Source organism: Mercenaria mercenaria, chromosome 6, assembly GCF_021730395.1.
Source record: "Mercenaria mercenaria strain notata chromosome 6, MADL_Memer_1, whole genome shotgun sequence".
NCBI classification, from domain to species: Eukaryota; Metazoa; Mollusca; class Bivalvia; order Venerida; family Veneridae; genus Mercenaria; species Mercenaria mercenaria.
Window position 1 is genome coordinate 27102899 of NC_069366.1, and position 72089 is coordinate 27174987.

At 34.4% G+C, this 72089-nt stretch overlaps 1 long non-coding RNA gene across 1 annotated transcript; it reads right to left on the bottom strand.

Annotated features, from left to right (window-relative positions):
- Positions 1–51249: 51249 nt before the first annotated feature.
- LOC123549338 (uncharacterized) lies at positions 51250–57424 on the bottom strand. Its single transcript, XR_006686032.2, has 2 exons — positions 56373–57424; positions 51250–53700 (listed from the first exon to the last, which is right to left on the bottom strand). It is a non-coding gene; the product is annotated as an uncharacterized LOC123549338 (long non-coding RNA).
- Positions 57425–72089: the final 14665 nt, after the last annotated feature.

Below are 72089 nucleotides of genomic sequence, written 5' to 3' on the forward strand. Positions count from 1 at the left end.
AACTGGACGCAACAGGACATAGATGGCTGGCAGCACTGTCCAATTATAACTTTAAGACGACATACAGATCAGGAAAGAACAATGCAGACGCAGATGGCCTTTCAAGAATAGAACAGAGTGAGCCAAATGAAAAGACCATTAATTCTTTAGTCATATCAGCAATGTCAATAGCAGCAACTTCTCCACCATCTGAAACGCCGCTTGCTTTCTCTGTCGTACATCCAGACTCTCTAGAAAAAGTTGACCCAGTAACATCTCAAGAGATTCCATCTGACGTCCTAGAATCTGAATCACTGAGTTCAAAAGATTGGATGAAAGCTCAACATGATGACCCAGTCCTATCTCAACTTATCGACCACATGGAGAAAGGCACCAGACCGTCAGCTAAGCGGGTCGGTGGAAACATAAGTCCAGCAGTCAAATACTTAAGAGATTGGGACAATCTTGAACTCAGAGATGGTATCCTCTACAGATTCAGCCAGTACAAAGGTCAACATTATAAACAGTTACTTTTACCGGAGGCAATCAGAGAAGAAGTTTTTCGTGCCTTACATGATGACCTAGGCCATCAGGGCCGAGACAGGACGACGTCGCTGTTCAAACAAAGGTTCTTCTGGTCTGGTATGGACTCCTACATGGAAAACAAGGTCCGCAATTGTCCACGTTGCATCGCCAGAAAGACACAACCATCCGTAGCCCCGTTAGTTAACGTATCGTCCAGTGCGCCGATGGAAATTATATGTGTTGACTTTCTCAGCCTTGAGCGGTCCAAGGGTGGGTTTGAACATATCTTGGTCGTAACAGATCACTTTACCAGATATGCACAGGCCTACCCCACCAAGAACCAAACAGCCAAAACGACTGCAAGAGTGCTGTTCGACCAATTCATAGTCCATTACGGGTTTCCATCCAGAATACACAGCGATCAAGGTGCCAACTTCGAATCTGGACTAATACAAGAGCTGTGCAAACTAGGAGACACAACTAAGTCCCACACAACGCCATATCATGCTATGGGCAACGGTATGACAGAACGATTTAACCAGACATTATTAAAGATGCTCGGGACATTGGAAGAGAACAAGAAAAGTGACTGGAAGACTTATGTTGGACCTCTGGTACATGCGTACAACGTAACCATACACAACAGCACTGGTTTCTCTCCATATTTCCTTATGTTTGGAAGACATCCTAAATTAGCAATAGATGCCCTATTTGGAATAAACTTTGACGAAATACAGTCCAAATCTAGAAATGAATACGTCCGAAAGCTACGTGACAGATTAACCTACGCATATGCAAAAGCAAAAGAATCTGCGGAAGACACAGCTAACGTTAACAAACAATTCTATGACCGGAAATCAAGGGCAGCAACTTTAGAACCAGGCGACATTGTTTTAGCCAGAAACGTCACCATTAGAGGAAAGCATAAGATTGCAGACAAATGGGAGACAGAACCATATATCATCCTAGAACAACCAAACAAAGATACACCGGTCTATGTCATCAAGAAAAAGAATTCAGCGACTAAGAAAACAAAAACACTACACAGAAACCTTCTTCTTCCAATTAAAACAACAGCAGAAAACAGTACCAACAATGAAGGAAACAGCAGAAGTTCAGAGAAGTACATCATACCTCAAAGAAGACAACATAACAGAGAGCCTCCGGATAACGAAATCAACAGCTCCAGAAGACCAAAGCGACAAAGGCAGATACCAAAATGGCAACGTAATGGCGATTGGATGATGGCATAACACTAACAACAGTGTTCAGAGACAGTGTATAATAGAGACAGTGTTATATAATAACAGTACAGTGTAAATAGGAAAGCATGAAACTTGAAAGATGTAACTGAATTATTTTCTGAGTATATACTTACCTGGAATTTTAAGTGTAAAATGAAAGTATAATTACTTACCTGTAAATGTAGAAAACATTGTTATTATGTGTGTATGCGTCTAAAGACTTCGAATACTTACCCAGTTTATATCTTGTGTATATAGTATATGACTGAAAGAAAACATATAATATAATGACATTGAAAAAGAAAACTATATACTTACCTGAAAAGATATATACCTATCTTGTTGGATGTAAACGTATCTGAAATGCAATCATATACCTACTATGTGCGTTTCCAAGGGATTCATGCTTACAATTCTTCAAGGAGATACTTACTTCTGGAATCTCTCCATATGTGCAAAGAATTTGATGAATGAAAAAAAAACTAATCCCTTGATCAAAACTATATGATTTATTAAGCTCGATTGAAATATATTAGATGTATGTACCATTTTATATACATGATTACTAATATACTTTTATTTATTTTAGGTTGATGCTACAAACAGTCAACTTAAATATTTTACTTACATTGTTATTCTTCAGTTGTACCTTGTTTACTCGTCTGAAAATGTCGGGACGACATTTTTTAGCCGGGGGGAATATGTCATAGGGTAAAACTGAACACCAGTTTACATACCGTAGGCAGAGTAGTTGTATTTGTAGTCGTAGGCCGTATCAGTTATTCACCAATATTTGCTTCCCTTACACCATCTAACATATCTATTTTCCCCGCACGAGATATTAACCAATCACATTCGATCTTTTGATATCCGCCATACTTTGAAATGTAAACAAGCCGATTTGTGCTGAACATTAAACATCCAATTATGTAGTTATATATAAATATATCTACAGGAGCGTATCTGTCCATGACAATATACTAAAAATCTGTCGACCCAGTTGTTATCACTACCACTGAGCAGCCCGGCGACATATAGTGAAATTAGGCCCGGCTCTTGATACTGTTTTCAACTAGAAAAACAATCCTCTGATTAGTAAAATATCTTTCGTAGTTGTCGTACTTTGTATATTCGGATTTCTCCTGATGTGTCCGAATGTAACTGGCGGTAACAATAATTTAATGAGTAAATAAAATAGAAAAAGTGGAAACTCCACAGGTCGCTCAACACAACAAAAACGAAAATGTTGCATGCTCGGTTTGATTGAGCCTGTTCATGGACGGTAGTCGAAATGCATACTACCGTCCACGCCCTCTAGCCCCGGGCTGAGCAAAACTCAACATTTACACATGTTAAAAGTACCAAAAAAAAAAAAAAAAAAACCCAATTAATTAACAGATATCCGCAGATGTGTTCATACGGCGGTGCACATGGAACCTTCAATGCTACACTAGTGTGTAATTCCGTGAAAAGCGGCGTATGGTCCCCAGTTAAAATAATGTGTTTGCCCTAAACGAGAAAACAATGAGCAGAACTAAACAAACTGGAATTTAGAAAGGGGATCTGAGGTTATGGAGCCTGCATATCACAGGAACTGCCAAAAGACAAAATTAAAAAGCAGGCGCCATATCCAAGGGGTGATTATACAATGCCCAAGGCAAGGAAATGATGAACAGGATGCTTATAAAACTGAAAATAAATAAAAAAGAGTTTGAGTTAGGAAAATTAATTCTTTTGTCTACGTTCGAACTCTGTAAGACTTGACTTTCGTTCTATTCGTTTCCATCAATTGTACTTGTAATGTTAGTTTATAAGTATAATTATGTATATTGTTAAGAATAAAAATGTTTAAACGAAATACATATGCTTATGTCACTGATTATCAATCCAGACCCAATGTCTAGGAAAGATTTATGGTAACAAAATAAAACAAATGAAAAATAATATCATAAAATCTTAGTACAGCTACACTATATTGGCAAGTCATGTCGTCGAAGAAAGTATCTTGTGTGACCTTTCTTTTCAGGTTTTATATGATTTTTTCAACATAATTTCCGACTTTGGTGACATATTTCGAAAAACATCATAGGAATATAAAATGACAAATATTAATAACTGGCATGAAGTCGGTAACAAAAGCTATGTACATTCTGTATTGTGAACTTTAAAAGTAGGAGCAGAATCCACGAATTTATGTTTTATATATTCACATGTAGGAATTGTTTTATTTTATCAAATTCTACAAACAAATGCCTTCAATTCAATACTGCCAAATAAGAGTGCACACTGTTAACTTGTTTGACTGATGCAAAAAAGATTATCTTAAATATTTATATCTTCTTTCATAATGCCTTTGTGTATTTTGTTTTTAATTAAATGTGTCTGTTGATAAATATATTTTATGTATTTTTAAGAAATTCTGTACATAATATTTTATAATTTTTAGTCTGTAGCAAACATAACTGCACCGGAGAGGACTATAAAAAGATTTGTCTGTCAATGTAATGCATACAACGAATAAAGTGGGCATTTTTAAAACAGATTTTCATTATGGAATAGCTTTTGCTCGGATGTATAAGTAGAAATAAATACTCTTAGTTCCACCTATGGCTACAAATTTGATTAAGGACCAGACATCTATCTCCATGAAATCTTGTTTGTTCTGATGAGAAGATTTTCCATTTATAAAATATAAATGAAACACATACTGTTCTAATAAAGTGTTTGCTTACTTTAGGAGAACAAACCGCTTTCCTTAGTGATATATCTTTTACTTACTTTATCTACCATTTAATTGCCCATTGTACAATTTAACACGTTTGACAGGTTGTATAAAAGCATAATTCGGTCCTCTTTTAACGGAAAAAGTTTTTGACAAAAAGTTAAAATCATGTGCACAAAGTAGACAAACCCATTTTGAAAATAATTAATTATAAACATACAAGGAATGGTAACATGTAAACGAAACATTTAAAAATTAATTTAAAAGCATAAGTGTAGAACAAACACATAAACGATTATAAATGATTGATCAGGCATTCATCACAATTTGTCAGGTACTTAAACCTCACACAGTAACCCATTGACAATTTTCTTCACTATAAATTAGAATATATTTTGTTGCCAGAAAAAGGTCCGAATAACGATAGAAGGCAATTTGTCAAAATATTATCGGATGAAAAGGTTTAGAAATATATTTGTCAGAATAATTTATATATCTGATATATTGATAAAGTAAAACATAAGCACAGATAGTGTTTGACTCCCTTTTCTCTGTCATTGCTAAAATTATTTTAAATTGCTGTTAACAATAGGATTTGGTCATTTGTTGCTGACGTGGTATTGGATTGTTATTCGTGCTGTAGGTTTCGTTTTGGGGAGGCTGCGATTTTGGTACGTGGCATTCCCTGTTTGATATTTGTCTTTGTTTTTTTTTTTGGGTTCATTATGTCGATAGCTGGATCCCAGCATCACACATTATGTCACATACAATACTTAAAGGGAACCAGATATTTGATAGAGCAAGTACTCGTTGTAAAATACTATGTATAAATTTGGACCAATCAGAAACAAGTTCTATAAATAGCACTAATCAAAGGTCACGTCTCCTTAGGTATAAATAGGTAGATGGATGACAAAGAGATCATTCGGGGACCTCCGTGGCCGAGTGGTTAAGGTCGCTGACTTCAAATCACTTGCCCCTCATCGATGTGGGTTCGAGCCTCACGCGGGGCGTTGAATTCTTCATGTGAGGAAGCCATCCAGCTGGCTTACGGAAGGTCGGTGATTCTACCCAGGTGCCCGCTCGTGATGAAATAATGCACGGAGGGGCACCTGGGGTCTTCCTCCACCATTAAAGCTGGAAAGTCGCCATATGACCTATAATTGTGTCGGTGCGACATTAAATCCAACAAAAAAAGAGAGATCACTCGGTATCCAGCGATTGAAGAAGACAGATCGAGGATTCAACTTATTCCCAGTACCTTGATGAGGAAGTTACTCCAACTACACTGTCAGGGCGGATAAATGATTAAAAAGAAAAGTTTGAAGTTCATAGACTGAAGAAGAGTTGCAAAATTTCAACAAGGTTTCGAGCTATAGGACCAGCGCATAGGAGTTTTACCTTAAGGGTAGTTGAATGCTATAGACGATAGCAAATATAGGCTGAGCATCGGAAAGCTGAGACAGAGACTTACGGTTTTGTGATCTACTGAGGCAGAAGGAGAGCTCCAACTTATAGACGAGGTTCAGCGTTATTGGCGAAGTATAGCCAAGGCATCAGGGTTATACCTATATGGTAGTTGAATACTATTTAAGTGATAGCATATCAGCGCGGAGTATCCAGGAGACAGGGCAATCTTATTGAGTTGCATCTTTAGTTAAGAGAACATAGGCTGATCATCTATGCGATAGGACTCGTACGTTGTTGCTCAAAGACATTGTCTGAAGGGAACTTCGATACAAAGACCAGTCAAGTATAGCATCTTCAGCCTATAGGAGTTTAAGCTGCTGATTTTGAGTTGAAAGTTGATAGTTGAAACATTGGATGATTTTTGCCTGATCCCTAAAATTATCTAGCTCATAATTAAAATCATTAACGAATCATTGGTACACGAATCATTTAGGCAAGGTAGCCAGAGGAAATCTTTATATGCGAGATATTGGGTCTCACCGGCTATACGTTTTAACAAAGGACATTCTACATCGTTTGTCAGCTAGTCTAAGACATAGTCACCTTAGCGATTGGACCCATTTTATTGTCCAAGATACTAAAGGTGTAGGCACTTCCCTGGGTCATATGACTTGTATCCTGACAATATTGAATGAGTTGTGATGAAAAGGCAATGTATAAAAACATTCTGGGTTTTAGCCGAAACGAAATATAGTTTGATGAGCATATATAAGCAGGATTTGGATATACCCATATTCATTTCAGTTTGTAACATTGTTTTGAACACAGGAGTGTCAGTTTAGCCGTGCAATCCTTTATGCTCTACATGTAATGCTTGATTGTGGATTAGAAGTAATAAATAAATGAGAAATAATAATTAAACAGTACATTTTCAATAAATGAATCCACTGAAGTTGTAAAGCTATTTTTGCAAAGTAATACTGTGTGGTACATGTTATATTATTTCGTTTCAACGAATTATTAGCTACAGATAGAATGCAACAAATTCTGATATCGATGGCGTTTAAAGATAATTAAACAAATTTGAATTTAGATGAGCAACACAAATAGGCAGACAATAACCAGTTTAACATTGAACATTTACATCGTTTTCATTTTGTGAAACAAATTATTTTGTAGACAAAAGAAAGTGCATAAAACGTACGTATAAATTGCTTGCAGCGCGTCTCTCGCAGAATGGCCTGAGAATACAAACACTTTTAAGAAATCAAATATATACGACGTAGACATGCCTACGGTTATGCCTTTGCACCTCTCAAGGAGGAATTAAATAGAAATGGCTTTTCATTTTCAGAACTCAAGTCATGTTAAACGTTTATATTACTAGTTCAATCCCTTTGGGGTTGTCTGTATACAAGAGAGGTCCAGAGAAAAGTTTTATGGAAATGATTAAAAAAGAACGTCTGAGGTGAAAGAAAATCGAGGGTTATGGTATCCTCTCATAATACTGCTCGAGAATATCCAAGAAGACCTCCAAAATTTCAATACTACCATTTTTAACCCTTGTGGTTATTTTCGGTCCTTTTGCTTTTATCATTGCTTATATTGCTTATAACTGAAAACACGAGTCCTCTTACAAAAAACAATAACAAAAAACAAACAAACAAAAAAAACAAAAAACAAAAAAAAACAAAAAAAAAAAAAAAAAAAGAAACGTTAACTTTATTTAAGCCAAGGCTCAAAAACCCAATTTTAGAGTCGCAATGCATTTAGAGTTTTTTCTAAGTTTTTCTAAGTTAGACAACGATTCACTTATAATGCATTGGCACATTTCATGATATGTAGAATTAACATTTTGTCCTGTTATCATATTTGTCTTTGAAGTTTGGCTTTTTGACAAGGGGCAAAGCATTATGAATATTATTACACATCATTAGTGTTTCGTCCTCCCAAAGGATAGCAACAGTAATACTATGTAACGGTAATATTAAACAGAATTCCATAAAGATCTATAACATGTAAAAAAATTAATTCATGACCATTTCAGCAAATCTGCAGGGGATGATAAATAGTAAATAGCGAGATATTAAACAGTCAGCCAGCATGATTATGAAAGGCTATTAGTGTCTAGCATATTTATAAAAATAGTCTGTTTGATGAAGGTTTAACGCCATTTGCAATACTTTTTAGGCTATTTACATAATTAGTTTTCAGACATTCCGTCCCAGTATAAACTTGCTCACTCTTTATTGACAACATCCCTACAATAATCAGCGCATTCTTTCAACTTCCTTTTGCTCCTCATTTTGTACTTACAGAGCTATACGTGCAGACCGTTTTAAATAGTTTGATTTATTAAATGATCTGACTTTGAACTTTATTTGAATGCTTACATAATACACACCATTGTTGAAAGTTGTAGAAAGAAACAAAGAAAAAGGAATAAAAATAACTAATTATTTTTTCTTATGATTCTGTATTATGGTAGATATCACATTGATCTGAGCAGGACTGTAAATCGAGGGCTTAGAGCGAAACTGGTCTATCTGTATATAGAAATAGAAGCAGATAGACCAGTTTTGCTCTAAGCCCTCGAAATATTGTCTACACGAGGGCAATACTGTCAAGCGATGTGAATCCTCGGCTGACAATATTTCTCGGAAGGCATGCAATATAACTGTCTCACGAAAAAATGTGCTGTTTGATTTACTTAACAGGAAACAAGTAAACGGAATTGTTATGCGCACTTTAAAAAAAGCAACATGTGAGAAATATAAAAAAGCTCAAACAATGAAAAAGAAGGAAATTGGAAACAAATTAAAGACATTGTCAGTACTTGGAAAGGGAACAGCAGTGATATGTTCCTATAAGAGTTGTATATAATGACAATAGTTGTTACGGGCGGCCAAAATCATTGTTATTGCACTAATGAATAATTATGTTTGTTTTTATCCTACATGTTATCTAAGTGACACTTTCAATGGTAATTAAAGATAGCTAAAGTTTCTAAAAGCGTTGTAGTTACTCCTTGAGTTTATGCGTTTTATATGCTTTATATGATTAATATTATTTTATCGAAACTGTCTTATAATTTTTGCTCTGTACATTTAGAACAATAATTTAAATAACACTCTACCTGTGTGACGTATTATGTACGATCATTATTAAATTACTTTGAATTATCTTTAAATACACTTATAAAACGCAAAATCTAAGGTACGCCTTTTTGATCTCTGTGTACTGATATATCTGTATTTTAAAGTAGTCCGTTTTAACATTTGCCTGTTAATCCATATGATGATTATATATATCACTAAAACCTATGCTTACCCGTCATTTCTTGCCTAACTAGCGGAGAAAGTAAACATTTGTCTGAGCACGCGTCAGGGATAGATATTCCTGTCTTTCCCTAGGGAAAATTCTTGTCTAAAACAGCGTGCATTCAGGTGACGTCACATAGTACTGGCACTATTATGACGTCATAAACTATAAAAAAAATGCAAGGAAATACCCAAATCTATTTGTCATCACGATCTATTTTGAACGTGATAGGCAAGAAAAATGATCTTACATGTCTGCTGTTTCCCCAACCCTCAGAATAGCTTGGATAAAAAAACCACGCTAACGCTTGGTTTTTCATTCCATACTGACCTTCGGGTTGGGTAAACACGGTCTTATACAGGCAGGCATGTAAGATCATTATAGTTTGATTTCAAAACTTGTATATGCACATGCAGTTGTTTTTATCCTTCATGTTAACAATCAATGTCAGTATTGTGAGGCATTAAAATGTTCACGATCTCATTTTTAACGATTCGACAAACAAAAGAATGCAATTAACAAATAAGAACAAGGGGGCAATGCAACATACCAAATATCAAAAGCCTAGGCCTTGCAGTTTCAGACAAGAAGATTTTTTAAGTTTGTTTCATATATAATGTATTATATGGGCAGGAGGCCTTTATTTACAAAATAAACTTTGTTCTTGTTCTTGTTATAAGTCTATGTAAAACTTTTTACCCCAGGGTAATAATTTGAAAAGTCTTGTTAGAGGACCACAAGGCAATGCCACATACCAAATATCAAAGGCCTAAGTCTTGTGGTTTCAGGAAAGAAGATTTTAAAGTGTTTTCTTATATAAGTCTATGTAAAACTTGGGACCCCGGGGTGTGGCCTCTTTTCATCCCAGGGGCATAATTTGAACAGTCATCATAGATGATGCCACATACTAAATATCAAGGCTCTACACCTTGCGGTTTTGGACAAGAATATTTTTAAAGTTGTTCCTTTCGGTTGCCATGGCAACCAGAGTTCTGTATGGAACTCAATTCTGAATGGGGACAACTCAAGGATTATTCCTGTGAAGTTTGGTGTAAATCTGCACAGTGGTTTTGAAGGAGAAGATTTTTCAAGAAACTGTTGACAGACTCTTGAAAAAAAAAAGAAATTTCTTTACTATTATTGTAGTGATCTGTGTGCTAGTCATGTGCACGTGCTGTGAGTTGCGTTTTGAGGATTTTTAGTGCTAGTCGTGTGCACGAGCACATGTTGTGCGTTGCGGCTTATGGAGGCTGCGTGGTTGGAACGTGGCTTTCGTTGTTGGATATTCATCCTTGTTTTTGACAGATCACTTGTGTTATGTCGACCAACAACAATAATATATTACGGCTATATTGAAGACAATTCAGTAAATGAAGCGGTAATAATCCATATTATTTCCGCAAACTTGCTTTTATCATTAAAGCGCATTCAGATATTTTCGTCTGGGTGAAATTGGAAACTTATGTGAAATTTATTTGGCGTAAACTACCGTTACAGCATGTTACAACTAAGATAAATTGCAGAATGATAATTAGTTTGATACTTGTAAGACTGACCACCTACCCAGTTTGTCTTGTTCGAAAGTAATTCACATCTTCTCACGAGTGAGATGACGGATTATTTTAGTAAGATATATTGCTTTTTATCATTGGTCACAGAGATCATTGACCTTCCTGAGTGCCAATCTTTTCTTGAGTATTTGGCCCGTGCTCATAAACACTTTGACTTAGACTTTAAAATGTTGAAATTTCTTCTTGTTCTCTCATGCTTTATTGGAACAGATTTTAACGAAACTTTGCATGAATGTGTATTCTGCATTTTAAAATACCTCATGTTGATGAATACATGTCTTGTGCTATGTTTGAATTACGTTAAAAAATCTTTGTTTATTTCTTAAATAAAAATACAGATTAATCGTCTATTTCAACCAAAGTGTCAATGAAATATTTGGTTTTATTTTAGAGACCTGCTCTCATGTGTTGAAGCAATAATTTGTTTAACTTATTTTTTTACAGAGGAGCATCGCTGCCCCAAGCCTGTACTACTGAAAACCGAAATGTTCTTGAACACTTCAAAGATTTACGATTGATTTTTCTTTGTTGACAAATTTAAAATGAATGCAGACGATTTTATGAAAATTTACAATGAAACTACCGTTAAACCACAATGCGTTACCTATTTCCGCAACATGTTGGAAGTTTTGGCTATATTGTCAAGTTGTTGGTCTTATGAACAGTTTATTTTATTGTACAAGATTGTACAAGATACGAGATTGTTTTCGCCATGATTGACATAGTCGAGTTGAGCAGACTGTAAAGTGTTTAGTTTATAGAATGTAAAATGCTGAGGTAGATTTTGAAAGTTACTGCAAACATGCAGTTATATCTATGAACCATAAATTCCCTATTGAAAATAGGTAGACTTTACAATATTCAAATACGCCAGCGCATATCTTCTTTGTTTAGGTGATGAATTTCATAAATTGTTGGAATGTCCATTTTGTTATAAATCTTAGGAAAGTGTACTTACCTAAGATTATATTCATCCAAATTCTTTAAAGATATCATCCTTTACTAAAATAGTTTATTTTTAGATACTTACTGTAGAGGTAATAAATTCAGATCAAAATAACTTAACTAAGTATATGACTACTGTGTTTAGCTCTATTCACAATTTAATGCCCTGTATAACGGCCATGTGCTAAACGAAACTTCCAGATTTTAGTGATAATAAATAAGGTGCCTAGTTATACTCTTGTAGTTTGTGTGTACTGTTTTCAATTTGACAAACGGTACTGTTTGATATACATACATGCTTAATTTAGCAAGAACAGATCAGGCTAAGTTTTATGAATGGACACTTTCTTTAGTTGTAGTGTTCATTCCACATATGATAATAGCGGCGCTTTTAATGTCATACTTATACTTTGTGTTTTATTACTTTTCAAGTCTAAAATATCATTGTTTTCCGTATCACATACTTGAACCAAAATTGATAAGGCCAAACTTGTGCAGTTAATAATTCAGTAATGATGGCGTTTAAGTGAAATTAGTCTTATACAATCTCGTTAATAACTAGTTTAGCTCTTTCTCATCTGTCACCTGAAAAAACATGCCTTGCAGTTTAGTCAGACGAGTATTTAGAGGGTTTTAAGTGATTCAAATAGTTTCTGTCGCAGTAATTTATGAATACAGCTAAGTCTCACAGAGGTAATTTATTTACATATAATCTAATTTAAGCTTAAGCGAGTAAAATCTCTTGAGATCAGGCACTTGTCTAAGAGATTTAATGGTCGTGTTCGCACTTCTTTTAAATACATCGTTCTTTATCTGCTTATTCTTCATATCAACGTACTAAATTCGCATCACGTGACCTATACAGATTTATTTTTTACTATATTGGATATTTTAAAATTTAGAACAACATCCCATGTTAAGAGGACGCAGACTTTGTAATTAGAAAAGAGTGGGTATGATAAAATCTTTCCGCAAAGAAAAACAAGGTTTCGATATATGAAATGATATATTTCAACTGTTATTTGTAGACAAAAGAATGCTCACCTACATAAAGACGAAGAAAAGCAAAAATGAGAAAGTTATTGCTGATTGACATATGACTCATTGTGAACTTTCAAAGTCAACGATTAGTAATTAATTTTGTTTTGAAAATAACATGCACTATCCCTTTGTTACAATTACTAATGTAAAGATAACGGTGGGATAAGTTAATTTTGTTTTATTTTCCTTTCGCATACTGTAAACTAAACCAAAGTATTTAGTTTGTTTACAATGTAGTGCATATAAAAAAGAGTTGTCCATATTCCAAAAATGAAAGGGTAAATTCCCCTTAATAGATTTACATTAAACGTTAACGGTTACTGAAGTTTAGTTGTTTGCAGTAATGGCCTAAAAATGATTCCATTATTAATTTTCAAGTTGATATTTACGAAAAACAATGCATTTGAATATCGAAATACATAAAACACACTTCTGAATTTTAAGAGTCTATTTAAACATAATTATGAAATGCAACTCTATCTTGATTTTTTAACCTTGCTGCTTTCTAACACTTTTAGATATTTCCTGGAGTTCTTTCCTCCCTGTATGTCCAAAATTAATTCTATTGTCGCTGTATACCTCACAAAATTTACTGAGAAATACACAGCAGGAATGTCAAGGATAAAAGACAACAACAATAAAATATATTATCCTCATATAAATGCCAATTAATTTTTTCACCTTTACCTCCTGTAACGTATGGGGTGAAGGTCATTGAACAGCTGATAAAAACTGTACATTTTGATTGGCGGATAAAAAATTCCACAGGAATGGAATAGATAATATTTTCTTAAGGGTGTGCAGGTGCTCTGAGCTGTATTATTAAACAGTATAATCAGTTGCAAGACTCCTGTGGAAATAGCTTACGTCCCTCGGTAGTGAAACTGCGGCAGATTTCGACTATCTCCCGTACACGATTTACAGTCCACTCGTCTCCATGTCAATTCGTTCCTCAGTTAACTCGTCCCCATTCTGTTCATTTCGTGTCCCATGACGTTTTCACAAATTGGTCATTTTTGTCCCTCACTTTTCGGCCCCTCCTTTTTAGACTTATTTTTGTGAAAGTTTTCTAGATTATGATTAATATAAATTATGATGTTAAATATGTGTTATGTAAACTAGGTTCTACATAAAAAAAACATGAAAATTTTACTTACTTTACTACATTTAACTCGGGGAATGGCTCGTCTGCTTTTTATTAGTATTGTAAAGAACAGGATATTAAATGTACTAATATTACATCGTGCGTTAAATGTACTTGTATTACATCTCGTGTTAAATGTACTAATATTAATCATGTTGTAAATGTACTTGTATTAAATCTCGTGTTAAATGTACTAATATTAATCATGCTGTAAATGTACTTGTATTACATCTCGTGTTAAATGTACTAATATTACATCGTGCGGTAAATGTACTTGTATTACATCTTGTGTTAAATGTACTAATATTACATCGTGCGGTAAATGTACTTGTATTACATCTCGTATTAAATGTACTAATATTACATCATGTGTTAAATGTACTAATATTACATCTTGATATAAATTACCTTACTACTTTAAGATACAGTACTGGAGATTTTCTAGCTAAATATTGATTTTTTTTCCTTTTTTAGCTCATCTGATTTTTTGAAAAAAAAATGATGAGTTATTGTCATCACTTGAGCGGTTGTCGGCGTCGACGTCGGCGTTGCCTGGTTAAGTTTTATGTTTAGGTCAGCTTTTCTCCTAAACTATCAAAGCTATTGCTTTGAAACTTGGAATACTTGTTCACCATCATAAGCTGACCCTGTATAGCAAGAAACATAACTCCATCTTGCTTTTTGCAAGATTTTTGGCCCCTTTTGTACTTAGAAAATATCAGATTTCTTGGTTAAGTTTTATGTTTAGGTCAACTTTTCTCCTAAACTATCAAAGCTATTGCTTTGGAACTTGGAATACTTGTTCACCATCATAAGCAGACCCTGTACATCAAGAAACATAACTCCATCTTGCTTTCTGCAAGAATTATTGCCCCTTTTGAACTTAGAAAATCAGTTTTCTTGGTTAAGTTTTATGTTTAGGTCAGCTTTTATCCTAAACTATCAAAGCTATTCCTTTAAAACTTGCAACACTTGTTCACCATCATAAGCTGACCCTGTACAGCAAGAAACATAACTCCATCCTGCTTTTTGCAAGATTTAGACTTAGAAAATATCAGATTTCTTGGTTAAGTCTTATGTTTAGGTCAACTTTTTCTCTTAAACTATCAAAGCTATTGCTTTAAAACTTGCAGCTCTTGTTCACCATCATAAGCTGACCCTGTACAGCAAGTAACATAACTCCATCCTGCTTTTTGCAATAATTATTGCCCCTTTTGGACTTAGAAAAATCATTTTCTTGGTTGAATATTATGTTTAACTCAACTTTTCTCATAAACTATCAAAGCTATTGCTTTAAAACTTGCAACAGTTTTTCACCATCATAAGTGGACACTGTACATCAAGAAACATAACTCTATCCTGCTTTTTGCAACAGTGATGGCCCTTTTTAGACTTAGAAAATCATGGGTAGGATAATATTTCTATTATACAAAAAAAATCAGATGAGCATCAGCACCCGCAAGGCGGTGCTCTTGTTTATATATATGATGGTGATGTGGTACACATAACAGCATGTCTAAATTTCAGCTTAAATAGTGGATCTGAATTTGTTTCATAAAAATCCAAACATTATCTGAAGTCAAGCAATATGAATGTATTTGACAACTATTTCTCAGTAAGGTAATTTCTGTCCACAGAAATCCAGTTATAACTAGAGATTATATATTTATCAATGACTTGGTAGTTAGGACTACTTGTATAGAGAACTATATGAAAATCAAACAAGAAGGTTCCGAAAATCTTAAACGACGTGCTTCAAAATACTCAAATTTATACTTTAAGTATCATACTCGGTCTTAAATGATATATAAAAGCATTCGAAGTTAGAGTTTTTTAAATGTGATTCATAACTTAAAATTTTAGATACTATCTCTACTATTCAACATCTTTATTGACAAAGTTGTTCGAAGATACTTCCATGCGCATAAACATCACTCAAGGGTGAGAAATTTATCCTCAATCAGTGTAGATCCAGAACACCGGACCTCTTGATATTACCACAAGACCATCAATTGATAATTTTTAGCATATATGATGGGCAATTCTATATATAGTTCTGTAGTATAGGTTCAGACCTACCTTTATATAAATGTTTTATCATGGATTCACCATATATATTACATTTCCCTTCATGCACATGCTCTAAATGACTATCAAAGTGGGCTACGACACTTTTACTGAATGTTTACACCATATTTAGAAAAAGCAAATTTGCAAAGATATTTGTAAGGATCTAATCTTTGATTGGTTTTTAACCTTTCAAATTTTGAAGTTCAAAACGGGGTTTTCAAATAAACTCGACATGACATAAATATTTCCATATTCCACATAGAAAAACTCATATTGTTTCTATAAAACATGTCATAGCTCTGATCTTTTATCTGCCTTTGTATCAGACAGCACTGATTACAATATATTATTTTTGTCAGACAGGTGCAAAGCATCATCCTTGAAACATCTGCGAATTCCCATTTTGTGTGTGTATGTGTGTGTTCGGGTTTAACGTCTTTTTCAACAATTTTACAGTCATATAAACGACGGTGTCTACTTGTAGCAGTGAGCACAATGCCCAACTTTATAGTGCTGCCTGACTGGAATATCACGCCGTAGACACGTGGCATGATACCCCACCCAGTCACATTATACTGACACCGGGCTGACCAGTCCTAGCACTATCCTCTTAATGCTGAGCGCCAAGCGAGTAAGCTACTAGTACCATTTTTTACGTCTTTGGTTTGACGCGGCCGGGGATCAAACCCACGACCTCCCGAACTCTCCCATTTTGTAAATTTGTAAAGTCTTATTTCAAATAATTTCATTATCAGAAAAAAAGCCCAGTTTATTCTTAGATTTGAAGGAAACGAGGAAACTAAAATAAGAAAGCTAACACTTTGGCGAATTATTTAACCGCTTTTATCACAATAAGATCATTTACACTTAAGAGCCTGGTAATATAAGGCAAATGTACTACACTTAATAAGATAAAGAAAACTAATGTGTTGCCATCTTCTCGCTACGGAATGAGAATCTCTCAAATGTATTCAAAACTTGAAGTCATCAGAAAAACGTAACACGTGCTTTATCTTACGCCAACGTATTATATTATGAAGGAAACAAACTCATATAAGGTGTTTAATTAGCAAACAAAATCCTCTAGTAAATCATGATTGTTTTAGCGAGTTGTCATAGAAAAAGGTTGATTGGCTTGATATTATGTAGATTAGATTAGATCTACGAGAAAAAAGTTGATCGGCGTGATATTATGTATATATGTTTTTGAAAAAAAATCATCGTCGTTAACAGTACTTTGTTAAATGAAATCGGACTTTGTTTTACCCAGAGCTGTCAAAATACAAAATGCACATACTATGCATCTTTTTAAATTAAGAAATTGCATCAGTTATTGACTACAAATGAAAAGTCAATATAAAGTTATTCTGTGAGTTCTAGACAGTAAGTATTCATTACACAACTCTTGTTGTCTGTTAAGGATGACTACCCGTAATAGGCCTCAATTTCACCAAAAGCGTACATACAACTTGATAATGTAAGTTTCGAAAATGTCAAACGATAGAAATAAGGTACATATTGACAATTTATTTAGTGACAGAAGTTCTCAAAATTTCCTTTAGATTACCTCCCCTGATAATTTTGGCTTTTCTTGAGTTATTTCCCTGAAAGTTAGAAAAAAATAACTTTCTCCTTTGCCCTACAGGGAATTTTAGATTTCTTTTTGATATTTGTATCAGAATCATATAATGCAGCTTTCTACCGCAAAATTTTCTCGAAACTCAAGTTCAGATTCTCATAATCAAAGAAATTGTATATTTCCCAAAGGCATCAATGGTAACTTAAATACCGATTATCTCCCCCCAAAAATTATATTTGAAAAATCTCTTGGTAAAACGTTTATAATTTTGAATGTATTTAAAATGACCAAATTTCATTTCAATATTACCATCCAGTTACAAGATATGAAATACGGCTATAACACCACGTTATCCTTAATATCAGAAGCATATGTCACGCAAAAGAAATTCGATGCATACTTACATGAATTAAAAACGCAATATATATATATGTTAGAAAGAACTTGTTTCAGTAAAACATATCTAGTTTGTACATGTATCATATATTCAGAGTAAAAGTACTTGTTCTATGCTATAAGAAGCGTCACTATAGATTGCATCGGATATGTTTAATTCGGATATGTTAATATTTGTTCGTTTGTAATAAAATAAAAAAAAGTGGAAAACCACAGGTCATCCAACATGACATTAACGAAAATGTTGCAGGCTCGGTTTGATTGAGCCTGTTCATGGACGGTAGTGGAGATGCAAGCTACTCTAGCCTCGGGTTGAGCAGAACTCAACATTTACACATGTTATAAGTACAATGATATAATTATCACGAGTCCGTATAAGTCGTGACACCGTTTAAAGATAAATGAATTTACCAACATTTCCGATTATAAAGGGTTGATGTGATTTTCATTTCGAAGAATCATTACGTAGATAACGTGTCGTAATACGAATATTGGAGTGGTGTTGCCGCACGCAGAATCATTGATAGCAACCCGCCTGGTACACTTAGAATGAGGTTTCATCTTGTAGCCGTATAATGTTTCAATTAAATATTTCAAAATACAAATACTTTCAACTGTCGTGCTTCATTAAGCAGAAAAACGCACCTTTTCGCGTTATGTTATTAATTTATCATGAATGACCATCAACAATATTTAGATTCGAATTGCGTGGATGAAAATATTTTTTACGTTAGGACATTGTTTTTTATTTCATATCATTGTAAGTAGCCTAATTAAGCCGATATTTTATATCAAAATCATAAATGACCACCTTACTATATTTGTATATTTATTTAATGTATATATTTTGAAATTATTTATAAGTTTCGATCCGTTTTATTTCAATTTAATTCCGGTGATCATCTGAAAGGCATCCTTTCTTAAAAGCTTATTTCAGTGTTAAGTTCGTTTAAATTATAACAGTTTACTATCTATTTGTTATATAGTTTACTCATACTTTTGCGTTCTATTTCAAAATAGGTCTGCACGTTTAGAACAAACATTCTTCTATAAGGTAGACTTTTATTAAACTATATTTTTTTTAAATTGTCACTGTATTTAACAGGAAAATCAGCCGGAAAAGATAAAGTCGTGTGCTTGGTTTTTTTTTATTAGAAAGATTTGAAAATATATGCCCTCCGGCCAATTTTCACAATGGGCTTGCTTTTTTGATTAAATGTTCCTTAGTTTATTTTAAATTAATCCATTTTCATTATTATCTTATTATATATGCTATTTATTCACAAGTTTCAACAGAAGTCCTTATATAAATGATTATTTTAGTTTGAATAAATTTGCTTCACAATTTATTTGTAGCATTAATAATTTTACTGTTTGACACTTAATACAACAGATATAAATGATTTCCGGCTACATATATATCTACCCGTACAAAACTTCCAGGCATAATTCATTGTTTTCCGAATAACTAACGTTCTCTGCCATCATTTCGATTACTATTTATTACTGAATTCTGACAGTTCGTATACAATCCTACCTGCATTATCAATATATATTTATGTTTGTGTTGAAGAATATAGTTTTGAGAGACGGGTGTTTTTTTATCCCTAACCATGCTAAATTTCTATAATGAACTTGTCCATCTTTCAATTTGGACAGTACCATTAACTGTTAAAAAGAGGTACTTACCAAAAAAAAAAATACTGACTGAATATCGAACAGTGCAGACCATGATAAGACTGCACGGATGTGCTGGCTGATCTTGGTCTTCACTGGTCGCAAAGGGAGAAACACCTGCCACCAGCAGTGGACCAACATGGGGTGTGGATTGTGCAGATATTAGCTGAGAAGTTGACGACTTTACTGATCAAGGTTGCACACATCTGTTTTGGCAAAGAAATAAATCTTATTTCTGACAAAAGAAAACGTAAATTCTATACGTTATAGTAGAACGACAGGCCATCATACAGTACTTTTCCCTTTTTAAGAGCTTTACGTCACTGATCCCGTTTTCATGTTAATTTTGCGCATGAATTTCCGGGAGAATGCTTAAATTGTAAACAAATAAGAAAAAAGCAGATTCAGTCTGACCCAGGTACGTTATGTTTTCGTGTTGTATTGTTTGAAAATTATGAACGAATTAAAAATTAAAACAATGGTCGTTTATGAAGTACTGCTTGACTTAACATTACCTTTAATATTTCATATAAACAGATAGTAACATAAATTATTGATCACACTATCCGGCGTTTGTATCCTTTTTCATAGTTTGTTCTCGATCATCATGTGTTTCAAATTTCAACAATACCTTCTCAATTTAAGTAATAAAATTCCGACAATGCATGAGAATTGCTCCCTTATCGTCAATTAACTGCTAAAAAGCTTGAAATTGTTGAAACTGATCACTTAGGTATAAAACATGTATAAGTTTAGCATTAGGATATCAAATTCAACAAATAATAACAAATAAAATATAAAATTTCATTGCGATATACGAGAATGTTTATGCTTTTAGGGCAAATTGTCTTTATGTGTGTCGCCTGATAGTCTTTTATTACAGAGGATAATTGTGTTAGAGGTAAATTCTAGTAAAAACAGGTGTAACGTTTGGTTGTGAATTGAATTGATTATTTATCGTGACGTTGATTAAGGAGTGCTGAAGACTATCCCTCCCTTGGAATAACGAAAAATGGTTAAGCGCTTCGAATTTTTGAAGGGGTGTATACATATATATTGACTTAATCGAATATATTTGAGCATTGCTCTTCAATACTTAGTCATTAATCAACATGTTTTACGAACCAGAGGAGAAACTGTATACTTGAATAGACGGTAGTTTTTTGAGATTATCAACACCCTTAGTATTGGCCTATAAAACTATAGTTATTGTGAAAATAAGTAATTCAGATATGACAGAAAGCTTATGCCACATGTCTCAAAGCCAGTACGTACTAGTAATTAAAGTATCCTCCAGTATTGCTCTCCTCACTGTAAGGCATTTCTTGTTACTTATATTGGTTACTAGTTATCCTAACAAATGGAGGTAAAATGAGCCGCATCACGAGAAAACCAACATTGGGCATAGGTCCAGACCACCCTTCGCATCCACGCAGTCCGGTCAGGATCCATGTTGCTCGCTTTAAAAGCCTATTGCAATTAGAGAAACCGTTAGCAGGACAGCATGGATCCTGATCAGACTGCGCGGATGGATCCATAATGGCCGCAAATGCACTGCTGGTTTTCTTGTGTTGCGGCTCAAATGCGTTATTTATGACATTTCATCTGCAAACATCCTTCTAACGTCCGAGTTCTATGTAATGGTTTTATGTTCAAATAATAAACATTTCTCCACACCTTTAATTATTACCCTATAGTGAAAGTATGCTATGTAAAATAATCTATTCATAATTCCCACAGGAGATTTCAGGTCTGTGTACCGTTTCAGTTATCAAACGTTGCAAAAGCTATTGTGATTCTTTGCGCACAGTGGTAGCTTGAAATGTCGTTAACTTTAATTGTTAAAAGTTGTTAGCAAGTAGTAGGATTGGAGCGGTTGGAAAATAGCTGTTGTTTTATTTTGAAAACAACTTCATATTAGGAAATTTTTGATTCAATCAATTTATCAAAACATATTAAACTACATCAGCTCGAAATTATTTTATCATCACATCATAGATTTAACTTACTCTAATATTGTTACAGAAGCCTCTATAAAATATTTTCAGAATTCCACAAATTTTGCAATGCGTTGTAGAATCCCAGAAAAGCTTAACTTACAAAGAAAACAGCTATATGAACATGGTGTAATCATGTAAACATAGTTAGAAAAAATGTAAGTTCATACGTATGGACACTTCGCTCAAATTCAAATAAACAATATATACAAAATTTACAATTGTGAAAACAGAAATTTACTCTCACAATAGCAGTCTCTAAGTGTAGAATGACGGCTGTAAAACTCACCCTTAGACTCAATGTTCTTATCTTTTCTGGTCCCTTGGGATCATGGAGTCCTTTAAATGTATTATAATAGAATTCCTCTTATACCGGTGTAATGAAGTATTTCGACCCCCATAGAATAACGACCCCCCGGTCATTATTCTATAGAAAATGTGACTCCTTTCCTGTAAAATATTGACTCCCCTTATAAAAAACTGACACCCTTTGAAAACTCTATAGAATAACGACCCCCCGGTCATTATTTTATAGTAAAACTGACCCCTTCAAGTAAAATACTGACTCCCTAAAGATGACTCCCTTCGAATATCATAGAATAACGACCCCGGTTATTATTCTATAGAAAAAGTGACTCCTTCCATGTAAAATACTCACTGCCGAAATTACTACATTCGAACTCTCATACAATATCGATTCCCGGACATTATTTTATTTAAAAAAGTTACTCTTTCCGTGTAAAACACCGGCTCCTTAAAAGACTTTCGACGATAATATCTATTAAAAAGTGATCCCCACCAAACCTAACGGACAATTTTACTAGATCTACAAATCTAATACCCTCCATTGCCAATAGTTAACATTTTGATTGTACTACTACTACTGGTGCCGCTACTTCTATTGGTATTACTACATGTACTTCATCTTCTACTACTACTACTACTACTACTTCTACTACTACTACAACTGCTACTACTGATACTACTATACCTGCTTCCACTAATACGTCTTGTACATCTACCTCTTCTTCTCCTGCTGCTGTTATTGCTGTCACTTATTCCTCTGCTGCTGCTGCTGCAGCTGCTGCTGCTGCTGCAACTGCCACTACCACTGCCACTACTACTACTACTACTACTACTACTACTACTACTTTCTATTGTTGCCGCTACCGTACTTTACTGCCACTGCTAAATATTGCAACTTCTATTAGTACTAAGTTCTATGCTAGCAGTTTCTTGTGCAGTTTTCTTCTGAAGAATTACTTCATACCGAAGTTTGCAGGGATTATTGACACTTGTGTGTTTTGTGGACGTATTGTGAATTGTTATTTTCCTGAAAAAAAATTGTATACACCAAGATACAGCGTCTAGAAATAGAATCCCTGTTCCCGTTGCGGAATGCTCTGATTTCTGTGTCAAGTGATGGTATCTGGGGCTAATGGTCAAACGGAAGGACGGACGGACAAGGGCAAATCTATATGCCCCCCTACCCCGAGTGGGAGCATAAAATGCAGCAATTAGGCCTTAGGTACATGAGTTATCACTAAATTTGACCAAATGACCGGGGGTCGTTTTTTTATGGGAGTCAATATTCTTCGTGAGGTTCAGTTTACTTCACGTGGGGGAGTCATAGTACTATGATCTGGAGGTCATAATACTATGACCGGGGGGTCACTTTTTCTATAGAATAATGACCGGGGGGTCATTATTCTATGGGGGTCGAAATACTTCATTACACCGGCGCTACGTAGCGTCAGGGGTTTGGATTGTCCGCTTGTTTTGAACATTCTCAATATGTCAGATGTAAGCTCTCATAAATTTATGTGTAAGATTTAAGAAACGTTTGCAACAAATAATATCTTTTAAAATATATTGTAGGCAAAATGTAGTTAGAAAATAAATTCAATGTATGAGTTTGATAAGCATTTTCCCTTGCTCCAAACGAAATGAAAAGGGTAATTCTAAAATTTAAATATATGGTAAGTGTTTGAAGATCAAGATGAACATTCATCTATGTGAATGACTTGATGTATCAGGGGTCCTCCGAGGTCTAGTGGTTAAGGTCGCTGACTTCAAATCACTTGCCCCTCACCAATGTTGGTTCGGGCCTCACTTGAGGCGAAGTGCTCTTCACGTCAGTAAGTCATCCAGCTGGCTCAAAGAAAGTCGGTTATTCTACCCAAGTACTGGCCCGTGAAGACAAAATGCCTGGAGGGGCACCTCGGGCCTTCCTCCACTATGAAAAGCTTGAAAAATCTCTAATTGTTCCGGTGTAACGTTAAACCGAGCAAACTCAGAATGAACTCTATCCGCAATGAAACACTGGCGAGAACGGGATGTTATTCGTAATGCAAGAAAGTCCTGGTCACGTGACTGAAACAGCTGATGTAAACAAAACCAGACTTTCTTCCACAAATCAACCAGACACGGGGTACCTACTTTTATTGTGGCCATACCTTTCATATCTACTCCAGGAATGCTGTATTTGGGTTTTAAATGATATCAAATGGTTCCTTTCTACAGCTGAACATCACAAGGGAGAAACATCTGGCATGAAAAAGGCTGTAGCTTATCACGCACAAGAGAAATTATTGTCATCAAAAACCCTTCTCTATCTTGTAGAGTTAAATCAATTGCACCTGAAATCCACATCTGTTGATGTTACGTGTAGTATAATACTAGTTTTACGACCGTACGCAGCTCTTTCTGTAAATTCATAAAACAGTAGAGTTTTCATTGGATTTTTATCATTTCAGTAGGCATACTTATCATATTCATATATTGGCCGACACATACCTTTAAAACTGTAAACAGCATCATTCAAGAAGAACGCTTTGCCATTTCACTCGGCGTTGCATAAGGGTCAGAGTAAAAACAAAGAAGCAACACTTTAATCAAACTTCCTAAACTGTTGCACAAATCTTTCGTACAGCTAAATGTACCTATGGTATTTTATCTGATTTGCCAACTTAGTCACTTGGCATTTTAGGTCAAAAACGAACTTTACTGAACACATGTCCGTCAAAAAATGAACGGGAACAAGTGGTCATCTACATGGTGTTATTCTAAATTACGTCATAATTTGAGGTAAAGTTATGATAGAAATATTGTTTTTTTTTCTATGCACTGAAAAATCATGGACTTACATGTATATTAAGAAACAGTAGATGTAGGATGAACTAAAATTCTGAACACGGAACGTGTTGCATTGTTAAAATGAAGACGTTATTACGCAACAGTGTTGCAGACATTACTATGGACTAACTGAAGTATTTAAAACAACCATGCTAGATAATAAAACATTATTGTCCAAAACATATCTCTTAAACACTAACATAGATTGATTAATTCAATAAGGTAACTTCACAATAGTCTAATAGAGATGGATTCATTTAATGTTGCTTGACATATTTCTTGTGGTAAAGAATTAAAAAATAAATGGATTAATTTAAAATAAGTTGCTTGGAACAGTTCTTGGAAACAATATAACATTTAGTTGGTAACAAATTGTGCAATGGCAACGTGTTTACATTAACGTCAGAAGCATTTATTTTTACATTTTACGTCAATTATGAAATACTATTCGTTTCTAATATCCTGATGCATAAAAAATTGCATGTCCTGTTTTTCAAAACTAATGGAAGCACCTGCATATGCTGAGACATGATAGGGTTTTTAGTGCTACCCGAAGTTTTGCCACTTTTGTTTTCTTTGTTAGCCACTGTCTTTAGCTTATTTTAAAACCAAAGCGGATTATTTAGTTAATTATTTCACCACGCGGTTCGGAATTCTCTCAAACCGAGGACTGGATTTCCATATAACCACATGTTTACTGGTATGGTAGAGCATTTTCTTATCACTTATATAAACGTATTGCCCATTAATTATTTGAAATGAAATTCGTACGAAAATAACTTTGGACCATAGAACGAACCCAAACAAAATAATCACAGACTCGGTTTGACTGAGTCTACTCGAAGGAGGTAATAAAATATGCAGTACCACTCACGCCCTTTAGCACCTGACTAAGCGGAATTCTATTTCAGTCGAATTGAATAGACTACATAATTCTATAGGCCAGGAAATAACAACACTGAGTCCAAGGATTGGGATGACTTTTACAGGCGCCACACAGCACTTAAAGACTGCTGTTGTGATAGAATTTGTAAGAAGTTCCTTTGGAAGCATATACCACTCCAAAGCAAATAATAACAGAGTCATACCGGACAAGAAAAAAAGTTGGACTTCTCAAAACGAAGACAATATGACACAGTACATGACTGATTAAGTGACCTTCAGCATACATTTTGTGGTAATAACTCAGTCAAACTAAGAAGACGTAGTAAAATAAAGGGGTCTGTGACTGGTGAGAGAAAAGCGAGTAAATTTTCTAGCATGCAATTTTCACGTGTTTGGACAGTGCTGGTTGTAAGGTGACTGTCGTGCAGTTATGCATAAATGAAAGAGTAAGTTCATACGCTACAATAATAAACCAAATTCTTTTCTGAAACCACAATACCACAAGCTTTGATCTAATTTGAAACATCGTATAATGGACACACTAAGTACGCTGTTCCGACTGGGCCGTCTTACTTTCTTACTCTCGACCACTTTAGAGGAAATGGCGACACTATGATTACACGATACGGCAACAAGACAACACGATGCGATGGTGCGATAACATGATGCAACAGCACGGCAATATCGCCTTATTGTCATGCTGTACCATCATGTTGTCGTGCTATGGCATCGTAAAATTGTGATATCGTGGTCATAAATACGGTATTAGTTTTGCGTTATCTAATAATATTTTCGTAGTGTCGAAGCCAGTGGATTGGTGGTCAGGGTCACAATGACTTAATTTTGCCGTTAACTTTCATGCTTATATTAAAATTCCTTTGTCTAAAGGATGGTTTTGGGGTCTTTGTTTGATACTTTTGTCTGAATGACTGGCCCGATTTCCGAAGTACATTTATGTTTTATAAGAAGGAAATAGCAATTCAGTTTGAACTGATATATTGTTATGGAAACGGCCAAGTGGTATATAAAAGCAATATAAGATAAGAAGGGTCTAGGGCGCTGTTTCCTTAACTGAAGTTTTGGGAATACTTTTCAAATTTTTAAGTATTTTTTCTAGTTTATATGTTCTTATTTTTATTGATATTATTTGTAAGGGCAAAAATACAGAAATAAACGAAGTACTCATAAAGCCAGTTAGCCCAGTAGAGCTACCAGCCCTCATGAGTCTCTTGTTAATTTATTGTTTTGGAAATTATGCGTTCAAAGTTAGTTGTTGTTAACAACGGCGTTCATCCTTAAAATAACTTTAAATGTCAATACTGACGAACATAAATCTTAATATATATTACACACAAAGGTTGTTTTCGTTTCGGAGAAAAACAACAAAAATTGATTGAACTTTTGAAAGTCATCATACTAGTAAAGGATATGTATTGTTTTTCTACTAATGGAGCGACCTAAGAATACATCTGAAGGAACTTGAATGTTTCACAATGACATCGAACAAAGATATAAGGTGGCAAATAACGCGGTGAAAATGCGTTTACTATGACGTCAATGGTAATTCAATACAATTAGAGAGTGTTATGAAAAAGATCTTTTGAAATTGAGTTTAACATGAAAAAATGAAATAGCTTTCACCGACCATCAATACTGATATTGTTGTTGTATGACCTTGGAAAGAACGTTGTTGTTATTTCTGTAAAATTGGGATTATGGAGTCTAATTAATTTCAAAACATTAAAGTATCGGCTAAAGACGGTGTTTGTTTGTTTGTGTTTACATAGACAAATTTCAGGTCGTAAGCGACTTTAAGTTTAAATGGTTAAGGTAGTTCTGGACGTTCGGATCGAACTTGTTTCTACAAAGTAAAATTCGAATAAACCCTGATGTTTCAAAACTTCAGAATATACTTACAAAATTCAGCAAATAAAAAAGACAGGATCGCGTGCTTGTTTGCTAGACTGATTTGAAAACTTTTGACCTCACGCAATTTTTCATAATGGGAGGGAGTCTATGGGAAAATCACAACTTTCATAACATTTTCGCGAATAGAAATTTTTCTGGGTTTTTAACCTTTAACATGCTAAATTTTTAAAAAAGGGCTGGTCCAACATTCAATTTGGGCAATACTATTTATCATTTGAAGGGGTGTTCACTGAAAATTTACTGAGTGAATAGCGAACAGTGCAGACCATGATCAGACTGCACGGATGCAGGTTAAGAGTTAAACATGGGATATGGATTGTGCAGATATTAGCTGAGAAGTTGACCTTTACTAATCAAGGTTGCACACTGCTAGTTTGGCAAAGGAATAAATCTTATTTCTGACTAAAGAAAATGTAAATCCTATGCGTTATAGTAGTACGGTACTTTACATAGTGTGTATGCATACGATAGGCCACCATACCGTACTTTTACCTTACTTTTTTAATAAGTTTTACATCACTGATGGCGTTTTCATGTTAATTTTGCGAACGATTTGAATTTCCAGGAGAATGCTTAAATCGTAAACAAATAATAAAAAGCAGGTTCAGTTTGACCAAGGAATGTTACTTTTTATGTTGTGTTGCTTGAAAATTATGAACGAATTAAAAGATTGGTTGTATATGAACATTGACAACGCTGAGATTTCCGGAGAAGTATATTTTATCGATCAGATTGGTGATGACAGTGAAACTCAAAATCTACACATAAAGCAATATATAAAACAATAATTGTGTATATTAAGTTGGAAATGGCAATCATATAGTTGAATCGCTACGTCATCTGAAGGGGTGTTGAGCAATTTGAAATCGAAAATGTAAACATTCACATGGGTTACCGAATTTTTACGGAAGTACGGAAACGAATATTTGCAATCTCTGATTTTATTTTACAAATGTACTGTTTCTGTAAATGAAAAATCACGTATATCGACGTTTAACTTCAGCTATAATGTCAAGCAAGCTTTTGTTTGCAGTGTTCTCGGGATGGACGCTGAAGTTCGCGTCTGACAATCGATTCAGTGTTTGAAATTAAGTGTAACGCTGTTCTGTTATATTATTTAGATTCTGAAATGTCTTTTTTTTTATAAAAAAAAGTAGATCAAAAGTGGTAGCACTCTTCCTCGGTGCATGTTTGGCGCTAAATAATGTCGACGTGACGTTATTATTGCAGTGTTTTCATTTCATATTAAAATATTGACAGTAGTCAAAATTCTGACCCAAACCATACCAGAGGCCACCAGTTCACACCTATATTTAAAAAATTTCGAGGGGAAGACCGCTTGACCTCCGTTACAAAAGGGGGAGTAACCCCTCTCGTGCCTATCCTCCCACCACCTATGCGCCTCGCCGATGACGCCTTCGTTCTAAACTGGTGCCCCATCCCCCACTCGAATTTTTCTGAATATCAAATATCAAAGCTCAGCTGATAATATTTTAAGCTACAAAAACACAATATCCATCTACTGGCATTTCTGTAAGTGTTGCATTCATTTATTACAAACTATTTTCTCAAAACTAATGTCGATTTAGCAATAAAGGTTATTTATAGTTAATCTTATGCTGAAAAGATTGATTTGATAAAGAAGCCTTAATTCCAGGATTCTTGTCTTGTGTGTCGATGTAAGTGGAATTTTCCTAGTTCGTCTTGTACGATTACTGCTTGACTTAACATTACCTTAACCGATAGTAACAGAAATGAGCCGTGCCATGGGAAAACCAACATAGCATGGATCCGCGCAGTCTGGTCAGGATACATGTTGTTCGCTAACGGTTTCTCTAATTGCAGTAGGCTTTAAAAGCGAACAGCATGGATCCTGACCAGACTGCGCGGATGCGCAGGCTGGTCTGGATCCACGCTGGTCGCAAACCGGCTATGTTGGTTTTCTCATGGCACGGCTCAAATTATTGAACAAATCATCCTGCGTTTGTATCCTTTTTCATAGTTTGTTGTTGAGCATCATGTGTTTCAAATTTCCCCCAATACCTTCTCAGTTAAAGTAATAAAAAGTCGGACAATGCATGAGAATTGCTCCCTTATCGTCAAGCTAAAAGCAAAATAGTATATTAACTGATCGCTAAGGTATCAAATATCAAAATGTTTCAGCTGATCACTATGGTATCAAATTCAACAAATAAAAACAAATAAAATTGAATAGTTTCATACCGATATACGAGAATGTTTATGCTTTAAGGGCAAATTGTCTTTATGTGTGCTGCCTGATAGTCTTTTATTACAGAGGATAATTGTGTTAGAGGTACTGGTATGAACTGAATTGGTTATTTATTGAGACGTTGATAAGGTCATTCGTCCCTTGGCTGCCAATTAAACATTGAACGCTTCGGATTTTAGAAGGAGTGTACACATGTATGTTGAGTTAATCGGATATATTCGAGCACAGAGTTTTAAAACTTAGTCCTTAATCAACGTTTATCACGACCCGGAGGAGAAACTTGGTACTTAATTAAATGGACGGCAGTTTAGAGAATATCAATGCCCTTAGTATTGGTATATGAAACTATGGTTTTTGTGGAAAGAAAGTAATTCAGATATAGCCAGTAACTAAAATATCACCCAGTATTGCTCTGCTCACTGTAAGGTAATTTTGTTGTTAATGCTATACTATCCAAACAATCGGAGGTCAAATGCGTTATTTATGACATTATACCTGCAAACACCTGTACGAAATTTTACAGATGTAAAAGACCTGTATTCTTGTTCAAAATTACAGTCATGATTATTTCAAATTTACACCTGTAGATTTTATAGAATAACACTGACTTTATAGCTGTATATTTCAATTTACAGCTGTAAAACGACTGTAAAACAGTTCGAATTATGCAAATGAGATACAACTGTAAAAAAAGCTTACAGCTGTAAAAATGATAAAGCTACAGCTGTAATATGCGCGTAAAAGTTACAGCTGTAGAAATGTTGAAATGCGGAAAAAATAGCATTATTTTAAGCAAAGAAGTATACAATATTTTATAGCTCTTTGTTTTAAGGGACAAAAGCATGGGTACAAAAAGTTAAGGATGAATTGTAATTCTCTAGAAAGGATAGCATTTACTAAAAAAAAGGCAAGATGAATGCTCTAGTAAGTAAAAAACAATATGAAATATGTTTACAGTATAGCAATTGCAAAATTCAAGAGTAGGATACAAATTAGAAACTATTCATCAAATCTTGTTTATAAAACTTTCTTTGTCATGAAAACATATGACAATCTTGTAATTATTTCTTTTAACCTTAACAGCTTCAAATAATTATAGTATAAATAGTTAATGTATGTACTTATACATGTCCTTTTACAACTGTATTAGATAATCAAACATGTGTACTTACTCCATAACGGTTAAAATTCCACTATTTTAGAGGATGTGGTGTCTGTATTTTAGTTATATCCCGCCAAAATGCATTAAAGATGGCTGACAATACTCATGTGTCCCTCCAAAACAGTTACAGCTGTAATTTTGGGACAAAACCATTTTACAGCTGTAACTGTCAACTCTTATTTTTTACAGCAAGCTGTATGTTTGAGCCCTGCATGTTTTACACCTGTACATTTCAACTGTATGTCTGGTCATTTTCCACTTACAGGTCTTTTACAGTTGTAATTTCAAAAACAGGTCTTAATTTCGTACAGGCATCCTTCTAAGGTCCTAAGATCCGAGTTCTATGTTATGATGCCCCTGAAGAGACTATATGTTAAAATAATAAAGATTTCTCAACACCTTTAATTATTATACCATAGTGAAAGTCTGTTAACTAAATCAATCTATTCATAATTCTCACAGGAGATTCCATGTCTGAGTACCGTTTCAGTTATCAAACGTTGCACGAGCTATTGTGATGCTTTACGCACAGTGGTAGCTTGAAAAGTCGATCACTCATTTGATTGATTACTGAAAAGGATGAGCAATGGTCCAAAATACCCGTATGTATCATTATGACAGACTTTTACGTTGGTACCGAGCCTCGGAATAGGACGTTACATAGCTGTATTATTATAATGAAGGCCTGACCTGTGTTTTAAGACTTATGTTTTAAATAATTTACAAAAGCTGTTGTCTAGTGGTTCATGTGTCGCCACTCAAGTATGGATAAGATGTAACATAAGATACTATGACAACACAGGTCACAGGTTCATATTGTAATCTAACCTTTAGCCTGCTGGCGGTAAGTGATTTTGCTTTTGCGACCAGTGCAGACCAAGATCAGCCTGCACCTCCGTACAGGCTGATCATGGTCTGCACTGTTCGCTATTCAGTCAGTATTTTTTCAGTGAACACCCCTTCAAATAATAAATGGTACTACCCAAATTGAATGATGGACGATTCCATTTTAGAAATTTAGCAGGGTAAAGGTTAAAACAGTTACATTATTATCAAAGCATGTTTTTGAACAAGACAAGACAAATATATTGTTAAGTTGAGCTTATAATGAAGTAAGTTTTGAAAAGTGATCAAATCTGCAAAAGCTCCAACTTTTCTTTGCGACGAATAAACGTGTTTAAAAATATGCAGTGCATAAGTGACACAATGTACAGCTGCACTAAAAGATATACCTGATATAACAAAAGCGCAGTAAATACGGAGCAATATATGCCTGAAGGTATGACCTTTGACATCTAAGTGTGACCTTGACCTTCTGGCTAGCCATGTAGAATATGCGATTTACACATTGTCTGGATCTGGTGAACATTTGTGTCATGTTTCTTTGAAATCTTTCAAGGTGTTCAACAGTTACAAAGCAATGATCTTTGACTCCTAAGTATGACCTTACGTTGAAGCGAGCGATCCAGAATATGAGTTATTGTCTTGATGTGGTAAACATTAATGTCAAGCTTTTTCTACAATTTTCCAGCAGTTCAATAGCTACAGAGCGGAAATGAAACACACTAATAATATGACGTTTGACCTGGAAGTGTGACCTTGGCTTGGAAGCGAGCTATCCAAAACATGTGTTTGCATGTCATTCGATGTGGTGAACATTTGTGTCAAGTTTCTTTGAAATCCCTCATGGGGTTCAAAAGTTATGAGGGAATATGAAATTGCTAACGGACAGTCAGAAGAACACCGAGGGTATAACATAATATATCCCTTTTTTCTGTGTAAAAATGGTGCAATGTTGTGAGGTCGTAATAAATCACAGAAACTACATGCATTTGACACTACAACGTTGACAACATGTAAGCTAAGATTTTGCCACGAGAAAAGCCCTTACACTTAAATTCACAAGATTTTAAATTTAAATCAACATAAGATTCACAAAGCATGGAATCAAAGAGTATTACAGCCCAAGTATCTTATGAAAATTCTCTGTTCAAGCGACTTAATGTACACTTCACCAAAATAACATACCAGTATAACGGTGCAATTTTGTTACGTCACAATAAACCATACAAATTACATGCATTTGGCACTAAAATCAATTACAACAGGTAATCAAAGAACAATCTGCCACTGTAACAATACTTCAATACCATTTTTGGCCAGGGGGCATTCACCCCTCACCAAAAGGGTGCTCTAATAAATTCCAAAGAACTATTTTCAACCGGGGCTGTTGGCCCTACAAATCAAATTCATGGTCATTTAAAATCAGTTTTAAGATCGGTGTGTAAAACTGTACATGTCATTCAGATTTCAAGGCTTTGTCTTACAAAACAAGAAAGTAGGTCAGTAGATCACATTCATGGTCACTGAAAGTCAGTTTTAAGATTGCCAAATTTCAAGGCAATATCTTACATGTAATCCAAATTTCAAGGCTGTATCTTTAAAAACAAGAAAGTAGGTCAGAAGGTCACATTCATGGTCACTGAAAGTCAGTTTTAAGAGTGAGGTTAGGTGCACCATAAACCGGTTTAAGCTCCCCAGTGGTGGTTTTGCCATTGACCGCTCCAAGGCGGTGCCCCACTGTGTTCCTTTATTTGTTTGTTTTGTCCTTGTATGTTTGCTTTGTGTGTGTGTGTGGTGTGCGTGTGTTGATCGTGTGCGCGTTTGGGGAGGCTGCGTTTTTGGAACATGGCTTTCCCTGTTGGATATTCTTCCTTGTTTTTAAGATCGATGTTCAAAGCTGTACATGCTATCCAAGGCTGTATCTTAAAAAAAGCAAGAAAGTAGGTCAGTAGGTTACATTCATGGTCAATGAAAGTCAGTTTAAAAATCGGTGTGCAAAACTGTACATGTCATCCAAATTTCAAGGCTGTAACTTAATAAACAAGAACGTGGGTCAGTAGGCCAAGGTCACAGTTGGGTAATCCCTAATCACTTGGGGTCATCAGGTAATTATAATTAAACAGCCTAGGAAATATGATCTGATAAGTTTTGAAGTATTTTTTCATATATAACTCACATAACATGTGATCCCCGGGGCGGAGCCTCTTTTAACCCCAGGGATATAATTCGAACAATCTTGTTACAGATCAACTAGGCAATGATACATACAAAGTATCAAAGACCTAGACCTTGAACATCCAGACAAAAAGATTCTTAAAGTCTTTTCCAATATGTCTATGTAAAACTTGGAACCCCAGGCAGGGCCTCTTTTCTCCCCAGGGACATAATTTGAACACTTTTGGTAGTAGACCACTAGGCAATGCAACATACCAAACATCAAAAGCCTAGGCCTTGCAGTTTCAGACAAGAAGATTTTTAAAGTATTTTCCAATAAAAGTCTATGTAAAACTAGGGACCCCAGGGACAGAGCCTCTTTTCACCCCAGGGTAATAATTTGAACATTCGTGGTAAAGAACCACAAGGCAACGCTACCAAATATCAAAGGCCTAGGTCTTGTGGTTTCAGACAAGAAGATTTTTAAAGTTTTTTCCTATACAAGTCTATATAAACCATGTGATCCCTGGGCGGGCCATATTTGACCCTAGGGGGATAATTTGAACATTCTTAGTAGAGGACCACTAGATGATGTTACATACAAAATATCAAAGCCCTAGCTACTGTGGTTTTGTACAAGAAAATTTTCAAAGTTTTTCCCTATATAAGTCTATATAAACCATGTGACCCCCGGGGCAGGGCCATATTTGACCCTAGGGGGATAATTTGAACAATCTTGGTAGAGAACCACTAGATGATGCTACAGTACAAATATCAAAGCCCTAGGCCCTGTGGTTTTGGACAAGAAAAGTTTCAATTTTTTTCCCTATATAAGTCTATGTAAACCATGTGACCCCCAGGGTGGGGCCTTATATGAACAATCTTAGCAGAGAACCACTAGATGATGTCATATACAAAATATCAAAGCCCTAGGCCCTGTGGGTTTGATTAAGAAGATTTTCAAAGTTTTTCCCTATGTAAGTCTATATAAACCATGTGACCCCCGGGGCAGGGCCATATTTGACCCTAGGGGGATAATTTGAACAACCTTGGTAGAGAACCACTAGATGATGCTACATAACAAATATCAAAGCCCTATGCCCTGTGGTTTTGGACAAGAAAAGTTTCAAATTTTTTCCCTATATAAGTCTATGTAAACCATGTGACCCCCATGGTGGGGCCTTATATGAACAATCTTAGCAGAGAACCACTAGATGATGTTATATACAAAATATCAAAGCCCTAGGCCCTGTGGTTTTGATTAAGAAGATTTTCAAAGTTTTTCCCTATATAAGTCTATAAACCATGTGATCCCCGGGGCGGAGCCATATTTGACTCTAGGGAAATAATTTAAACAATTATGGTAGAGGACCACTAGATGATGCTACATACCAAATATCAAAGCCCTAGGCCCTGTGGTTTTGGACAAGAAGATTTTTAAAGTTTTTCCCTGTATAAATCTATGTAAACCATGTAACACCACCCAGGGCGCCGCCATATTTGACCCTAGGGGGATAATTTGAACAAACTTGGTAGAGGACAATTAGATGATGCCACATACCAAATAGCAAAGCCCTAGCTACTGTGGTTTTTGACAAGAAGATTTTTAAAGTTTTTTTTATTTCGGTTGCCATGGCAACCAGAGTTCTGTATGGAATTCAATTCTTTGAACAATTATAATGAGAATCATGCAAGGAACATCCTTGTGAAGTTTCATCAAAATTGGACTGGTGGTTTAGGCTGAGAGGTGTTGACGGACGACGATGGACGCCGGACAATCACAGACCACAAAAGCTCACCCTTGAGCACTTTGTGCTTAGGTGAGATAATAATAGAAAACTACATTTACCGGCGCTACGTAGCTTGAGGGGTGTTGTCCATTCCGTTACCCTGGTCAGGATTATCCGCTCGTTTTGAACTTACTCAATCCTTCAGATGTAAGCTGTCATAAATTTATGTGTGATACAATGTATTTAAGAACGTTTGCAACAAATTATATCTTTTAAGAGATATTGTCTGCAAAGTGTTGTTAGAAATATAAGCTTGGTAAGTATTTTCCCTTGATCCTTAAAGAAATGAAAAAGGTATGTCCAAAATTTGTAAACGTGGTAAGTGTTTGAAAGTCAAGATGAAATGTATATACATCTATGTGAATGACTTGATCTATCTATCAGGGATCCTCCGTGGTCGAGTGGTTAAGGTCGCTGACTTCAAATCACTTGCCCCTCACAGATGTTGATTCAGGCCTCACTTGAGGCGTAGTGTTCTTCATGTGAGGAAGTCCTCCAGCTTGCTTACAGAAGGTCGTAGGTTCTACCCCAAGTACTCGCCCGTGGAGACAAAATGCCCGGAGGGTCACCTCGAGTCTTCCAGCTTTGAAGTCAGCATATGACCTATATTTGTGTCGATGTGACGTTAAACCCAACAGAAACAGAATGCACTATCTATCCGCAATGAAACACTGGCGAAAATGGGATGTTATTCGTAATTGAAACAGTTGATGTAAACAAAACCATTAAAAAATTCTTTCTTCGCAAATCAACCAGACACGGGATACCTACTTTTATTTTGGCCATACCTTTCATATCTACTCCAGGAATGCTGTATTTGGGATTAAAAAAATATGTAATGGTTCCTGTCTACAGCTGAACATCAAAAGAGAAAAACATCTTGCATGAAAATAGCTGTAGTTTATCACATGCAAGAGAAAAGATTGCTTCTATCTAAAGACTTGTAGAGTCAAATCAATTGCGCCTGAAAACCACGCCTGTTGATGTATCGTTCAGTATGTACTAGTTTTTGACCCTTTCTGTAAATTTATAAAAAAGAATTATTTTAACGGGATTTTATTGTCTTTATTAGGCATACTTATCAAATTCATATACTGATCGACACATACCTTTACAATTGTAAACAGCTTGAAAAGAATGAACACTTTCAGCAAGTTTCCTGAATTGTTGCGCAAACTTTCGTATAGCTGTGAACAGACTCAATCAAACCGAGTCTGCTATTATTATTCTTGGGTGCATTCTTTGCTTCCAAAGGATCTTTTTACAGATTTTATTAAATGTACCTATGATACATGATGGCATTGTAGGTCAAAACGAGCTTCATACAGCTGCGTCGAAAATGAACTGAACACATGTCCATCAAGAAAACAGCAAGAACAAATGGTCATGTACAGGAAGATATGATACAACTTGCAGTAAGGTAATCAAGAATTTTACTAGATTTTATTAATAGCATTTTGTTTCATTTTTCGCCAGAATTTTAGAATAATGCATCGTTTAAAATGTTTTTGCTTTACATGCACCAAATTAAAACTGTAAATCGCATGTTTAAACAATTTTGAGTTTTGATAATTTATCAATAGAAAGTATTGTGCGAAAATTGTGTCTGTCACGGAAACTTTATAACGGCCCCGACTGCTAAAATTAATTCGTATCAAAAGATGGAAAAGTATAATATTTAAGCTTACTGGGACTTCCAAAATGTGTTCGTATCTACCGATTATTCGTATGAAGCGAGTTCGCTATTACCGAAATAATTTTACAAAGAAAATAGAAGGACTCGGCCGGGGAATTCGGACTTTGTTCGTTTAATCCGAAAATTCGTATCAAGCGAGTTCGTATTAAGTGGACTCGACTGTATTTAAAACAACCGTGCTAGATAATAAAACATATTACTGTCCTTACGGATTAATCTAAAGATGATGCTTGAAACATTACTTTTAAACACTAACATAGATGGATTAATTTAATAAAGTAACTTCACAATATTCTAATAAAGATCGATTCATTTAAAATTGCTCTATATATTTCTTTTGAAAAAGAATTAAAAACAAATGGACTCATGCTTGGAACAGTTCTTGGAAACTATCTAACAATTTAGTTAGTAACAAATTGTGCAATGGCAACGTGTTTACATTAACGTCAGAGGCATTTATTTTTTACATTTTATGAAAATTTGATATTAACGTCAATTAAAATTGTATGTCCTGTTTTTTAAAACTAATGAGTTGGACTTCTCAAAACGAAGACAGTCTGACACAGTACATGACTGATTAAGTGACCCTCAGCATACATTTTGTGGTAATAACTCAGTCAAACTAAGAAGAAGTAGTAAAAAGGGGTCTCTGACTGGTCAGAGAAAAGCGAGTAAATTTTCTAGCATGCAATTTTCACGTGTTTTGACAGTGCTGGCTGTAAGGTGACTGTCATGCAGTTATGTATAAATGAAAGAGTAAATTCATACGCTACCATAATAAACCAATACTTATTAACTGCCTTGATCACTTGTATTACTTTTAAAATGTTCTTTTCTGAAACCACAATACCACAAGTTTTGATATAGTTTGAAACATCGTATAATGGACACACTAAGTACGCTGTTCCGACTGGGCCATCTTACTTTCTTACTGTCGACCACTTTAGAGGTAATGGCGACACTTTGATTACACGATACGACAACAAGACAACACGATGCGATGGAACAATAACATGATGCAACAGCACGATATTAATATCGCGTTAATGTCATGTTGTGCCATCATGCTGTCGTGCTATGGCATCTGTGATATCGCGGCCATAAATACGACATTAGTGTCGCGTTATCCAATAATATTTTCATAGTGTCCAAGCCAGTGGATTCGTTGTCAGTGTCACAATTACTTACTTTTGCGGTTAACCTTCATGCTTATCTCAAAATTCCATTGTCTAGGATGGATGGTTTTTGGGGGTTTTGTTTGATATTTTTGTCTGAATGACTGGCCCGATTTCCGAAGTATATTTTAGCCGCGCCATGAGAAAACCAACATAGTGCGTTTGCGACCAGCATGGATCCAGACCAGCCTGCGCATCCGCGCAGTCTGGTCAAGGTCCATGCTGGTCGCTACCGGTTTCCCTAATTGCAATAGGCTTTGAAAGCGAACAGCATGGATCCTGACTAGACAGCGCAAATACACTATGCTGGTTTTCTCATGGCATGGCTCATTTATGTTTTATATCAAGGAAAAAGCGATTCAGTTTGAACTGATATATTGTACTGGATACGGCCAAGTAGTATAAAAACAGTATAAGATAAGAAGGGTCTAGGGTAAGGTTTCTTTAACTGAATTTGTCGGAATACTTTTCAAATTTTTAAAGTACTTTTTTCTAGTTTATATTTTCTTATTTGTATTGATGTTATTTGTAACAAATAAACGAAATACTCGTAAAGCCAGTTAGCCCAGTAGAGCTACCAGCCCTCATAAGTCTCTTTTTAATTTATTTTTTTGAAATTATGCGTTCAAAGTGAGTTGTTGTTAACAACGGCGTTCATCTTTAAAACAATTATTGACGTACATAAATTTTAATATATATTACACAAAAATGTCGTTTTCGCTTCGGAGAAAAACAACAAAATTGATTGAACTTTCGAAAAGTCATCACACTAGTAATGATATGTATTGTTTTTCTACTAAAGGAGCGACCTAAGAATACATCTAAAGGAACTTGTACTAATTTTTTCATGTGAATGACATCGAACAAAGATATAAGGTGGCAAATAACGCGATGAAAACGTGTTTACTATGATGTCAATGGTAATTCAATACAATTAGAGAGTGTTATGAAAAAGATCTTTTTATATTGAGTTTAACATGAAAAAAATAAAACAGCCTTCACCGACCATCAATACTGATATTGTTGTTGTTTGTCCTTGGAAAAAACATTGTATATATTTCTGGCAAACTGGGATTATGGAGTCTAATTAATTTCAAAACATAAAAGGTTCGGCTAAAGACGGTGTTTGTTTGTTTTTTTTACATAGACATGTTTCGGGTCGTAAGCGACTTTAAGGTTAAATGGTGACGGTATTTCGCAAGCCTCATTGATGGCTTTCTCACATAACGACTAAGAGTTGAACCCCATAGAGGCATGGGGCAAGTTATTCGAGCCCGGCGCACTTAATCCCTCAGATAGGTAGGCCTCCTGTGTCAGTGCTAGAGAAAAAGGACTTCATTACACTGACTTTACACATATGCATTGTTGCTTTCTTTCTTTACGGGCTGTTTAACTATCAAAACAGCTATCCAACGCTGTTAAATGTCTTTCCATACTTTCATTCAAGTGTCGGCATCCCTGTCAGCGTCACACTAAAACCGGGGCTAGGAACACATACCCATATGGGAAAATTAGACCCATCGATTTTTCACACGAGTGAAAATATTTTATATAGCGCGAAGAAGGAGCCCTTTACTTTATTTAAATTCATGGAAAAAGTATTATAGGTATTTTAGCTTTGCAAACGATGTGATAATATTCAATGCATTGTCTTTCTTATGAATATTTTATTTTAAAAATGAATTTAAAAGAAAATGGACTTTTTTGCGTATACTTTATGTCTGTCTATCTACAATTAGAAATATAGTAAAATATGGATAATTTGCTGAAATTTCTTCTGTTTAACAAAGAATAAATAGATTCTTATATGTGCTTAAAGACCTTTGCAAACGACTTAATAATCTGTATTCATTTAGCTATTGTTTCATACTAATTTCAGTTTTCTAGGTGAAGAAGAAAATGGTCTTTTTTAAGCATTTTGCAGATGAGTATAGGTTTTTTTTTCCTTATCGGAAAGACTCGAACATTCTCGTATGTTTCCGTCAATTCTTACGGAATACTGATATCTTCTCACCCGCTAAACAGCACACATGTACGGATTTATAAATTAGTGGACGCTCCATAATATGATTTGTTTACAGCCAATAGTCAATTTTAAACAGCTTGAGGATCGAAGTTCAAACTTTAAAAAAATAAACTTTAGGAGGCATATTTTGGGCAAGTTAGAAGTAGAAAATCAAAATTCAAATTTTGAAAGGATGATGTTGAATTTCGCTTATATTGAATTTCGCACAGACTAGGAAATCGAAATTAAAATAAAAAGAATTCGTCGAATTTCGAAGCAGAATTGAAATTAGATCCAGCAGGATGACCGAAATTCAAATATTTTGAGGGGAGCGGTCGTCCAGTGAATAATGTGTCGGCCGCTCAACCCAGGGGTCGTGGGTTCGAGCATCCGTGAAAGGGGTCACGACCATGACTTCTCATATGACACCAGTACTGGGTTTTCCCGGAAGCTGGCTGTTTAAAAGATAGTTTCACATTCAATACCAGTTTTAAATTCGATTGCTTTGAAAATTCGAGCATGCTTGAAATATAATACCGAGAATAATCTATTTAGATTTTTAACAAGGAGCTGTGTTCAATAAACGCTTGATGCCCCCGGTGGCATCCTTGTCGATACAAAGCAACCTAAGTCCAAAACGAGGTCAAGTTCAAGGTCAAGGTCAAACTGAGGTCAGGTGATGTCTGAAGATGAGGAATGGTCACAGGTTATATCTGCATTAGTATCAAGTCATTCTAGTAAGGGGTATTGATGCTAGACGAAACGGTCCCATTTGGTTAACCTCGTACGGATGGACGGACGGACGGGCGGACGAACGAACGGACGGACAGGACAATCACTATATTCCTCCCGCATCAGTAGATGCCGTGGGCATAAAAACTTGAATTTCGATATATCCGATCTTGCACGATTTTTAATCTTTGAATCTTGACCAGATCGCAGTTTCAGTATTATACTGAAATTCAGCTTTTTAAAATTTGAAGTACGATTTTCGAGATGGCTCGACACTAATTGCTTGCTCGATATTTGACTTTTTCATTTCAATATCAATCTTGGAACAGGCTGTTCATTCAATACGAAATCGAAATTTGGCTTTTGGAATATTATAAATTTCGATCATTGAGCTGGCCCGAAATTAAAAGCTATTTTGCAATTTGACGTTTTTCAATCTTCAGGTGTAACTTAGGATCACAATTCAATAAGTTATGAAGTTGAATTTCGATCTTCGAGCTGGCATAAAATTCTAAGCTAGTTGGACACCGCTCACGACATAATCATAAATGTGCAGTTATTTGATTACATAAAAAAACTACTTAAAATCTTTATTTCATAATCATGAACATCAAAGAAAGTATTATAAAAGCGAGTTTCCATTTGATTGTAAGAAAATAGAAATTACTTTTGGAAAGTCATTGTTTGGTTTTACAATAATATGTTTGTTGACAATACCGTTAAAAATGGTATTCTGATTAAACCACCAACAGCAATTTAGGTTTCTATTTTCTAATCTATCTTTGCAACCACTGTAAATTAGACTTAACAATATCCCTAAATCCATATGATCAAAAGTATTAATGTAACGGTACATTGGCGAAGAAGGGTTAGACATCGGCCTGAAATACGGAGTAGGCCGAAAACTAGCGAAAAGTCTCGACAGCCGATTTACCTGGCCAAACGTATTATCGGTTTTTTGTGGTGATTTTCACGACGGGTCTAATTTTCCCATATGGTTTCCTGTCATGAATCGAATAGGCTATCACTGTGCTTGGTCAATTTGATCTTGTTCCTGTCCGTTTCGACGGGTCGGTAGTACAAAATAATTTGTTTAAACACAAAGAAAAAGTTCGGATTTTTCGAGAGCCATGGATATTTTTTTAATTGCTTTCTGTTCAATAAGCAATTAGCGAACTGGACTGAGATCCAGCTAACCTATAGCATGTACCCACAAAGAAGCCATTTTTGTACGAAAGTAGTTTTGTATTGATTGTATTCCGCCGCAAATGTTATATAATATGAGCCGCACCATGAGAAAACCAACATAGTGCGTTTGCAACCAGCATGGATCCAGACCAGCCTACGCATCCGCGCAGTCTGGTCAGGATCCATGCTGTTCGCTTTCAAAGCCTATTTCAATTAGAGAAGCCGTTAGCGAACAACATGGATTCTGACCAGACTGCGCGGATATTTTTCTCATGGTGCGGCTCATATGTGTTTCGACATGAATTGTAGTTACGAGTTTTAAATCTACACCAGGCTACTTATCTAACCAAAACCAAGATTCCTGCACAAATGGGTATAATTGTTATTAAGTACACTTTGTTGTATTTACCCAGGAGCAATGAATAAATTGTAATTGAACCGTTGATGAAATTTCACTTTCCTACAGCATGCATGCTCCGTACTATTGATGGAAACAGCTCATGCTTAACATGCTTTTTATTTTGCAAATGTTGTTAATATGAAGGCCCATTTCGGATTATACATATATAAGTTCTAATATTTCATTACGATGTAACTCATTGCAGACTTGGAGCGGTCTTCTGCGCATGCCCGAAAGTGATTATCAATTGTAGCGCACGGCAAAAATATGCATATTTTTGCATGTCCGCATGGATTTAATGTACAATATGCATAAAATACTGACTAAAGGTTAGGGTTAGTATCACCATGGTTACACAATATATACAGTTAAGATATTTTCGTTCAAATTTAGTTAATCCGGTATGTACCGGAGTCTGTACTTTATACCGGCGCTCCAAGTCTGCATTGAGTCACAGTCATTTCATTACACGCACCATTGTGATTTGAATTGTTTTGTCGCAAACACAGTGCGTAAGGTAATTTAACTTCAATGCATTTTTTTTCAGACTGTAGTTTTCCCAAAGCCCTTCAAACGGAGTTTAGTCTGTTTCCATTAAAAATTGCTTTTATATTTATCAAAAGCATTTCCATGTAACTGAAGCATGTTTAACCCATGGGAATATAGACTACAACATACATTATTAAATTTAATTGATGGCGTTGCAGAAACTCCCGCAACACTTACGAATCAATGCGCTCCAGTGGGAATCATTTCTAATTCAAGCAAACGGCACTGACGTATGAATATCATTGTGTTAAGTGACGTGATAAGTAGAATTAGTGTTTGTCCTTTGTGATAAAACTAAAAGCTAGCTTTGAATAAACCGGAAGTATTCTTTCTCATGTATGCCATTTAGATATTTAGCTGTCAATCTACGAATAAAAATTAGGGTAAAAATAAAGCCCATTGGTTTCTTTTGTAGAAAAGCACCAATTTACAGCTTTGAATACTGTCTCAGATAAATAGAAAACACTTGAGACTTTAGTTGGAACATAATGAAATATTTGGGTATCTTTATGGGTATAACAGCGTCTTTTTCCTTTATTTTAAACATCATTACTGTTTAAAGGCGTACGCTAGAATTCCCTGTATATGAGATGGGCGAAAATTTTCCCAATAACAGAATTTCTTTAAACTTTGGATATTGAAGGACAATCATCTAAGAAACAAAAAAAATGCAATAAAAATCATAGGTCACCAGATTCGAAAAAGAGTTATCTGCCCTTGAAAACGTCATTTTTGGTGGAAATGCCGTTTTCAAGGGCAGATAACTCTTTTTTGATACCGGTGACCTATGATTTTTATTGCATTTTTTGTTTCTTAGATGATTGTCCTTCAATATCCAAAGTTTGAAGAAATTCTGTTATTTGGAAAATTTTCGCACCAAATTCTAGCATACGTCCTAAAAACACTGAGTATACCAAGAAAAAAAGAAGAAAAAACACTTTACCAGATACATGATGAACGGTTGGCTTTTCCGCTATGTCTTGTCATGTCCTCCAAAATTTTGCTTTTTGTGCTTAAAATATTTGAGATATCACTTATTTCTATTTGATTTAAACCATCTGTAGTTTTATTTCATACAGCCGAGTGTCAGAGCTTAACTTACAGGTAGTACCTTACATTGTGAATTATGAGAAACAATTTAAAAAATAATATTGATTGCTTATATATAACATTTAAGAGAAGTGTAATACTTAAGTCTCGATTTGACCATTTTGAAGCATGTTGTCTAAGACTACGGTAGCCGTTTTTGCAATCGAGCCATTGATAATAAATGGGTTAATGCGGGAAGAACTTTTCTCAATGCAAAAATGTTGTCAGATACATGCATATTGTATGAAATGTTTCAAGTCTAATAAATTAAAGTCAGATCCACTATTAAATCTGAAATTTAGATATAAAGTTATTTATACCATATCACACATCATCAAAGCTTAGTATTTACCATGAAAATTGACATTGCAATGAAAATACTTATCGCTAAGTTTTTAACCATACAGTTACTTTGTTGTTCCCTTTAACTTGTGTCATACAGTTGTATATGCAAGGTAGGATTATTATTTCAGTCTTTTACTCATTTGGACTAGTTCTGCAAATTAACCTTGGGGTGAATCTTTGCTTTCCATGGCCACCGGCCATTCCAAGTCGGTTTCTGTGCTTTTTAAATCGTTTGTTTGTTCATTACACGTGCCTGGTTTTACATTCAGTCTTTTTTATATTGATTATCTTAATGGCGTGTTTCTCTATTTATTTGGAAATTATATCACGCTCTTATGTTATAGCCGTCATCTTTAGTCAACTTACGATGATATTTACAATTTGTGCTTTTGAAATAGATGTTATTGTTTTCGTGCAGATACCCTGGTAGGAAACCTAACGTTATAAGTTGAATAGTTTCAGATCATATACTATCACGAACATAAAACATCGTAGTTTGGGCAAATATTGCTCTTTCGTGGATATATTTCCTTTCAGAATAAATGAAGAATAATTTGACTTGTTCATTGAAATTTAATTTCTTTAATTGGCGCAATCGCAAACCCAACAAAAAGTAGACACCCACGAATATTCATTTTAACAGTTAACCATCCAAAACTTCTAAACTTGCTCATTATGGATTGTATGGAAAATCTTTAATGATTTCAAGTTTGTCTGAAAGTCAATTATAATACATTTAAAACAGTTTATAATTCAGCTGCATTACAGTAGTCCATATCCATAAATACATGAAAGCTAAAATTCTGAACCGATTATTTTTATGTGATTTAATTATAGATATTTAATGTAATGTTTAACAAAACTTAAAGTTTATTTATTTATTTGAGTTTTGCGGCGCACCAACGCAGTATAGGTTATATGGCGCCAAACAGGACTACACTATGAGGTATGAGGTATGGAAAAACTTAAAGAAGGTTCTTTATGGAACAGTAGAACTAAACTAAACAAAATGATAAATAAATGATAAAACCGGTTTAATTTTAATCTATGGGAAGTTAATCATCCCAACCTGACTGCAGTTAAATAAATGAAAATGAATTCCGCTGTCATAAAGACATAGTATTAACACTCGCATCATTTAATACGAAGAATAATTATAGGAATAAAGATGGTGCAACCGTTATGTTGTGTTCATGTGCTGTTTAAATAATGCAGCTATTTAGATGTATTTTTATTGTGCTTTAATAAAACATCAACATGCTGTTGGTCCTTATAAATGTCAAAGGAGGACCAACAGGATATCAACAAAGAAGACACAAACATAATAACTATAATGATTTAAGGTCGAACAAGCCATTATTTCCTGCAAAAAGATGGTATTCATTATTAGCTTAAAACATCAGCTTTTGCCCTTATATAGATCTGGCAATAACAGCGGCCTGAAATTAGCTGACATATATCATATTGTTGTGTCAGTGTAGATAAAATAATCAATTATATGTTATTTGCTAAATACATGTACTTTATTCAATTAAGCCGCTGCTTTACTGATGGGTTGCGCTTTTCATGCAGACATTTCCTTTTTAATAAACTTTACTAAACCATAACAAAATTCAGGTTTGGTTCCCTTTATCACGATGCACTTTCATTATAACTAACAGTATCAAATCTCTGTATATTTGTAGATTTGCAACAAATCATGATATTGGTAGGTATTAGGTAAAGCAATACACCACAGAGAAACTGTAGTTCCTCTCTGCGAATTAGGAGCCGGCCTTACCTTTGACGTACAAATCACATACGTCATCCCCTCCCGATAACCACACCATCCCCAACTCACAAGAATATTCTTTTTGCATGAGAAGTTGTCGTGACATTTGAATGATAATTATCAGTATATTTTATGTTTATAAGAGTCAGTGATATAGTGTTAATGTTATGGCATCAACAGTTTTCTGACTAATCATATCTGTTAAATACTTTAGAATTTTGATAGATATTTTATAACTCTTCGTAAGTGATTTCCCCTGCATGTTTTGTTGTTATACAAAAGAAAACCATCATAAAACTATAAGACATGAAAACATCATAGGGTCATAAACACTGGATTATCTGATGTAAACTATTCATGGCAATAGTTGTATTATATACTGAGTACAACTCGTGTATGTATTCACTTTTAAGTTCTGAAACAATCATACATAAGCAGTCATAGCCACTGAAATAAACGAATGAAATTAGTCTGAAGATCGTCTGGTAATATTCCTAAATTATCCACATTTTACGTGATGAAACACTTGCAAAACTATGATTAAAAACACACAAAAAGACATCATAAAATGTTATATTTTTACACAACAGTTGTCAAAGCAATCGGCAAACGCTTTAAATAAGTACGTACGACACCATTTGGTGAAAATAATATTATGCATTGTCATAATTCAAATTATGTAGTTACATCCAATATTCACGATCTTTGTCTCTGCTTTGATAAGTGGTTTCTAACATATTTTGTGAATCATATTGTGTTTTATTTCATGATTTTACATTTTATCATATCTCGAATGATATTCTTATTTTCTGTTGTACATTACACTTAGATACTGTTTCCATTTGCCTCATAACACCAAAAAAATGAATCTGTGTATATGCAAACTTACAAATGAAAGTATGATGAAATATTCATTGCAAATGTCAACAACATGTGTGCATGTCTATTACATCAGCAAATAGGTGCAATTTCATCATATTTTATTTCCGATTGTAGGTTACAATGAACTCCATTGATTCTTTTCTTCTTTCTACACATACCATTAGCGTTCTTAAGCTTTTACGATTGGTCCTAAACAGACAGCAGCATGGGAATAAATATTACTGATTTTGAACTATTCTTCTTGTGTTTCTTGGCGTTTGTTAAATTTCTATTTTTGTTATTATATTGCAGTATGTGTAGGTTACGCAACAAGTTAGGTTGCTATGTTTTTTTAGTAAACGTCGCGTAATCTTTCGATACCTTAGGGTTGTTCCGCGCGTTCGGATTATTTTTTCTAAATTGTAGAATTTAATTTAAAGCTGATTTTTTAAAACTTCATGATATATTATGAAAATTCAGCAAATAGAACTTGTGCTTGATTTTTGGCTAAACTGATTTGAAAAATTTGGACCTCACGCAAGTTTTCATAATGGGAGTCTATGGGATTGTCACAATTGTGATAACGTTTTAAGGAGCAGAAATTGTTCTGCAATGTAGATTTTAATGACACCTCTCACAGTCGTAAATAAACACATGATCTATGATATGGTGAAATAGATTTCCAATAAACTCATTATCAAAAACATATCTGTAAAGGAAACTCTGGGAAGACTTGCCCTTGATCTAGTTAACCATGATTTTTGGCTGTGAGTAACGGTAGTTTATTTTCAGAAAGTCTGAAATGCGCTTTATTATAACCATTAGAAAACAAGTGAACATCTATATAATTGCGTACAAATGTGAACATGCTGAGTGCTCTTAATGCTAAAATAAATGAACATTATTATTTTTATTATTTTCGCGAACGATAAGAAGAAGAAGAAGAAGATTTTTATTATTAACTTACATGCGTTGTTAAAGAGTTTGCGAGTTAAGGATACAAGAGTGGCATGATCGTAAGAGGCGACTTAACTGGCTTGTATACTAACTTTTGTTGTATTCCGACATGCATAAAACATTTGATTCTATACCTCATATTTTCATTTTGTTATAAATGAGTTGTAAAAAGCAAATAATTCTTTCCTTCGCCATATAACATATACTAGTGCGCCGTAATAATCAAATCAAATCCAATAAAATCAACTGAACTGCTAGTTTCTTTTTCAATAGGCCTTCTGTTGGCATCAGACCTTAGATATTCTAAAAGGTGTTAATAAATATCGATACTGAAATTCAATATATTTTTATTTTTTATTGTCCCCGTAATAAAAACAATATCCAATATGAATTCCTTTTTCTTTTATAAAAATCAAAGTACTGTATCTACAGGGGCTTCGTGAATGTCATGAATGCCATACAGAGAGTCTCTTGTGCCATTATGCATGTATTTCGATCGTGCGATACGCTTGACACGATATTGTTATGACAAAACTGTTCGGAAACGTGACAAACATCAAAGCGGTTGTTACTTTAATGGAAGAATTGCACCTTATTTAAGCATTCGATTTTTTTTTGCAATTAATGAAAAGAAAAATCGAGTTCGAAATCAAATCGTTTGCAGATCGCTTCAAATAGTTTGAAGGTCACCCTGGGACCTCTTTGGAGAGATAGGAACTTGGATAACAGAAAACAAGATATACCACTGAAATAAATGCAGAACTCCTTGTGTGTTTCTCCAAGTCCTACAACTTTTGAAATCTTGTTCAGTGTAACGTGTAAGGGTTACCTTTCAGTGAATTGCATTGCGTGGTTTAAACTTTATAAACATGTTGCGTCCGTGTGTTTAAAGCGAATTATTAAAGAAACCTTATAATAATAATAATAATAATAATAATAATAATATTTTTATTCCACAACTGAAAGATATAAGCCTGAAAATTAGAGTTAAAACGCATTTCTGGCGAAATAGCTTTAATCCAGAATTATCATGCTGAAATATCCCAGTGCCTCGTAGTGATGAAATAACAGCACCAGGACCTGTAATGATTAGGTGGCTCATTTTAACGTTTATTTTATTGTTTACTTTATTGTTTTTGTTTTCTTGATTTTAAATGAACAAAATATATGAAATATACATGTATGCGCGTACTGAACATAAGTACGTTTTAACATTATCTATTATGACGTTTCGGATTATGGGATAATTTCAACTCGATTTATACAATTCTTTTTCGGTAAATGAAACAAAACTTCACAGAGAGAAAACCGGCCGTGTGAAACTCTTTTGGTAAGGTTCAAACTATATGAATGATCGCATCTATTCCAGCTATTTATTTGAATCTTTGTGTACGTTAGACTCGAACCTGCACATAACTGGAGCATTCCGTATTGTTGTCTTGTCTGTCAGCCGTCCGCTTAGCTCAGAAAGGACGAGCGCATATCTACAATTTGCGGGGCCGTGAGTTCTATCCCTAGGCGAGGCGTATGTTCCGTGTGACGATTTTATAAAAGACATTGTGTCTAAAATCATTCGCCATGCACCTGATGTGGGGAAGTTGGTAGTTACTTGTGGAGAACAGGTTTGTACTGGCACAGAATCCAGAAACACTGGTTAGGTTTACTGCCCACCGTTATATAACTGAAATACTGTTGAAAAAATGGGCGTTAAACCCAAAACAATCAAACAATGTTTTCTGTTTTTATTTGCTCTAATACACCATATTGTCCAGTTTTGTCAGTATAGCTGTGTGTTGTCATTTGCTGTCATACTCCATATTACCAAGTTTTTTTCTCGTTTAGGGCAAGCCCATTATTTTAATTGGGGACCATATGCCGCTTTTCATAGAATTACACACTAGTATATCATTGACGCTTCCATGCACACCGCCGTATGAACACATCTGTGGATGTCTCTTAATTGTTTTTGGTACTTGTAACATGTGTAAATGTTGAGTTCTGCTCAACCCGGGGCTTTGTAGGGCGTGGAAGGTAGCTTGCCTTTCCACTGCCGTCCATGAACAGGCTCAATCAAACCGAGCAAGCAACGTTTTCATTTTTGTCATATTGAGCGATCAGTGGAGTTCCCACTTTTTCTATTTTCTCGGTTTTGTTTGTCAGCTAGCTTGAGTCTTAATAAGCTATAGTACTCCAAATGGCTCATTTCTGTTTTGTGTGTTTTAATTTGCTGCTATACTCAATATAACCTAGTTCTGCCTGACTGTATGGTTTAATTTGATTGCTATATACAACAACACTTTCTGCGTAGCCTTTACTTGCACGATGTGTTTAAATGTCAGGTATTCGGACTTTCTCCGCTCATTCTGTCTGCCCTACCCTTCTACAAAAAAAAAAACAATCAAAGCCATCCCTTACAGTCGAAACAATAGTAAAACCGGTGTAACCAACCACTAAAACCCATAGGTGTCATGGGGATCATGAAAATAGGAAGTTCTATTCTCTGGCTCTTCTTTTTTATGGAATAGAACTAGTTGTCTTAAGAAGTAGTAGTCTTAAGTAGGATTGTTTCCTTAAATAAATGGTTGTTGGCGACGTTGTCTTTTGCACACATTTTGTTGTTAGTTTCTTTCCTTTGGTTTCGGTAGGTGGAGCAGAAGGAATATCAATTGGTTGGTTTCGGCAAAAGGACCGGAGATAACAGTGTTGTGGAAAAGAACAGACAAAACGTAACATTAAATAATCAATATTTTATTGTTTTCTTTCTGTTTTTTAAAATAGTGTTTATCCTCTGTCATGGTTATCACAATTTGAACAAAAAACAATGTATATATATACAACAAAAAACAAGACCAGGCAAGAAAAGCTGCTTTAGCATCTCGTGGTACATTGTATTTGAAAATCTCCAGCAGAATCTTAAGTCACCAAACAAAATTGGATTGCGAAATATCATTGAGTACTTTTCAAAAATAGTTCAAAATTATGATGAAAAAAAATGATATTTAAAAATGGAAATATAACGTAACGATGCAATTTTGAAATAATGAAAGCAAACGTGCGATCAACGTTGGATCTGCGCAATTCGTGTTGACCAAATTGCTAATTTCCGTATTTGGAATGTAATGGGAGAAAATAATGGAATGATTTTTGCACCGGAAAAAAATTAAATAATGAGAAAAAATGATGAAAATGACCAATGGAATAAATAGGGATGAGGGTGATTAAAGAAAAAAATAAATATTCTGTGAAGAAATAAGATCTATTAAAACAGTATCGTGTAACATGCAAAAGTTTGCTCAGTTTCAATATGATCGTTTTTCTGTGTGACGTGACTGGGACTAATTATGCAAATTAATTTAAATGTTTTCTGATGAGTTTTACAATATCAGCTTATCACGAAGTAACAAAAAAAAACTAAAAGCCGGTGGATTATTTGCTTAATCCAAACCATGTTTAAATATTTAAACTTTACGCCAGGTTTAATTGTATAGACTCGTTTACCGGTAGTCGTGACAGAAATGCTAGTTAATGGTGTAAAACACTGCCTCAAAGGATGTATATCTAATGTGGTTGTATGGCACTCTTGAGATTCATTCAATTAAAATCTAAAAATAACTACTAAAACTATATTGTACTAAAAATAGATATAAAAATAATATCTACGTCATCTACATCCATCGGCCAGTCAGTAAACATGGTGGCAGAAAAAACTGCTACAATACGCAAAAAATGAATTTGTCAATGAATTGATCGCCAATGTCTAGGAAAGCAAATACTGAACACCAAATGTTTACATTTTGTTTTGAATGTTTTTTTTTTCGGACACAAAATGGCACGTTATATTATTGAAATAATACGATGCATTTTATAGCTATTGTCGTAGTTTTGAATTCTCGTCTTACTTTAAAGATACTTTATCAAATCAAGGGTTTCTTTGGTTTTATTAACATGTAACAGTTTGAATATATTTATAACAGTTTGACGATAGATGAGAAAAATGAAACTGACTGGCGCGACGTAAATACAAATGAAAGGCTAATAAGATTGTGAAAGAATATCAACAATTTCATAGGAATTAACTTTGTTGCATGTTACAAGTGTTTACACAAAGACTGTCAAAGATTTTATCAACAAATTTCCTTAAAATAAAATCAAAATCACAAAAGGAAATGTAACAGGTTTCAGTTCAAATTACAGAAATTTACTATTTTTCACTTATCACAAAATAAATGGGTGTAGACGATGCTTAATTTTTTAAAACATTTTGTTGTTAAACACATGTATAGACAGCTGAAAATATATGTCTATTTTGAATGACAGTACACAAGAAATAGTTACTCAGCTGATCACTGCTTCAAACAAAATGAACACAAAATAATGAAGACAATATGGCGAAATAATTTAAATAAATAAATAAAATAAATAAGAATCTTCCATTCGGAATGAAAGCACCGTAGTAATACAACTGCACATGTCAAAAGGTCTATCATCTGCCATGTATTTAAAAAATAATCGCCTAGTTATAAAAGATCAAATAGTCATGATGATCACTCATTTAACTTTTCCAAGACAGGGCCTTGATTGACCCTTTGACATTTGCAAAAAATGCTACAACAAAAGTACAGAAACTCTACGTAGAAAGAGACCCATTTACGACAAAATCAGATAACCATATATTTTGAGACAAACATCTATTTCATTGAAAGAAGCCATCGCCACTTGATTCTTGTAACAAATAAGTCTCCAGCGATTTAATTATTTCTATACGCCTGTCTTCTGTGACGAAGAAAAATATCTCCCTAGCTGTTCGATACACAATTAACACTCGCTAAAGACTTTGTTACAAAGTCAGTCCTTTGGGACACGAAACTATCGACATGCTGTGAATCAATCCTTTTTGCATTTTTAGGTTGGAGAGAAGCGCATTGTCCTAATAATTACCGGAAAGTACCATAGTAACTCTCTTTTATATCGGCTATCGACCTGTTTTAATCCTTTCAGCTTTCGTTATTGTAAAGACTACTTGTTTGAAAAATTGTTCTGCCATCAATGGAAAGACGAAAACATATCACTAAGATATCGTCCTGTCTGTGGATTTCACAATATTTCCATGGGGGGATGAGTTGTGTGTCGAAGATTCGGAATTGAGTGGCCGGTAGTTCTTTCAGCTAAACCCGTCTTAAATTCTGAAAATATACAGAAAAATCAAACCTTAAGTCTAAAGCAAATATAGAAATTTAAACATAACTACTTAAACATATATTCAAGCACTGTATAAAGACATATATATATATATTTCAATTAAAACTTTATTTAACCGCATGTCAATATCAAACTTTATTTCTAATTGATGTACAGCACTTAAGAGATTAACACATTGATAATGTCATCAAGTTTAGATGGTTTCAAAAGTAATCTTACATAATGTTTAAGCGTAGTAATTTAATCAAGGAAATATTGTCGGGATATAAATGTACTATTTGCACTTGCAACTTGAAAGTTATTATTTTTTTCTTATCACGGCGCGATACTGGGACTGGGCCAAGATTTGTGAGTAATACCAACGTTTAGACAAAATCTATGTCATGGATCTTATAAAGTCCTTGAACGAGACCAAAGTAAAAATGTTATTCGCATCTAAGATATAAAGAAGAAGTTATGTATATCTAAAAATCCATCAATTTCTCCCGGAGAGCGGTGTCTGTCAAGAAAACCGTGTGCAAGCAATAATATATCTATTAACGAAACTTATGTATGTTTGCTTTTCTTTACGACTGCTATCAAAGTGTCATCTAATGAGCATTATATTGTCACCTAATCATAATATATTAATATCGACAGTACCATCCTTCTTGTTATTAATTGTTCTATATACAGTAAGTTATTCACTACAATTTAATATAGCGGTGTCTACTATCATAACTGTTATACGATACATGTTTTTGACAATTACATCCCTTTAACTCGTGTGTTCTCAAGCATTCAGATCTTATTGTACCAATGTCTTATATTAAACTGTTTAAAACTTGTTTTGAAATCCGACTTAAATAGACATTAAAACAATGGAGCCCGTAACGCTTTTGTGTAAAAAGACATAAAATTAGACTTTTATGTCATCAACGTTACATAAATTGTTAACTTGCTGGTTTATAGTGTGGTTTATCAAAAAGTCAAAAACAGTGTCTTTCTTTTTTCACCAGTTTTAAAAATACGACTAAAACTGACAGTTTGAAAGCTTTTGCCTTACACAAAACTGCTTTTGATATGACAAGCACTGTAATAGCCCGGACAGATACAGTTTTGTTTAAAGGCAATTTTGATTAAAATCAAGCTATAATTATATATTGTTGCCTTAATTACATGTAATTACAGGTTAATGGCGCATTAATTGCTCAGTCGCTCATTCATGAAAAGCAAGTTGTGACCTGGTCATGTAAGGTCATATTGCAGCTATGTTACAAGGTCAAACGGATGATATTTATTGTGATAAAACACTTTTCATGTCGATTTTCAAATTGTAATATTTAATATATTCTGCGCATATGTGGTAATAAAATCAAAGGCTTAACATACGTGACATACATTTCAAATTGTAATAAAACGTAATAAGCAGTTTATCATCAGTGAAAGGTGTAGTAACCAGTTTTCATGAATGGTTTTTAAATTCCCACGTTTAGGGTTTACCTGTACGAAGATTATACATTAAATGAGCCGCGCCATGAGAAAACCAACATAGTGCATTTGCGACCAGCATGGATTCAGACCAGCCTGCGCATCCGCGCAGTCTGGTCAGGATCCATGCTGTTCGCTTTCAAAGCCTATTGCAATCAGAGAAACCGTTAGCGAACAGCATGGATCCTGACAAGACTGCGCGGATGCGCAGGCTGGTCTGGATCCATGCTGGTCGCAAATGTATTATGTTGGTTTTCTCATGGCGCGGCTCAAAGGGTTTCAATGTCTCTGGTCATAGGCTTGTAAAAATCATTATGAATATTATTTTCATTACAATTACGTAAAAATGGCAAGGTTTTAATGAGATACAAATAAATTGTGTTAAACACAAAGTTTTATAGAGCCACAATAAAACTATTATACTCAACGATTATAAAATATGTTTGATTTCAGCTTTTTTTATAAAATGTTTTATAAGTAAATGAAAACTTGAGGAAGTATTTTATCATTGTTAGGTACAGTAGACATAAACGAACAATGGCATGTCTGAAAGTCTGTACATATGTGCAGATACGATATTATAATTAGAAACACGCATCAAGTGTGTAACATGAAATTAAACAACTACAGTGACAGTAAGTTGTATTATTGCTTAAGTTTCCACTCCATTTCACTAGCGTTTTCAGATTGTAGGCTTGCTATGCTTTTAACATTTACCTTTAAAAAGTACAGTTAATTTTCTTCGTATGCAATTTCTTTATTACTTATATATATAATATATTTATATATTGCTTCATAGGCAACCTTGAGTTTCTTTTTATGTCTTACGATAATCATGTTCTTTATTTTTTGTACAAGTTGTGTCAGTGTTTTTTGCTGATGGAAATATACGTAGTATTACTCACTACCTAGTTAACAGACAGTAGTCTTCAGTTAATGCGATTTACAGTGACATATCTGCAATAATCCTAATCTAATCCGCCTAATCCTGTCTGGAAATCTGCCTCTGCAGAATCCACACCCTTGCTTTTATTGAAGTATAACGTTACCAGAGGTAAATGATGTACATAAATACATGGCTGTTTTCTGCTTTATATAGATAAGGAATAGTTTAAATGTCATATATATTTCAGATAACATTTCTTGTAAAAAAATATTTCGTTTAATTAATTTTATTTATATTTACCATTTCTTAAACTGATTTTCTCGGCTTCGGTCATCTCTTAAAATGTCGATGTCTTCTTCTTTTATCAGTTAACAATCCTTCAACTTCATTTCTAACTTCATTTCTAAGTTTTACTAGTCTTTTTAGTCTATTAACTCGTCGAATTCGTCTTGGTGCGAACATTTTGTTGAATTCGCATCTTAAACCAACAAACCCGCGCGGGCATTTGCACATACAGTAAGCAAATGGTCCATCTGGTACGTGCATTTTTCCTCCATTTAGACATCGCATTTGACATAGAAATGCGCTTGGCATTGCTGAAGTTTCAGAACACAAACTGAGTATCACAATTAAAGCCGTAATCATAACACTTAATCTCACAGTAGTTCTATAACATGGTGAGTATTTAGAGTTTCTAATATCTGAAGATGAACTGTCGTTGCTTTTATCTTTTTCTAATTTCACGTGCATTGTTAGACCTTTTCTACAATCTCTATGTACTACTAAGTCCAGCTCCTCCATTTCAATTGTTCTCCTTGAACAATACTGTTATCTTTATTTTTAAAACACTTTATTTTCAATAGGCACACTTGTAGTGTTTGACTGCGTACGGTAGCGTAGTAAAATATAAAGTAATGCTTTAGTTAGGTTTTCTCGATACAGACTGATAACTCGACGCTGATATAAGCGTTTACATACACTGGTAGGAGGGGCATTCAAGCCTACTCGTATTATGTTTTTAAACTGTGTCTCCGCCTCAATATCGACGCGATTATGAAATATAACTAGGCTCATATTTTCATTGGACTACCTGTCAGTCAGTCATATATGCTTTACGAATTAATGTTTCATTCATCATCGATACTGGTAGTACCTGCGGAGATCTTTATTATAACTGTATTATAACTCATTCCAATATTGCGGCTTTCATCTAAAATTTCATAACAAAGACGGCTATTTTGGAAGTAATTCAAGGATAGTAGATTTCTATGAATGTAATAAAATTATATTGTATAGCTATTTCCGATTTTATGAAACGAGTGGATCTATTGGGTTTATAGATTTCGGAAGGATGATGCAACATTACGTTGAGTGCGTTCAAGTCGCTTTACGACGAACAGTTGTTAGTGTCAATAGCTTAACTTGTTATTTGGCTGAATCATTTCCGTGCATAATGTTGTATACAGAGACAGCTGTGTAACCAGTTGCTCAATAAACCTGTAAACTTTCATTAACATGACGAACCTGGATTTGTCTTGGTGCCGTGACTCTTTCTGGCGCCTTTTGCCGGCTGCCCCTACGTATAGTTTTAACATCATGCAAATTGATATGCTTGGAACTCGTAACACTAGGTGATTTCGGACATAACATCATAGCACACTGTATGAAAATATTTATATCCCACAGAAGCAAAATTATGTTCGTGAACGATTTCAGTTACCGAGTCAGCAGTTTTAAGAAATTTAAGATACGGTTTGGTGCAAAAAGTCGATTGTTTGCTATTAATGGTAGAACCAATGTAATGAAAAACTTTGTAAATTATTTAAATAAATATAAGATAACTTGATATGTATATAGGCATTTTGTGAAATGGAATATCACTATGACTGAAGTGATCGCCAGTTGTTCATTTTCTATGTATAAATTATTCTAATACTTCCTTTTTGTCTCATCTAAACGATGGTAAATAGTTGTTTAATTGTTTGCTCCAACTAGAAATAGAATGTCAAGATGAACTTTAAGTAGAAATGTATTCTAATATCACAGCACAGCGCAAGGTAATTGTAAGTATATATGGATGATAGAATTAGATACAAGCTAACTTTAATACAGGATAATGTTTTGTATAATGCAGTCTCCGCATATTACATAAGCTTCAGCTGTTGACATTTGTAAAACTGGCAGCATAAGGTGATATACTCAAAAAGATTATATATTTTATAGCCCACACACAAATCCTTCTCATTCAGGGGGAAATTGAAGAGAACTATAAAGCGGCGTGTAAGCTATTTCAGACACCGGCAACAGATTTTCTTTGCATTCAGATACTCACTCCTTAATTGTATAATAAAATCAATATGAAGACCGTTTGAAAGCATGGAATGCAACCAAGCAAAATTATAGCGAACTCGGTTTAATGAGTGTTCATGAGATGTAATTTAAAGTACAACACCCCTCACGCCCCCTGGCACCGGCTTAAGCGGAATTCTAGTACATATTGAGCGGACCCCATGATCCCAAAGGATCAGAAAATAAAACAACACTGAATAACATAAAACATATAAACCATCTAAGATTAAAAAAAAAAATGAAACACACGGTTATGAATGAAAACTATGAAAGGAAAAATGCACGGTTCAGATTCGGTCTTGTATCGGAAAATAACCTCCCTTAACACGTGATCAACGTTTCATAACCTGTAATGATTCTCAGATACTGCAGTAGCTGCAGTGTATACCAATTTCAAACAGACAATACAAACTTTAGGTTACAGAAGTTATGAGATAAAATGTAAAGAAAATGCTTTTTTGACACTTATTTATTGATACAAATGTTGCCGCTTTGTTGTTGTTGTTTTTTTATTTTGCTAGCGGTAACGCTTGACTGTATATGGGCTATAGTTTACCGAACGTTTCTGAAATTGTTAATGGTATATCTCACTTTCAAGTATTATCTTTAATATGCGATGAAATTAGAAGGAAAAAGGAAAGGTATACACGTAAATGAGACACCCACATTTTAAGTCTTTTGAAACGATATATTAACACCTGCTGTATGGTACAGGAGGTAAAGATGCAAGTTAAACTGCTTTTTTTTCGTATTTTAGTACTTGTTTTAAATGATTTTAATTTGTATCCGAGCATAATTTCAATCTTTACATACTAGATCTAATTGATATTCATGATAAGCTGATTTTTCAGTTAAAGCCCTTAGACTGGTATTTTGAGCACAGAGTTACGTATTTTCACTGTTGATATCTACTTTTGAATGCACGTGTGTAAGAATTTTGCCTTTAAATACTAGTGCTAGAAACGAATATTCAACACGGCTTCGGAACATGAATGTTTTTTTCTGAAGTATATTTTGAAGTAATGTACTTTTGTATAATCTATAGTCGTGTATTTTCGTATGTGTAAGCTATTCACAAGGACCTTCTAGTCTGACAGTAGATCTTTGTTTGTTTGTTTTGGGTTTAACGCCGTTTTTCAACAGTATTTCAGTCACGTAACGGCGAGCAGTTAACCTAACCAGTGTTCCTGGATTCTGTACCAGTACAAACCTGTTCTCCGCAAGTAACTGCCAAGTTCCCCACATTAATCAGAGGTGGAGGACTAATGATTTCAGACACAATGTCATTTATTAAATAGTCACGGAGAACATACGTCCCGCCCGAGGATCGAACTCAAGACCCCGCGATCCGTAGACCAACTCTTTACCTACTGAGCTGAGCGGGCGGTGGTGACAGTAGATCTAGCACAATAGATGTAACGTGTACGTTGCATACATAAAATATCTATTTGCGTCAGGCTTTTTCATCTTCGAAATAAATCGGCTTATGTTTAAGTGTTGTGTTTCATTTCTTCGAACCCCTAAAATCACCACACAGTGTATTGTAACATATATCCTGCATACAGTTAAGCTCATATTTCGTAAAAAGTATGTTTTTCATATATTTACCACCATCAAGCTGAAAGTTGAAACTGAAACATCAAGATGCAGTTCCTACAACTATATTATGAACAGTTTTGAGTAGTCCGACACAAAAGTTTAGAATAAAACAGAGGCACACTAAACACCGTGAATAATGCATGTTATTAAAAAAAATTAAGGATAAAAAAGAATAATGTGTTATAAATTTAAAAAAATACTCCCCATGGAATTCTTTTCAATGATGTATAACACCGATGGTATTTCATTTACATTCAAAGAGAAATCAAGGACAAAATCTTGTTACCTAAAAGGTCGATCAAGTACGTATTCAACCACTAAACAACGAGTTCAATTAAATGCAAATCTAAATTTCTTGTGTTTAGAAATAAAACATACTTCTCAAAGTGAATTGTTTAATGTAAGAAACACATCAATGGCGAATAAAACTCGGATTCCTCAGTTTATATCCCTACATCAAAATATATTTGAAAATAAGAATATAAATGTTTTCAGGGAAATATCAGGGCGCTTCAATTCTAAATAGTGCAAACAATTAAAGGCCGTATACTCAGCTCCACTGAGATCATGTAATACTATAATTTTACATTTTAACCATCGAACTCCTGCCGATATTAGCATAATCTCATTATGATGAAATGTTCAGATAACTTTATCGTTCCTTAACCTTTCATTCTAAATATTAGCCTTGTCCAATGTACCTTCGATCGCATAAAAGCTGACGTGCGGATTGCCATGTAATTGCTGTACATGTTGCACACATGCCTTCCGTATATGATTGCTTTAGGCGTAATAAGTCCAGAGTGGTACACCTATATTTGGAAAGCATGCAAAAATGCACTTCCGATTTTTGGCCTGCAATATAAGCTACATGTCACGTGTCTTTTAGAATAGGAATGTTGTACACAGTTCTAAAAATACAAACTATTCAACGTTCTCTTACAAAATCTTAAATTAAGTATTATGAAATGTCATAGGAATTGCAATAAATAAATAAATAAAACATACTGTCACAAGGAAATGAATAGTGTTTCAATAAAAATTGTCCTATATGCCCTTGCATAACAATCCAAAATTGCACAGCGTCATGATAACACATTCTGTCTTGAACACAAGAAATAATGAGGATAATTACAAATAAAAATTAGCGCACGTGTAACACTAATGGCATACATTTAACATGACCGACCTTGATACAACAGAAAGAATTCTGTTATCTTATCGTGAATATTGACATATATAATTTGAACAAATGAAGGGTAGGGGAGATGGATATGGTGCTATATAGCACGTAGCAAGGTGTCCAATGTCTTTGAACATATGTGTGTTGCCAAAAGTGTGTGAACAATTAGATGTAGACAGTTAATTTTTACCGGTGTTTCTCGTTTCAGAAAGTGTAGACATTAATGTAATAGAAACTTGATTTTATTTTACATTGTTTGGACATGGCGGTGTTTATTCAGGACAACCTCCGTTGATGTTAGCAGAATACAGTGTACTTGAAAGCGAAACATAATCACGCATACATGATTAGGTCAATAAAACAGTATTCTATGAACAAAATCAAAAACATTAGATGATAATATTTGAAAGGAAGAAATGTTTTTGATTGGTTCTTTTGCATCTGTATATGATATACACTTTCATTGATTCGATGATTAGTTTATACTCAACAACCTTAATGTCATAATTCAAATAGTTCAACGAAACCAAAACTGTTTCCATACCTGCTTCCTGTCATGTTGTCACGTATGTCTTATCAACAAATTTATTTTAGAATCTACGTAAGACGGCTGGTAGTTTCAGTTCTAACAAAAATCATGACTAAACATACTAAGTTTTTTATCAGTTTTCGACGATAAGACGTGAACCAACGTGTTCAACATTTTATGATTTAGGAATTCAATTAAGAATAGTCACAGAACACAAAGTAGGCTGAATTTGATGTTAAAATATTATAGCGTTAGAGGGCAAATAACAGATATACAAACCAAGATTGACATTGCATATTCATTTGTTTGTTTCGTTATCTGTTGTTTTCAACCAATCAATTTACATATAAAAAAACTGTTTTTCTAAATCTTCCTTTATCGTTTCATTACACGAGTTTTGATTCGTTAAAGCAATTAAATGACGTCAGCAATTACATATCTAGTGTTATTCAGATCAACAGCTGGAAGCCTTTGTAGGATTCTTGAATTTTGTGTAAGATATATGGTCATAATTATGATTAGAGCGTATGCGAACAGCCGAGTGTGTTGTAACGTTCTAGCACGTGAAACTAAAATAGGGCATCAGTACCATTCTATTCATATGAAACCCATGCGAATGTTTTATTCAAGGTTGTGAATAACATTTAAACAAACATTTCACTTTCAATATTCCTGTTAGAAATCACTTAAGCAACAAGAAGAACCAAGGCGTAGAGTTAGATACCCATCAGAAATATGTGTTATCATTTTTTTTACCTTCACCCCCAACACACACACACACACACACACATGCGTGCGTGCGTGTAGAGCACACGCACGCACGCGCACTTCAGCATGAAAGCATTAAACGCCGAGGTATTTCTGATCATTTTAACTTCTTAATTTACACTTTTATTTGATTGGCACTGGGATATCAAAAAATATTGAACCAAAAGAGCATGAAACTCCCGGACTTATTGATTTTCTATGCATATTGAATGCACAACCAAGATAGGCAAAGGTAGGTAATAATGATTTTAAAAACTTCCATTTCTATTAAATGTAAGCTAGAAATATAACTGCCATACAAATGTATTATCACAATTTGTATATTCATATATTTCCAGAGGCAAAATAAGTTTATTAAATTTTATACCTGTGCTAAAATAATTTTACCTTGTTAGTGTAACCAGCCAGGATAGGAATTTCGAAAATTAAAAAAGACTTCCATTTAAACTGAACCATGCATTAACCAAAAAAAGTGTAACTGATAAATTGCTAATATTTCAAACAAATCCATTTTGACCACAATCTGATTAACCACTTTTAACATAAATGTTAAGTAAAGTTTTGATTTTTTCTTTTGTATTGCACTAATGTAAATGGAAACTTGATAAAAATAAATACAAATGAATTGACAAAATCTAGAAAGTTAAACGTGACAGTTATTGAAGCAACTTTCTTGACATTTAAAGCGACTCGTTCACATATTTAAGAAATTTCCTGTCACAAGTAGATAAAATTTGGGTGCTGTGAAAGGGACCAGTGGTATTAGCCTATACTTATTTATTTTAGATCGATTGTGAAGAAAGTTCTACAACCTATATTAATCCCTTTCCACACGTCAATCCTGATTGAATCCATCGCCACGTGGGTATGACTGAAGAGAAGCCAGTTTTCTTTTTAATGCTGAGCGCCGAGCAAGGGAGTTTCTTGTACCATTTTCACTAGCCTATTGCGGCGGTGCATACCTATTTACTGACATACGTTCTTAAGATTTACCAAAAAATATTGTGCAGAAGGGAGTAAACCGTTGCAACGCCTCTGAAATAATTGAGAAAAAAAAAATTCTGGCAATTTTACAAATACATGACACTTGTTTCCACACAATTCATTTTTTATTGTCTTATGTATATTTTACACCAAACTTGGGGGAAATTGAACATGTTGAAATATTTCAACCCAGCTGTGTGCGAGTAGCTTTATTGGAAAGCATGTTCCCAATATGCAATTGGATGTAATTTTTTCAGGGAAACGTGCCACATTGACAATATTTAACCTTGACTGAGTTGTATTTCGTTATTTGCACAATGTGGTCACGGATAATTTCTGAAAAACGTATTGATGTTTAGTAATTTTGACTGAGCACTCGTGGTTATGTATTATTTTGCTTCTAACATCATTTTCAGTGGTCAGACAGGCACTATATTACCGTTACTGTATATTAAACAGGCTTGCGTTTTCTCACAGGTAACAATACTATCACTTTGGATTAACACATAGTGTGTGTCCATTTTATTTATTTCGATTGACTATCTATCCTCCCAGTTGCATATAGGTACCGGCTGTTTCGATAATGCGTCCTATAGTCTTCAAAGTATTTGGCACAAATTTACAGAAATTGATAACTGTGAATTAAATTTGCGCTTTGAAACTTTGCAGAATGCTTTTTATTGCACAATAAAACTCGTGATATAAAATGTAACAAGAAATATCTTTAAAAAAGATGGTCGGCGAATTGTAATAAGACAAGAAGTTGATGAGTTTTTCATATATCATTTGTGTTATTTTATCATCTACCTAACATTTTGCAAAACGACACTTTAACAATTTAAATGGTTCTCTTTTAATGTTTCACAAAGGTTTCGTAGGTGTGCAATTTCGTTACGTTTTTTTTCTACAACGAATCATTACTGCAGTGGTCTGGAAGACACTTCACTACCTAGAAGACTTTAATTGATCGGCTAATCACACCCTTATTCATGTGATACGCAGACCGTATTCAGCTCTCTCTGTAAATTGATATCTGTTGGTATTTGAACAGGTTTTTATTATATTTATTAAACTTACTTATCATTATTATATATATCAATATTCTTGCTAATATACTGAGCGGAACGTAGCTTTAAAACTGTAAACAGCGTCATTAGGGATAAACGCATTGTCTGACATTTCACTCAGCGTTCCACAATCAGCAGAGCACTCTCGTCCAATCAGGCAGAGTGTTGCATAAGTCTTTCGTTTTGATAAATTATCTACAATGCGTTATCAAGTAATCTGATTTGCAAACTTAAGTCACGTGGCATTGAACAGTCAAGGTCACGAATTCGTTCTTAGACGGCGTTCGCCGAAAAACGTTGAAACCCGCAGGTCGCTGGACACGGAAAGTCCTCTAATTTATTATCCCCCGCCGATGAAATCGGGAGGGGGGTATTGAAATGGCGTTGTCCGTCCGTCAGTCCGTCCGTCAGTCCGTCAGTCCGTCCGTCCGTCCGTCCGCAGCCATTTCTCAGTAACTACTTGGTAGAATTTCATGAAACTTGAAATAAACATGAACCAACATACTGCGATGATGCCCGTCAAGTTTTTTTTTGATTGGTCAATTTCCCTCAGAGTTATTGCCCTTGATTTAATAAAAAATGTCTGTCTGCAGCTATTTCTCAGTAACTAACAGGTAGAATTTCATCAAATTTGAAATAGACATGAACCAAGATACTGCGCTGATGCCCGTCAAGTTTTTTTTTTGATAGGTCAATTTCCCTCAGAGTTATTGCCCTTGATTTAATGAAAAATGTCCGTCTGCAGCCATTTCTCAGTAACTAGCAGGTAGAATTTCATCAAACTTGAAATAGACATGAACCAAGATACTGCGACGATGCCCTTCAAGTTTTTTTTTCGATTGGTCAATTTTCCATTTAGTTATTGCCCTTTAATTGTTTAAAAATCCACAGATCTGTACATAACAAACCAACCAATTGGAAGAATTTCATTAAACTTCTTCCATTCTTTTCCATGCACATTTATTATAAACATGTGATGTTGTGTACCTACACCTGGTCACCACCTTACATTGGTCAACCCCTTCCCCCTCACTCACCCCCCCCCCCCCCCCCTTTTTTTTTTTTTTTTTTTTTTTTTTTTTTTTTTTCATTTTTCGTTTTCTACCAATATTTATAATCAACATGTAAACTGTTGTATCCTCACCCCCCCCCCCCACCCACCCAAACAAACCATTCATTTTCTTTTAATTTGATTTGACTAATGAAATTATTTGCTTCTTGGTAACATTCTTAACCTTTTGCAGGATATATTTTTTTGCCGTTCCTCAACTCTGACCCTTTCGGCGGGGGATTCCAATTCATCGAATTTGCTTGTTTTTTTTCAAGCGACCAGAACAAAGTTCACAGAAATGTTTATCATCATAAATAAAATTTGTGCATATTTTACATGTCCTTGGAATATTTCCAGATTGGTGAATGTTACCTAGCTCGGTTAGGACTAAATGTTGAAATTTTGCATGGAGCCTGTTTGAAAGGCTTGTCTGGATAATTTCTCTTACACTTTATAAGGGATCTGGCTCAAACAAAAACAAAAAGAGATGTATTGTAAGATATACAGCCTTACAGGGAACTTAACAGGGACCAGGGAACCTAATATGTGAACCATGCTCGAAGGAAAAGTTATAGTCCTTTAGAGTTTTACAAATTGCTCTATTTTGTTATACGAATTACTCCTGTTAAGTTTTCAAGGGACACAGCATATAACGTGAAATTACACATATTGTCAAAATATACATGCATTACTCTATTCCCTTCCCTCATTCTTCTCCGCTTATTAAAACACTCTCATTACTTACCAAAAGATCGAATGAACAAAAAATATTATTTGTTTCAATATTATTAACGTATGCCAGGTATTGACGCATCCCATTGTTCTTTGCCCAAATATCTTCCCCAAATGTTTAGTTAAACATGTACAATAGCATAACTCAGTATACGTTGTCAGTATAATTATTTATTATGTATATCAATATACTGCAGTATACGTTGTCAGTATATGTATATCAATATACTGCAGTATACGTTAGTGTGAACATTATTATCATTACAATGATATGTTGTTTGTTATGTAGACGATGTGCTATGTACAAGTCTGTAATAAATTCTGTTCTGTTCTGTGAACAATCCCCCTTCCACCTGATAAACGCTCTCTGTTGGTAAATGTACTTTTTTTCCTTGATATTGTCAATAGATGTACTGTAATAAAATTATACTGTAGCATTATTCAACTTATTTGCAAGACAAATTCTCTTTTAAATGTTTTAATTGTCCTACAAACAAATATTCGTGGAGATACATTATTTTACTAACCGCTATGGTGTTTATTATGCGTTCTCCTTAAAATTTAATATCTTTCACGATAGTTAAAATGATACAAGATGGAAGAAGCATTAATGCTTTCTATCTGATTAATTGAAAAGACAAAAGTGGTTTAATAAAGAAAATAGATTTCTTAGAAATATATATATATCTACATGATCAACAGGATAACTTGTTAAAGTTTTTAAAAATGTCACAATTAATCTAACACATCCACATATTGATATCATATTTCATAATGGATGCTTCTTGGATAATAAATTATTTAAATATTTGACTTAACGCACGTAAACGTAAATTTTTAAGCGACGTTGACGTAGTCGCACTGTTTACTGTTGCGGAGGTTTATTATTCATTTAGCATTTATAATAATTAAACTGTCGCAGTAGAAAATTACGACACAAAAAATGCTAAAATATTGCAGATATTTTCATGATGGTATATAATTTTGCGAACAGAGAAAACAAAGCAATGAACAATGGCATCATTAACTCCAAACGTGTTGCGAGTTCGTAAGAAAACCACTCTCAGACGAACATTAGACATTTAAACGGTCATTTGTCAATTTTGTATCACGTTAGTGGGTATGCTTGTAAACAGAAACGTTATTTATGTGAAAATATAACTGTTTTATTTTTTCATTTTGTGATTAGATCATTTATTATAGTCTCATCCATTTACATTTTATACACATATACAAACATAAAATAGCACATATCATACAGGTAAATGGCCATTCTATATAGAATTACAAGTGACTTCATATGTCTCATACCGTAAATGTTACACAATTAACTTTCTTTGTTTAAATAAAAGTATTGATAAATCACAGTAAAACTATTATAAAAAAAACTTTGGCAAATGATACATTATTATGATATAAGACTGTGAATGTTTCATGCGTGTGTGTGTGTTTGTGTTTGTATGCGTGTATGTTGTGTGTGTGTGTGGTGTGGTGTGGTGTGGTGTGATGTATTGTGGTGTGGTGGTGGTGGTGGTGTGTGTGTGTGTGTGTGTGTGTGGTATGGTGTGGTTGTATGCATAGTATGTACCTACAGTAAAGTATTACCTCTGAAATGAATGACACAGTTCGTACTTATACAGTGAATCAATATCAGTATAGGTAAACTAATATTTAAAATGCTAAAATACATTTTCTTCGTTAACCCTTATCTTATTAACAGCATAAACCACAGATACTTCTGCTAATCCAAGGTAAAAAATCTCTGACTACAACACATGTGTCATGTAAAACCAAAACAAAAGTTATGGACACAAAAATATTCAACTCCCCTAAACTAATTAAAAAACAGGATTAGCAGTTGTCTCTTTTTGTTAGACAGGGTAACTAAAAAGAGGTATATACACTACTTTTATGTGTAGGTGTGAAACATATTAAGATACCTTTTTAGTCGTGGTATTCATAGTGGTTTCTGCTAACGTAATGAAAGGCGAAAATCCTTTTCAGTCCGCAGTTCATTTAATTTGTTAGTATATAATGGCGGGTAATCTTGAAATATTACCAGAACCAGTTGAAATAAGTCCACAGTCGGTTACTTCTGATTTTTGTGTTAATTATTCAAACAAAGCTGAATGAATCAATAATCATTGATAGTAATACTGGTTTGAGAATGAACACTTGCTTAAATAAAAATCCGATCCATCTGAATGAAAACTAATACACGTATCGAGAACTAAGTAAACATTCATTTTTACATTACATTTAACTGAATTGAAATAATCGTTGGATCCTTGGGTTATTTAGTTCATATTTTGTCGTTTTAGTGTTTGTCTAACACATTTGTCTCATCTTTATAATCCTGAATTTCTCATGATACTCGTGAATACATTATTTGACAAAGATTAAAGACAGTTTCAAATCCTCCCGTATATATAAAGCTTTGTTCGTAGTTGACTTACATTAGGACTAGATGCTCCTCTGATTCAAACCTGGCCTTATGGTCATTACAAAAACCACCAGTCAAGTGCCAAACACATGTTCCCCTAAGCCACTCAAATTGTAGGCAATTCTTGGTAATGCTGCTTTTTTCTCCATTTATTCGCCCGATGATCTGTTTGTCAATAAGTTTTTAACACTATTTTAATAAAAAAAACAATAAAAGGCATTTTTGAAAACTATGCAATTAACAAGGTGAAACTTGTCTCGAAGACAATGCTCGTAGTATTATCCCTTTCTGTCATGCTTTAGACATGACACGCCGTGCTCAGGTCTAAATGCTTTATAAATGGTCCTAACATAAATTTTGTATTGTTCAGTACCGGACCGCCTCTTTTCCCTTGTAAGAACTGGAGATTTCAGGTTTGTTTTTAAAATTGGGTAAATACATTATTAGTTAAGTTGAAAACTACTTACTTCACTTTCACTATGAAACGTTTAACTTGTATGAAATTTTGGGTTGTCAAATTCAGCCACAAAATTGAATTTCATTCTACATATTCACAAACCAATTTCCAGCTCCCCAATAATCATATCTAGACACCAGATGTTTGTGGAAGCTAGGCATAATTTCATATTCAATAAGTCATTGCTTTCAGAAATCAAAAATGTCATAGGTAATGTACGAATTAAGCACGTTGAAAGATAAAACAATAAAATAAAATCTAAAACTGGTGAATTATTATTCGTAATACATGATTCGATGGCGTGTTAAGTTTGTTTCAGTATCGTAATGTTATTAATTAGATGATTTCATATTGGTTCTGCAATTTGACAAGTCTAAGGCCGTTAAGACTCGGCCCAAACGATAGTTCAAGGCCAAATAATAAATCCAATAATGACTCGCATATTTAATGACTATTTTATTAATTAACTTAATATATTTATTAAAACAACACTACCTTCTTTTATTATCAAATTGTGATATTAACCGCAGAGGAGAATAAAAAGACATTGAATCCTGATTAGAAACTTTACATGCAAAGAAGAACTAGATGCCCATGGGCAACATGTCGAGCCCGCAAGCTGTCAAAAGGACTAACATACAATCTGGTTGTTACATATCATCTTATCGAGGCAAACATTTGTGCCAAAGTATATAAGAATCTCTCAATCCATGGTTGAGTTACAGCCTGGACAAGCAAAACAGCACAGAGTTTTGACCTTTGACCTCAAAGATCTTGACCTTTAAGCTACCAATCTGGTCCTTGCACGCAACACACCGTGCCGTTTAGGCAAACATATGTGCCAAGTTATTTAAGAATCCCTTGATCCATTGATAAGTTACAGCCCGGACAAACTCGGACAGACGAACGCACGCACGGACACACGCACGCACATACACCGAACCGCCATTGTCACAACTCTGTCGAGCTCACCGACAACGGGCTCGACAAAAGGTAGATCCAACTAAACTTGTTGTGTAACTGTCTTCTATGTCATGAAAAGATCATTGCCAAAATCAAGTTGCAATGTTGGGACTCGTCCCCAATCAGATGAACGTCCTACCGAGTTACATTTTATGGTATAGACCGCCATTTGATTCAGAAATGAACACCTGTTTACAAACTCCTTCGGTCAGAACATTGTAAATTCATTGATTATCGTTCATAAATCCAAATTATCGAATGAAATTGATGGAAGAAAGGTTTCGGCCCTTCCATCTTCCGTTATTTTAATATCTTGTTAAGATTGCATGTTACAGTAGGGTATAGCGCAAGTAATTATTTATCATCTATATTCACAATGGAATAATACCAGTACTGACGACATTTAAAAATGGCGTCTGTTGTTCTGCCTAAAACGGACGTTGATATTAGCCGATTTTGCTTAACAAGTCATAAGTTGCATCTCTTTAAGCCTGAAAAATCTTAATATGTCGGTCTAGAAACTCCTGATGAAGCAAATGATTGCCAAATTTATCCACTTATAAATTTGGGGACTAGTTTAGTATTAGAGACATCATATACATTCTGTTCACTTATAATTTTTTATAACATACCATAAACAGATTCGAAACCAATTTAGGCTGATGCAGGTCGGTTTATCTTTCATATATCAGTTTTATTTTCAAGTATCTACTAGAAAGGTAAATGACATAAACAACAATAAATCTTACTCGAACGTAAGAATTCAGTGTCACAATGTCATAGATCATTCGTACATTTGTCTGAATCATACTCTTCATACTCCTCTTCATTTTAATATGATTCAGCTACAGATTTACCTATGCGCAATACAATCATGTAAGGTGACACATTGCGTTCGTTGCAAACCAAAATAAAAGTGACTTTAAAAGTTGTCATTAATTTTAAAACATATAAAAGAGATACATTAGCAGTATAATAACCTCCGGCATTTAGACTCAGAGGTCGTCGTGATATTCAGTTTGCATATTGTATGAGATATAAATAACATATTTTTTATTTAAAATTGTTTCATTTTGAATTGTTTTTTTTTTACTTAAATTATTTATACAAAGAAACAGGAATAGATATACAAGAGAGAAAGCAACATTCCAAGAATCCCATAGATATGTTTTTATGTATGTATGTATGTATGTATGTATGTATGTATGTACGTATGTGCATATGTACGTTTGTAGTACTTAAGGGCGTGTACTATCTAAATATTTAACAGGTTTGTACAGTCAGTTAGTTTCAACTGACAGTAATGAATGTTGCAAACATTTTCTCGATTTCCACGTGTAATAAAAACATGTCCTATTATTTTTACCCACAAACAACCAGGATATCCTTAACCATCAAAAAGCAAATTTGTAAAATTTCTTTACTTATATGTAAAACATAAAATGACTTGTCTTGTGGCCGCCATAAAAAATCTCCCCTTACATGAATTCAGTGTTGTTATATTTTCTGGTCATTTGAGGTCAACGAGCTGGTTCTAAGGGTCGTTAGGGGTGGGAGAGGGGCTGAGGGTGCATTTTCCTTTAACTCTCATGAACAGACTACTAAAATATTTCTTAAAAGCATTCGTTTTATTTTATTTCAGAATACTCTGTATGTACGAAAAAATTCAGTCACTGTTTGTCGGTGTTGATAAAAATATAGGGCTCTCAGGTAATATGATAACTATTTAAGCGGTTACTCGGCCTTGTTACCGTTTAAACAGTTACCCGCAAGCCAGATATGTCAATCTGCACATTTAGCCAGTGAAAGAGTCTTGTACATCTATTATAATTTCTTACTAAAATTACTAGCACGTGCATGCAAATGTAAGCTTTCCTGCAAATAATGTCAGT